General features: G+C 45.6%; 3 protein-coding genes across 3 annotated transcripts; 1 reads left to right on the top strand and 2 right to left on the bottom strand.

Annotated features, from left to right (window-relative positions):
• Window positions 1-45,380: 45,380 nt before the first annotated feature.
• Window positions 45,381-46,485, top strand: LOC124681392 (chlorophyll a-b binding protein of LHCII type III, chloroplastic). Its single transcript, XM_047216318.1, has 2 exons — window positions 45,381-45,587; window positions 45,665-46,485. The coding sequence occupies exons 1-2, from the start codon at window positions 45,453-45,455 to the stop codon at window positions 46,334-46,336; spliced, it is 807 nt and encodes a 268-aa protein (XP_047072274.1). The 5' UTR covers window positions 45,381-45,452; the 3' UTR covers window positions 46,337-46,485.
• Window positions 46,486-48,050: 1,565 nt separating this feature from the next.
• LOC124681391 (subtilisin-like protease SBT1.7) lies at window positions 48,051-50,402 on the bottom strand. Its single transcript, XM_047216317.1, has one exon. The coding sequence runs from the start codon at window positions 50,400-50,402 to the stop codon at window positions 48,051-48,053; it is 2,352 nt and encodes a 783-aa protein (XP_047072273.1).
• A 1,563-nt stretch (window positions 50,403-51,965) lies between these two features.
• Window positions 51,966-62,926, bottom strand: LOC124681388 (myosin-3-like). The gene is made up of 24 exons (XM_047216312.1): window positions 61,801-62,926; window positions 61,174-61,275; window positions 60,951-61,094; window positions 60,720-60,870; window positions 60,610-60,637; window positions 60,347-60,512; window positions 60,203-60,266; window positions 60,069-60,082; window positions 59,904-59,988; window positions 59,691-59,794; window positions 59,461-59,599; window positions 59,142-59,260; window positions 58,904-59,056; window positions 58,733-58,822; window positions 56,336-56,413; window positions 55,613-55,771; window positions 55,281-55,481; window positions 54,895-55,100; window positions 54,626-54,761; window positions 54,338-54,467; window positions 54,069-54,215; window positions 53,862-53,986; window positions 53,381-53,587; window positions 51,966-52,852 (listed from the first exon to the last, which is right to left on the bottom strand). Exons 1-24 carry the CDS (start codon window positions 62,380-62,382, stop codon window positions 52,379-52,381), a joined length of 3,804 nt encoding a protein of 1,267 aa, XP_047072268.1. The 5' UTR covers window positions 62,383-62,926; the 3' UTR covers window positions 51,966-52,378.
• Between the last annotated feature and the right edge of the window lie 9,163 nt (window positions 62,927-72,089).

Genomic DNA, 72,089 nt, shown 5'->3' with positions numbered 1-72,089 from the left:
CACCTCGCCTTCTCCTACGCAAGAAGCCCAACCACCACTCCACCTCGCGCCACCATGGCTAGCAGAGCGCACTGCGACACCAAATGCCTAGGGCAGCCGCCCCGACATCCGGCCTCCGCCGTGTCACGTGGGCAGAGGATCCCTGCCCACCATTTGGGACGGGCCCTGCCACCACCATGACCTACACTAGCGGCAACGGCGGCACGACTTTCTCTTGGCGAAGTCCAGCGGCGCTCGAGGTTGCTCCCCCATGCCGCTCCTAAGGACGACGCGGGGCTCGGGGCCATTGGTTAGGGGAGGTGGCAAGGGAGAGGGAGGGCCGGGGGAGGTGATGATCCAAGCGGCTGCTATGGGCTTCTGCAATATAAGATATATATACACTCTCCATCCCGGTTCATAGGGCCTGTGTTTATCTCAAGGTGGTAAATTTGACAATAATAATACAAGAATATTTTAAAATATAGATTATTAAAATCTTAGATGTTCTACTTTCTAATGATATAAAAATTGAGAACCTAAAGATATGCGAAAGCTCTATGAAGTGGGGCGGAGGTAGTACTTGACAATATAATTATAAGAAAGCAGAATTGACCATTTTTGTTGGGATCCATGTACACCCATTTTCTAAAATCTGGCCCTGTCACTGGTTGCAGGACTTGCTGCTGTTCTGAAGCTGTTGGTTTTGGCTAGAAAAGCTAGCTAGGATGCCTGTAACGGAATTTGGGCGTCTCTTCCATGTTTATTTCTTGGCCAGTAAAGTCATGGAGGGCAGTTTTTCCAATTGCAGCTGCTTGAGGAGGGGGTTGACTATTGCTTGGTGACGATTGTGGCGTGCAACTTCCCTGACGAGGTGTGTTAGTCAGGTCTGCTGATCTGGCACATGAATTTTGCAGTACTTCATCAGCTGCAGTAGCAAAATTATTTTGGATGCTTGTAAAGTTCTCATGTTGAGGAAATTGGCCTGCTCTGTTCGTAAAAAGTCAAAGAACTCATTTTTATTAACCTCTCTTTGCAAGGATTGGAGTTCCAGAGCCGCTGGATCTGTTGAATCTGCCGGTTTAGCCATATTGTTAGGCATTACAGGGAATTGTTACCTTATTACTGAAACGAGACCTGAAAGTGGTAAGATGCAATAGGGTCCATTGGATCGAAGAAGGACGGTTGCAATAGCTCGGGGGCAGATAAGCAAGCAGAAATCTTGAGTTAAAACTTCGTCAGGTTCAGAGAACAGTCTGACGAATGTATGCACCAGATAAAAGCTGATATTACATGGTGTCTTTACACTACAAGAAACCAGTGACAGATGCAAATATCAAGAAATTAAACAGTCCTCAAGTATTACAGAGACAATTCTCAGTTAAAATAGAATAATAGCTAGCAAGTTTGATCCGTAAAAAGATGATCAAATACCCTTATGCTGTGTTTGGTTGCAATGAATTGGCCTCTGAATTGAATTGGCAATGGAAAACCAAATCAACCAATTCAATGGAATACCCCAAAGAGTGTTTGGATACGCGTGGTATTCAGCTACAGAATTCAGGTTTCAATGGAATACCAAATCCTGTTTGGATGTCACATGTGTGGAAATGAGAGTATTTTTTGAGTCCGATGCCGAGCCCTCCCAACCAGGTAGAACATAGAGAAACTTCATGTTCCAATCAACCACACCCAACATATTAGTGGTGATGTCTTGTTTTCTATTCCTATACCTCCCTTTGTCAGCCACCCTAACAAACACATCAATATGACACCCGTCTAGAGCTCCAAGTGCATTGGGAAACCACTTCCATTTGTAATCATCGGGAGGGGTGGCAGTAGGCTCAGGAAGCTTGATGAACTCTCCAGTTAGAGATAACGAAGTGTCTACCGGTTGTCTCTAAAGAGCGCTCATAGCCAATCATCCGCATTTTAGTTCCATGGCCAACTACTTGTAAGAACATAGCAACATTTTCTTCTACCGTGACATAGGTTGTATCTTTGAGACCACCCTTCTCACGGAGCATAGCACAAAGATTATGGAAATTTCTTTTAGTTAAACGCAACTCATCATAGCATCTTGTCTCCGTCCCATTGTATGTTCTTCCCAAGACATACTTTCTATATGCAACCTTCTTCTCAAAGTCATCGAAGGCACCTAGGTCCCTCGGTGACCTTTGAGTACTAGCATATGCTAATGCAACCATAGACACCTCAAAATACAACTTTGTGAGCATTATCCTTTTTCTTTTTCTTCGTTTGTTCTCTTCACAAATGTAATGAACCAATTCTTGGTGAGACATGATGATTCTACAATGCACAAACATAGTTTGAAATTTAAATATGCATAGCCCAAATTCATATAACTAATTAACATGTAAGCATTCATATGACAAACAACAAAATTCCATATTGCCCAAATTCATATCTCATATCCAAAGTACAGAGAATGAATTTCAAACCTTCAATCCTCAACACTTCTTCTTCTCCTAATTATCTGCAAAATCAAAGTGCAAAAAATCAGTACTAGCCGTCACACACAGCCGTCTGACCCCCTCTGGCCGCCGCTACAGAGATAGGAGAGGAGACGCCCAGGCTGCACACCAGCGGCCGCGCAATCATCTCCGGCCGCCGTGGAGCCACCTGCCGCCGCGCAACCATCTCCGGCCGCTAGGGTTAGGTTTCCGCTGCGGGGAGGGGCAGCCAGGGGAAAGGGGAGGCAGGGAAGATAGGGGGCCAGGGGCAGCGGATGCTGGCCGGAGAGAGAGAGGGTACGGGAAGGAGAGACGGCGGCGGAGCATTACCTGCGCGGCGGGGCGGCGTCGGCTCCGCGTCGTCGAGCAAGGCGGGCGTCGGGAGCGGAGACGAGACGAGTGCTCGCATGACGCTTCGTCAATACTGAGCAACTTGACCTCTGAATTGGGAGGGGGATAAGTTATGTGTGGGCCGGGTCTCCTCTGAATTGGTTTCCAATTCCACAAAGCAATACCAAACACATCCAAATGGTGGAATTCGGGTTTCCAATTCTGAAAACCCAATTCAGAGCCCAATACCTTGCAACCAAACACAGCATTATACACTCCTTTTTCATTTCTAGATCCATCAAAGTCCCAAGATCAACAGGTTTCAAGAAAGCGTCATAGATCTTCACTCCATCACAGGTACCAATGTAAGCATAGGGGTCACACTAGACTAAGTAGACTTGGGAGTCAAAACTGCAATTGGAATAAAACAGAGATCAATAATTGACAACTAAAGGATCATATGGGATTTGGATATGTTCTCTGAATCCGATCCATAATAAGTGTCAGTGGTTTAGTACAACTGTAGTACGAAGTTGTACTAAACCACTGACACTTATTATGGATCGGATTCAGAGAACATATCCAAATCCCATATGACACTTTAATTCTGTAGTTGTACAAGTAAACAAGCTCTGCAACTCAAGTGTTGTTGGAAATATAAATCCTAGTATTGCATAATTACAATTTGCTGTGTGCGTCTTCCCTTTGTTAAATAAAACGATTTGCCTATTTTAACATTAGCCTATGCCTGAGGGTTGTACCGTTCTAAGTTTCTAATCAGCCAGGGAACCAACCATGCCATCCTGCACCATCAACATCCATTGTATAGACCAACCAGGCTGAATAAGCTAGTAATTAATTAATTAAATACTACAGACCACTATGATGCAGGAAAAAATAGAGCAAGGAGGAGGATAGGTGGTAAAGCACATACCAGAAAGAGAGCCACGTATAAGAAAGATAGCATCGTTGGAGTTAAGAAAGAAAAGGAAGAGCGCGTGATTCAGGGGGAGAGGGAAGGCAGAGCAAAACCAAATCATGTGCATGCTATCAGTAAATTAGGAATAATACTTGCCAGCATAGAAACTGAACAAGTTGGGTGATACACAATTGGTGATATTTATTTCATGTAAGCAACAAATGCACTCCTGAGCAAGAAACGCTCACAGGGGTGAAATTCTACTAGCAGATTCACATACTGTGACAAGTAGTGATTGCATGGTTCAAAGCAAAATGGAACAGTAGTCCATTCAGGTTAAGGAACAATCATAACAATCTGATTACCTTACATGATAAATCTAAATATTTATCTTGAGAATAAACAAGATTACTTATTACTACATCAGCTGCTGCCAGCACTAGCATCTGCTGCTTGGCTTCAGTGGTGACTGGTGAGTGGTGACAGTCAAGTTGACCAAGGTAGGGAAGTCTGGCGAGGCGCCTTTGAGTACACAATCATTAAGCATACCACTAAAAAAATAATCATTAAGCATTTAAGTGTTGCTAGGGAACACATTTCACTCTTACATGTTGGCCATGATGTCGCTGGCAAACTCTTACATGTTGGCCTGCACTGAGACACGATGAATTACAGGCTTACGAAAATACTTCTATTGATATAGTAATTCAAGATATGTAGATGGAACAGTTTCAATCTCATTGCTTGTGTGGATCAGTACCTCGTTTTTAGCTTACAGGGAAAGAAACAAACGACAATAACGTAAAAAATATATGTTTAGTGAAACTTCAAAAAAATTGAACATTAATAAATTATTAATCCCTCTTTATTCTAAAACTGAGCCCCGATGCTCACCCTCATTAAGCCACATCATCGATACTATAGCCAACTCCTTCACTTGAGTCGCCATGTCCATGTGCAATCAGCAACATCCCCCTATAATTATCCCTCAAGCCACTGGGCTCCTCACGGTTCATGGAAAACTTGTATATGACATTAGTTCACCCCAGTAGTACTACTCAAAATCACTGTTGTCATCGTGTGTGCTGTCTATGTGATCAATTTCATCGATTCACGGTCACCGCCTAGGCGATCCAATCCTAATCAGCAACATCCTCCCTACACTGATCCCTCAAACCACCGCGCTCTTCACAGTTCATGCTACACTTACATTGGTTCACGTGAGCAGTACTACTCAAAACCACTGTTGTCATAGTGTGTGCTGTCTATGTGATCAATTTCATCGATTCACGGCCACCACCTAGGCGATCTAATCCTAATCAGCAAACAACCATGCTCTTGACGGTTAAAGAACCTTGAGTACTAGAAGAAAAGCATCTAGACCTAACAAAATTAAGTGAATACCCAAAGTTGTAGTCATTTTATTTCTATGTTTCCATACATAACAAAAAATGGAAAAGATTCATCAAGAGTCGCAGGGCGCAGCGCGTGATAATGCCACCGAAGCATAAGACTGCGGACGAAATTAGGTGAAGTACTCCAGATACAAAGTACGGAAAAGTATCTCGAACTTCTCCCCCTAGTCCTACTCCCCAACCTAGAGTAGCTAAGTATGGAAGTAAAACTAAGCCTTCTTCATACATGGGCTTTTCTGGTACGAAATGAGCCACTTCAAATAGGTTCATTGCTGGCCTAGAATACGATTAATCCGGCATTACATACATGAGCTTCCAAGTAGCTTACCGGAAAAATTGATAGGTCTGTCATTCCCAGCCCACCAAGCAAAGTCGATGGTTTCTTGGTCTACTCAAAATCACTGTTGTCATTGCGTGTGTTGTCTATGTGACAATCTCATTGTCATTGGTTCATGGCCACAGCCTAGGCGATCCAATCCTAATCAGCATTGCTTCTGCTAATGTCTAAGGAAGAGATCAAGGGTAATGGCAGCCAAGAAACGATAGCCACGACACATAGAGAAGGCACAACCTCATGGCGCGCTCTCACCTGCATGCACGCAAAGAAGGAAAGCCTGGCACTGCCAATTCTGTCAGCCAAACAGTAGAGCAAGGAAGGGAGGGAGGGAGATAGCCTATGGTGTTTAACAAAGTAGGGTAGTGTCGCTGGAGACAGGTTCTTCCACCATGATATATAAGGTGGCACTAACATCATTTGTTAGACTTCAAGCGGAAAGAAATAAATTTAGAGAAGACAAAGATGTGATAGAAGAATATGCTAAAGCTTTGCACCCTTGTATGCCATAAAATTAGCAGATGAAATGCCAGATGGATCATGAAAGATGCATCTCTGCACGTTTCTAAACTTCTAAAATACTACAGAATTTTGAATAAGAATGTTCCGGCTGATAGAAAAAGAAAGAAGCAATTTCAGAACATCAGGGTGCACTTCTGATGGTCATATTGAGCGTTTGGTTTTGGTCGTGTGGTGTCCTTCTTGATCAATGGTTATGTTCCAGTCATATTTTTGATTTAGAGATTGTTGAACATAGATTGCCTCCAAATGTGTCCCGATAGATTTCTTAAGTTACCTATAGTTTCTATAGTCAGTGGCTACGTCAGAGAACTTAAGCATGCAAATCAGATATGCACACTTAAGATAGTAAATTGTTTTCTAACTTAGGTCCAAATAGAGTTTCAAATCCTGATACACCCAAAATGAAAATTATATTCAGTCACACTGACACTAATTTTCCTAATATGACCTCTCATCAATACATTTGAGAATTTCAGTAGGAATTATCACACACGAAAGAGTAAATGTAATGATCATGATGATGTCTTTGACTTCATTGTGTCATACAAAGTAGAGATGTAGAATATTATCACACCAAACTAACTGATTTTTCAATTTGCAAGACAAAAAAGTCTGCAGCAATGTGTCCTGGCTATTACACTAGTAACCAGAAGGTCCTAAAACAAACTCTTGGCATTGTAAAATCGTGCAAAAGTAGGCACAAGAAAATGTCAACTTCTGGCAGAAGTATCCTTGAAAAGAAACAAGGCAGGGAATTTTTCTAACCCATAAGCTTCAGATTAGACCTGGGAAACGACTTAATATAAGCTCATAGTACTTCTGTGCCTTTTTTTTAAGAAAAAACAGTTAAGCAAAGAGATAAGAAGAGCAAGTACCGTCAACCTGAAACAAAAACTTTACTGGATGTGGATGGCATTCCTAGGCTGCCATCTTACATGACCTAGGCAGATAAGATGATAATTTGGAAGACATTTCTAGTAAGAGATCAAAGATATTTCTGCCAGTTAAAAAACACAAGGAACATGACTGCTGAGTTCAGGTTGATGAGATACAATATGTGATAAGACTAACAGCTGCATGGCTTCCTATTCTAGTCAAAAATGCAAGGGCATCATAGCATGTGGTTGACTCCAGCTTGCAAGCATCTAATCCCAAACAAAGTTAAAGTACTGCTGAGAAGCTACCGACCAACTGATGTTCGTAAGAAGCCAAAAATGTGAGGGAGATGTGAGATGTCACAAACCTGCCAACGATTTTGCTACCCAAAGGCAATTCTAGGAAACCAAATAACTACAGAGGAGCCAACACGGCTAGATCAATCGACCACCATATAAAGAGAATGTAAAGGAAGATACGTAAACAGCTCACCTTTTGCTTATAGAACACGCTAATAGCGATGAAATATTTCTTTGAATCTCGTACACGAAATTTCCATATGTTAATGATCTGAAAACAACCAAACATCTTCACTCTCGAAATTCTGCTGCATATGAGGAAGTGATTTGTCAAACAAAATTAAATAAGCGAATTCCCAGAGTTCTGAAAACACAAGAGCCACCTATCAGCATGTTTTCAGGCCAACATGGGAGTAAACATCGTTTAAAAACTGAACACTACATAATTCTACAGGCGCATGAAAAATTTCAGGCAAAATATATGGCACCCCAGCAAAACGCGAGCACCAGATTACGGTACATATTTACTTGCAACTGATTACCAATGTGTAAACTAAATTTCGCGAGAACCCCAATATTCAGCAGTTCTGTGAACAAATAAAAGACGTAGGAATTGCTAGGATTTATTTGCCTACATGTGCAGTCCGCTATAAAGCCATCCCCAATTCATCCACACGAAGGATTCAGATGAGAAAGCATATTGACCAATCAATGTACGGCAGAAAAGATGTAAGAAATGCATCTAGGGAAACACACAGACTCAGTTTAGAAAGAGGCATTTCAGGAACGCACACGTCCAGCAATTTGGTTTGGAAGTAAAACGATGCATCTAGGGAAATACACAGACTCAGTTTAGAAAGAGGCATGTCAGGAACGCACACATCCAGTAATTTGGTTTGGAAGTAAAACGGTCTCAAGCACAGACTTGCAAACCTGACGGGAACCAAAATCTCGATTAGCATATGAAATTAGGAAATAACAAACTGGTCATTGCTGACAGGAAGTGAAGCTGGAAAGAAACAAATCTGCCTACCGAGGGCCGTCGGAGCAAAAGAGGAGCCGCCTGCAGTAGGGGAGGCGCCTCGGCGGCGGCGGGAGGATTCCATTCCAGAATGAGACTGGTAGGTCTGGACAGGCTCTAAACTCATCTGGCCGTCCGTTTCGATCCGACGGCCGGGGTAAGTATCCAATAGCAGTGGGATCGGATTTCGATCAGTTGCGTTTGTTTGATTACACACCGAATCGGATCATGTCGATGTATGATTTACACACCGAATCGACCGTAGTGAGATCCCGTGCTCCTGTTCCTCCATGCGCTGCCTCGTCTTGCCCACGGGCGCGTGTCGCAGGAGTTGTCCAGTCAGTGGTGCGTGATGTCGGGCCTCAGAGGTGGAGCAATCGGCTGACGGTGAGGAGGGTGGCGCGCGAGCGAGTAGTGGAGGCGGAGCGAGACAGAGGATGCAGAGTGATGGCTGCAGCTTGTAAAAATTATTTGTTCTGTTGCAGTTGCATTACCACTTCTACTAAGTTCTAACCAAAGACATCCCAGATTGTATACAGATTTAAAGTTGTTAGCTTAACCTTAAGCTTGTATGCAGGAGACAGCTCGTCGCTTGATAATCGCAGAGATAGCCCAAAGGGAATCGTCTAAGCAAAACCTCGAGGCAAGGCTGCACGGCAGTAGCAGGAAAGCCGCAGAGTTACAGGCCGAGAGCGAGAAGCTTCAGAGGATCAACGACGCATGTCTGCTGACCAGGAACGTGCAACAGATAGACATTGCCACCAAATCACACAATGCGCTATCCCTCAAGATTTCTGTGTGTAGAAGGATAGAGAGGGAGAGAGATATGCGGAATATGTTGAATGTTGTATTGCGCCTCATGGGCGAGTATATATAGGGTACAAGACTTGGAGGCTAAGAAGCTCTCCTAGAGATAAGGCAGGAGATGAATGACAAATCCTATACAAATCCCGTGACATCTAATACTACCTAATATATCTCTAACACCCCCCCGCAGTCGTAGCGGTAGCGGCGTGAACAAGAGTAGCGTCGCGGACGGTCAGAGTGGAGAAGAAGGCCGGTGAGGCGCGAGGCGAGGTGGTAGCCCTTTGTGCCGATGTCGAGGTAGCCGAGAGCGTGGGTGCTGCAACCTTGGTCGAGGGAGCGCGCGAGGGATTGCCGTGGCCGATGTCGTGGGCGGGTGCCGGTGTCGATGTAGCCGCAAGCGCGTAGTGCGCGAGGAGAGTGACGGAGACGCGTCGAGGCGGTCGTGGAGGTTGTCGATGCCGAAGTCGATGCGGTCGGAACCGTCGAGGACGAAGTGCAACCATAGTTTGCCGGAACCGAGGCACACGTCGGGGACGAAGGCATACTTCGGTTTTGCCAGAACCGAGTACACATAGAAGAAGTCGGTGACGCGGTCGAGGCAGTCGTAGAGGCGATGCCGAAGAAGACGTTGTCGAAGCCGATGAAGACGAGACGTCCGGCGCGAGTTTTCCAGACTCGGGAACGTGTCGGGGACGAAGGCACTTCCGGTGTTGCCAGTACCGGGCATGCGAGGGTAGGGAACATTACAAAGTGCGCGCCATGTCGGAGTAGACTAGTAGAGGAGGTCTCGACGACGGGTGTCGGAGAAGAGGAGCAGGTGGTGTAGTCGGGGAAGAGGCGAGTCTCGACGACGGGTGTCGGAGTAGAGTAGCAAGTGACGTAGTCGGGGAAGAGGCGAGGACGCTGGCGGCGAAGCTGTAGCGTACGAAGACGTAGAAGGCGGCTAACCCAGCGGTGACCAGGGATGGTCATGCTGGACGCCTAGACGGGCGTTGCGGTGGTCGGCAAGCTCAACGCGACCTGGAGCGGTTGGCGAGCCCAGCGGCGACCTGGGGTGGGGGCGCGGCGGCGGTACACGAAGTAGGCGAGGAAGACCCGGCGGCGTGGCGAAGACCATGCGCAGACGGAGGCGACCCGCGCCGAAGGGGCAGCGCTGTGGTGGCCTCGGACGTCGATGCGCGGGGGACGGCGAAGTAGGCTGCGTGCGGCAACGTCTCGGCCCGAGGGGCCGAGCGTAGCTGCGGGCGCGAGTCGATGCAGCGGCGGGAGGCCACCAGCAACGTACACGCCTTCGAAGGCGCGTCGGAGGCCGGTAGCATGGACCAAGGCGGCGGCGCTGCGGCCCGGAAGGGCGACGCAGCGGCAGCCCGTAGCTCGATCGGTGGTAGGCGCGTGCTCGGGGACGTGCTTGGCGGAGACGTGCGCGCGGTCGGTTGATCAGACCGACGGCGGCGTTGTATGCGCCATGGCGTGGACGACGTGCCGCAGATTGGAGTCGTTGGCGACGTTGTCGGTGATGTCCCGGGCGATGACGGCGAAGACGGACCAGCGATGGAGACCGCGCGGGCGAGACAGCCTGCTGCGTCGCACGTAGGCGTCCCGTGTGTGCGGATGTGCCGCGCGGTTGATGAAGATGGCCGGTGCAGTCGACACAGAGGTTGGAGTAGAGGCGCGTGATGACGACGGCGGTGTGCGACTCAATCCGATCGATGATCGGCAAAACCAAAAAAGAAAACGCCGGTCGAGCGACCGGCGGAGCAAAAAGAAAACCAATCTACGGATTGGAAAAAAAAGACTCGAGGGCAGCGGATCAACAGATCGGCGGACAAACCCTCGTACGGGTTGCGGGGCCCCCGGAGTAGATCATGGAGATCGACCTCCCCGGGGGCGGCGCGGCGCGGAAACTTTGCGGCGGCTAGGTCAAGGAGCGTGCCGCTCTGATACCATGTAGAAGGATAGAGAGGGAGAGAGATATGCGGAATATGTTGAATGTTGAATTGCGTCTCATGGGCGAGTATATATAGGGTACAAGACTTGGAGGCTAAGAAGCTCTCCTAGAGATAAGGCAGGAGATGAATGACAAATCCTATACAAATCCCGTGACATCTAATACTACCTAATATATCTCTAACACTGTGCTCCAAGCCGACATCGATAAGCTACAGGAGCGCAAACGGCAACTTCAGGAGGATATCCGCAGGACCAGGCCACCGCGCAGGTGGTCGTGGTAGGGCCGTAGGTGATGGCCGAATGAGGTGCTCAAGCATTGGAGGTGTGCTGGAGATAATGAGATATGCATCTCTAGCTGGTTTACTCTTGTAAGAAGAACACGTCACACCGTCTCTTCACTCTATTTTTCTGCAGATACCAAGAAGTAACAGCGTCAGAAGCTGCGGCCAGTGATAAAGAACTGTGAACAATTCGGCAGAGCCTCTTTTTTTTCTCCTTGAACTGAAAGTTCCAGGAGAAACTAACACATCCATTGTGATGATCAACCATTTCCTACTGATGATGCTCCATTAAACATGTTCAATAGTTGTATGTTTAGAAACCTTTTGCAGTTTGGGTGTAGAAATATATGTGCAAATGACAAGACCCACATTTCTAAATTTAAATATCTCACACGATGCTTGTGAAAACTTTGAGTTTGATGATCTGAAGGCTTAAATACAACAAACTTGAAAAGAGGCATGGAATATCAAATGAAATTTCCCAATTAAGCAGTCACGTATTTTGACGAATTCAACTTGTTTGTCAGATTCCACGTGGCAGATCCGCCTTCATGCATCGAGGCCATTGATCTTGGTTGGTGCATAAATTTTTGTATGTATGTTTCATATGACTTTAAAGGCCCGCTTCACTTACTTCTACAGCTGGAACGAACAACCACATGTCCAAACAAGAACATCAAGTCTTTTTATATAAAGTCTTAGTTACGCGTAATAAACAAGAACATCAAGTCTTTTTACTTGAATGAAAAAAGAAGTCTTAGATTGGTTTTGGTCGACTATGCTAACAAACTTATGCACCTAGAGCTAAAAGTTCAAGCTACCTTAACCAAGTATTTGTTGTGAGTTTGTGATATCCTTCTCATGTGGGCTATGAGGAGATGATCAATTTGAAACCTTTTAGGCAGCTACAACAAATTGAAGAGGTCAGCACCCATTAGGGTTATGAGTTTTATGACTCAAGAGTGTTTTAGACTTTGCACACGAGGCAATAAGGATGTTAAACCTCTGGTCTGGCCACCACTAAGTGAGAGACGACAAATAATCTCTAGCTAGTTTCCATCGGAGAAGAACACTAAGAGAGAGGGAAGAAGAAGGAACAAGGTTGAGATCAAGAAAAGGGCCGTGTTCCCCACAATATTGTGAACTCTATAGGTCCACTACCTTGTCTCCTTCAAGCCAAGTATTTTTTTATGTAAGCAACAAATGCACTACTGAGCAAGAAACGCTTACGTAGGTAAACTTCTACTAGAAGATTCACATACTGTGGCAAGTAGTGATTGCATGGTTCATCGCAAAAAGAGTTATTAGCATAGAACCACCACATTTCTGGTTAAATGTCGATTTTGGTACCACTTTACGTTTTGGAAGCAAAAAAACTACCATATTTTTTCGTAGATTTTGCAAAAACCACTAAACACATATTTTGATCCCGAATTGACACCATTTCTGACACGTGGGGTCTAGTCTCCTGACCTGGCGGCGCTGGATGGTGTGTTGTCCGTTGTTTTGCAGATAGTTCCTCAAATTTTGAATGTAAATTACGCACAGTCCCTCGCACCTCGCAGTTTTAAAAAAAATCCCCTATTTATTTTTCAAACCTTTATAACTTTTAAATACTAATTTAAATGGAAAAAAACTTTTAATATGAAAAGTGCTCAGAAATGTTTGAATATTTCAAATATAAACTTTTTAAAAGTGTCAGACCACGTCTCTGACACGTGGGGTCCAGTCTCCAGGCTGACATGGCGACGCTGGAGGGTGCGTGGTCCGTTGTTTTCCGGATAGGTCCTCAAATTTTGAATGTAAATTACGCACGAGTCCCTTTGACATCGCAGTTTTCAAAAAATCTCTTATTTATTTTTCAAACCTTCATAACTTTTAAATACTAATTCAAATGAAAAAACTTTTAAAATGAAAAGTGCTCAGACATGTTTGAATATTTCAAATATAAACTTTTTAAAACCTTCATAACTTTTAAATACTAATTCAAATGGAAAAAAAATTATTATGAAAAATGCTCAGACATGACTTGCGTGTAATTTACATTCAAAATTTAAGGACCTATCTGCAAAACAACGGACCACGCACCCTCCAGCGCCGCCATGTCAGCCTGGAGACTGGACCCCACGTGTCAAAAATGGTGTCAATCCGGGATCAATTCGCTTAAGTGGTTTTTGCAAAATTTATTTTTTTGCTTCCAAAGTGTAAAGTGGTACCAAAATCAACATTTAACCATAAATGTGGTGGTTCTATGCTAACAACTCTCGCAAAAATGGAACAGTAGTGCACTCAGGCTAAGGAAGAATCATAATCATCTGATTACCTTAGTTGACAAATCTTAATATTTATCTTGAGAATAAACACGATTTCTTATTACTCCAGTCAAGTTGACCAAGGTAGGGTAGTCTTGCGAGGCGCCTTTGTGTACACAATCATTAAGCATACCACTAAAAAAACAATCACTAAACATTTAATTGTTGCTAGGGAACACATTTCACTCTTACATGATGAATTCAGGCTTAAGAAAATACTTCTACTGATATAGTAATTTTAGATATGTAGGTGGAACAGTTTTGCGCACGACCGTGCTCTTGGCGGTTAAAGAGCCTTGAGTACTAGAAGAAAAGCATCTAGACGTGACAAAATTAATTGAATACCCAAAGTTGTAGTCATTTTATTTCTACAAAAACAACAACATCAAAGCATTTTCCCAAGAAAGTTTGGGTAGGCTAGATATGAAACCCGATATAAATGAAAGGAAGCCAAAACAAAACGAGAAGGTTCCTCAAGAGTCTCAGGGACCAGAAGCGCGTGATAAATGCCACCGAAGCTTAAGACTGCGGACGAAATTAGGTGAAGTACTTCAGATACAAAGTACGGAAAAGTATCTCGAACTTCTCCCTCTCTGGTCCTACTCCCCAACATATATAGAGTAGCTAAGTACGGAAGTAAAACTAAGCCTTGTTCATACATGGGCTTTTCTGGCACGAAATGAGTCACTTCAAATAGGTTCATTGCTCCGGCCCATAATACGATTAATCCGGTATTAGCTACATGAGCTTCCAAGTAGCTTACCGGACAAATTGATAGTTTCGCCATTCCCAGCAACCAAGCAAAGTCGATGGTTTCTTGGTCTACTCAAAATCACTTTTATCATCGCGTGTGTTGTCTATGTGACAATCTCATTGTGATTGGTTCATGGTCACAGCCTAGGCGATCCAATCCTAATCAGCATTGCTTCTGCTAATGTCTAAGGAGGACAGCAAGAGCAATGACAGCCAAGAAACGATAGTCACGACACATAGAGAAGGCACTACCTCATGGCACTCTCTCACCTGCATGCACGCAAAGAAGGAAAGCCTGGCACTGCCAATTCTATTAGCCAAATAGTAGAGCACGGAAGGGAGGGAGGGAGATAGCCTATTGTGTTTAACAAAGTAGGGTAGCATCGCTACAGTTTGTTATCTCGGGTTACAGCGAGAGGCAACTGTTTGTTATCTCGGTTGAGGAGCTGATAGACCCAATATCGGGGCTTTGGGATGAAAATCTCATTAGAGATAATTTTCGGGCGGTCGACGTGGAGCGCATCTTGCGCATTCCACTACCGAATTTTGGGCAGCCAGACTTTATCGCATGGCATGCGTCAAAAAATGGATGTTTTTCAGTTAAATCAGCATATCATATTGAGTGGCGTGGTGAATATCGGAGGAGGGCGGAACGGTCTGATTCATCGGATAGATCATCTCCTCATGAGGTATGGAGGAAAATCTGGAAGGCCAATACATCACGCAAAGTTCAGATTTTTATATGGAGAGCTCTACATGGGATCGTTCCATGTTTTGTGCTTTGGCGAATCGGCATATTGGATCATTGGTAAATTGCCCAGTATGTACTGTTGATGCAGAAGATTTGCGCCATATGTTGTTTCGTTGTCCTAGATCGTTGGAAATCTGGGAAGGATTGGGTCTCTTGGAGGTCATCAGATCGGCTTCAAGAATGGACACATCGGGCTCGATGGTTTTGGAGGAGCTCCTGTGCTCACCAACACCAGGTGGAGTAATATGCGATATGGATCACCTACCTGAATTGGTGATGATTACCTGCTGGTATTTGTGGTGGTCAAGAAGACAAATTAAGAATAAGGAACCAGTACCTACACCAGCGAGATCGATCATTAATATTTTTGGTATCCTGGCTAACAGTGTGAAGGTTAGAGGTGCTGGTAATGTTATCCGCAGAACGGGGTGGACTAAACCTGCTACTGGGGTTTATAAGCTGAATGTGGATGCTGCATATGATGTTGACTCAGGACGTGGTGCCTCGGGTGCAATTATCAGAGATGCAGGAGGGAATTTTTTGGCAGCTGCGTGTGACTATACTGATCATGCGATCGATGCGGTATCAATGGAGGCGTCAGCACTATTAGCAGGGCTAAAACTTGTGGAGCAGTTTGGTGCCCAATTGCTAACGGTTGAATCTGACTGTTTGGAGGTAGTAAAGGCTGTGACTGATCCAGCAGATTTCAGAGGAGCAAGTGCGGTGGTGATCGACGATTGCAGGCATCTCCTTATGACACTTGGCATGGCAACTCTACAGCACTGTCCGCGGGAAGCAAATGGTGCCGCCCATGAGCTTGCTCGCCACGGTTCTACACATGGAGTTAGGGTCTTTTGGTTTGATGATCCTCCCTCCTTTCTCGTTCATGTAATTGTAGAAGATCGTGTTCTTATTGGTTAATAGAGTTGTCTTAAGTTCAAAAAAAAAAAGTAGGGTAGCATCGCTGGAGACAGGTTCCTGCACCATGATATATAAGAGCATCTCCAGCCGCGTCCCCCAAAGCGTCCCCCAAACCGCGCCGGATTGAGCGTTTGGGGGACGTGTTTTGTTCGTGCCACCTTTGGGGGACGTCGCTCCCCAGCCGCGTCCCCCAAACGCCGCCCCAAATGAATTTTGGTGCACGAAAATAAAGGTTTTCATTCAATTTTGATTATATATTACAAAGTTTGAATGAAAACGGCTAGATTTCATCTAAACCTACACTACTGACCGCCCGGCGGTGCGTTCGACGGCCCCGCCCCGTCGTCGCCTCCCCTACGCCGCAGCTCCTCCTGCGCGCGCCTCCTCTCCTTGCGTTCGGCGTTGGCCCGATGGCTCCGTTCCCGCCGCGCGTCCTCCTCCGCCCTCCCCTGCTGCGCCGCCTGGAGGGAGAGCTCGATGGCGCGTAGAATCTGCGCCACTTCGCGGGCACGGGCGTCGTCCTGGAGCTTCTTCTCCGACTCGAAGGACTCGACGAGCGCGCGTTGTTGATCGGCCGTCTCGTCCGGGTGCGGCCCGTCGTCGTCGGACCACTCGAACTCGTCGTCGTCGTCGTCCTCCACCTCGGTCTCCTCCGCCTCGGCCTCCTCCTCCTCCATTGGCGCATCGTCCTCCACATCTGTTGGCGCCTCCATCATCGCCGTCGCCAACACATTGGCCTCCGCCGCCAACTGGTCCGCCCGCCTCCCCCAGATCGCCGCCAGCGCCGCCTCCCGCTGCCGACGCTCCTCCGCCGCCAGCTGCCGCTGGTGCTCGATCGACTCCCGCCGCCGGCGCTCGATCGACTCCCGCCGATCTCGGTACAGCGCATCCCGCTCAGCGAGCTGGCGCTGGCGCTCGTCAGCCCACCGCTGCTCCATCTCCGCCCGGTACCGGCACCGTCGCGCCTCCTGTCTCGTCGAGGCGTCAGACGCCGCAACGGTGGCGTCCTGCTGCTCCTGCCACGCTGCTGCCGCCACGGCCTCGCCGGCGGCGGGGCCATGGGCGCAGAACGCCGCCGAGATCCGCCGCCTGCGCCGCCTCCCGCTGCTGGCGGGCCTACTACTGCATTGCCTCCCGCCGCTGCTGACGGTGTGCACGCCATCGCTCTTCCCGGGCCGCTGCTGAGGGGTCGGTGTCGACCTTCGTTTCCGGGACTGCAAGTGGAGGAGACGGCGGTGGAGGGAAGTGGCCAGCGCCTGGGCGGTTAGCCATTGCTACTGGTGGTGGAGGAGACGGCGGTGGAGCGACGAGGGCTGTGTTTGTTGCCGGCGGGGTGTGGTGGCTACCATTGAGCCGGGAGACCTTTTATAGACGCCGGCGTCGGGAAGAAAGCGCGGAACAGGGCGAGAAGAGGCGGGAAGATCGCGCGGGAACGGGCGGTGGCGTGCGAACGCCGGCGACGCGTGGAGGATGCGCAGCACCGACGAGACGTCTCGCCTGCCCCTCCATCGCCATTAAGGCAAAGATGCCGCCGTGTGTCACTGTGCGCGAATAACTTTCGTCGCGAGGTAGGCGACGGTTAGGTTAAAATTAACTGTGCCGCTGACGGGTCGGCCCCGCCACTCCCCGCCTCGCTTTTCGTTGTGTCCGGTGTGCCCGGTGCATCCCCTGTGGGACGGGGACGGGCTCGGGGCGCCGGACACCATATGGGGGCGCGCCGGACAAAAATGGGCTTTGGGGGACGCGGCTGGAACGGTTTTTTTGTCCGGTGCGCCCCAAATCCCTTTGGGGGACGCTTTGGGGAACGCGGCTGGAGATGCTCTAAGGTGGCACTAACAACATTTGTAAGACTTCAAGCGGAAAGAAATAAATTTAGACAAGACAAAGATGTGATAAAAGAATATGCTAAAGCCTTCACCCTTGCACGCCAGAAAATTAGCAGATGAAATGCCAGATGTATCATGAAAGATGCATCTCTGCACGTTTCTAAACTTCTACACAAAACAACAAAATTTTGATTAAGAATTTTCCAGATGATAGAAGAAGAAAGAAGCAATTTCAGAAGATAAGGGTTCACTTCTGATGGTCATATTGGGTGTTTGGTTTTGGTCGTGTGACGTCCTCCTTGATCAATGGTTATGCTCCAGCCATATTTTGATTTAGAGATTGTCGAACACAGGTTGCCTCCAAGTGTGTCCCGATAGATTTCTTAAATTACCTATAATTTCTGTAGTCAATGGCTACATCAGATAACTTAAGCATGCAAATCAGATATTCAACTTAAGATAGAAAATTGTTCTTCTAACTTTACAACCAAATAGATTTTCGAATCATGATACACCCAGCAATAAAAATTATATTCACAATCACACTGACACTAATTTTCCTAATATGACCTCTCATCAATACATTTGAGAATTTCAATAGGAATTATCACACAGAAAAGAGTAAACGTAATGATCATAATGATGTCTTTGTCTTCATTGTGTCAAACAAAGTAGAAATGTAGAATATTATCAAACTAAAATGACAGTTTTTTTTCAAATTGTAAGAGTTTCAGTGGTCAGAAGGACCCAAAACAAACTCTTGGCATCGTAAAATCGTGGAAAAGTAGGCACAAGAAAATGTTAACTTCTGGTAGAAGTATCCTTACAAATAAACAAGGCAGGAAATTTTTCTAACCCATAAGCTTCAGATTAGACATGGAAAACGAGTTAATTTCATACTTCACTGCCTTGTTTAGAAAAAAACAGTTAAACAAAGAGATAAGAAGAGCAAGTACCATCAACTTGAAACAAAAAACTTTACTGGATGTGGATGGCATTCCTAGGCTGCCACCTTACATGACCTAGGAAGTTAAGATGAGAATTTAAAAGACATTCTAGTAAGAGATCGAAGATATTTCTGCAAGTCAAAAAAACACAAGGAACATGACTCCTGAGTTCAGGTTGAGGAGATATAATCATATAATATGTGATAAGACTAACATGATTAGTATACTTAAACGGCTTCATGGCTTCCTGTTCTAGTAAAAAAATGCAAGGTCCAAACAAAGTTAAAGTACTGCTGAGAAGCTACCAACCAACTGTTGTTCGTAAGAAGCCAAAATGTGAGGGAGATGTGAGATGTCACAAACCTGTGTACGATTTTGTTACCCAAAGGAGATGTAAGATGTGAGATGTCACATTTTGTAAGATTCACGATTTTTTGGTGCAAAGTATGAACTCAAACGACCACACGAGGAGTTGGAACTTCGGCAGCAAACAACCACAAATAGATACTCCTTGCATTCCTAGATATAGGGCGTATAGTTTTTGGCACGGAAATTAAGAAACAACTAGATCTAAACTAGGGATACAAGATCCTACGTCTCAATTGTTGCTCTGATACCACATATGATATGGGGCTGCTTGATCTTCACGGCAACATCCCCTGAAGGGTACAAAGGAAACCCTCTGTCCCAGCCAACAACATTGTCGGGTGATGCGTGTAGTTGACACGTTCGTTGGGAACCCCAAGAGGAAGGTGTGATGCGCACAGTAGGAAGTTTTTCCTCAGAAAGAAACCAAGATTTATCGAACCAGGAGGAGCCAAGAAGCACGTTGAAGGTTGATGGCGGAGGAGTGTAGTGCGGCGCAACACCAGGGATTCCAGCGCCAACGTGGAACCTGCACAACACAATCACAGAACTTTGCCCCAACGTAACAGCGAGGTTGTCAATCTCACCGGCTTGCTGTAAACAAAGGATTAGATGTATAGTGTGGATGATGATGGTTGTTTGCGAAGAACAGTAAAGAACAATTGCAGCAGATTGTATTTCAGATGTAAAGAATAGGACCGGGGTCCACAGATCACTAGTGGTGTCTCTCCCATAAGATAGCGAGATGTTGGGTGAACAAATTACGGTTGGGCAATTGACAAATAAAGAAGGCATAACAATGCACATACATATATCATGATGAGTACTATGAGATTTAATCAGGGCATTACGACAAAGTACATAGACCGCTATCCAGACATGCATCTATGCCTAAAAAGTTCCCTTTCGAGGTTATCATCCGAACCCCTTCCGGTATTAAGTTGTAAACAACAGACAATTGCATTAAGTATGGTGCGTAATGTAATCAACACAAATATCCTTAGACAAAGCATCGATGTTTTATCCCTAGTGGCAACAGCACATCCACAACCTTAGAACTTTCTGTCACTCCCAGATTTAATGGAGGCATGAACCCACTATCGAGCATAAATACCCCCTCTTGGAGTCACAAGTATCAACTTGGCCAGAGCCTCTACTAGCAACGGAGAGCATGCAAGAACATAAATAACATATATGATAGATTGATAATCAACTTGACATAGTATTCAATATTCATCGGATCCCAACAAACACAACATGAAGGATTACAGATAGATGATCTTGATCATGATAGGCAGCTCACAAGATCTAACATGATAGCACAATGAGGAGAAGACGACCATCTAGCTACTGCTATGGACCCATAGTCCAAGGGTGAACTACTCACACATCGATCCGGAGGCGATCATGGCGATGAAGAGACCTCCGGGAGATGATTCCCCTCTCCGGCGAGGGTGCCGGAGGCGATCTCCTGAATCCCCGAGATGGGATTGGTGGCGGCGGCGTCTCTGGAAGGTTTTCCGTATCGTGGCTCTCGGTACTGGGGGTTTCGCGACGAAGGCTTTAAGTAGGCGGAAGGGCGGAGTCGGGAGAGTCACGGGGGGCCCACACGCTAGGGCCGTGCGGGCCCCCCTTAGGCCGCGCCGCCCTAGTGTGGCGGCGCCCCGTGGCCCCACTTCGTCTCCCCTCCGGTCTTCTGGAAGCTTCGTGCAAAAATAGGACCCTGGGCGTTGATTTCGTCCAATTCCGAGAATATTTCCTTACTAGGATTTCTGAAACCAAAAACAGCACAAAACAGCAACTGGCTCTTCGGTATCTCGTCAATAGGTTAGTGCCGGAAAATGCATAAATATGACATATAATGTGTATAAAACATGTGAGTATCATCATAAAAGTAGCATGGAACATAAGAAATTATAGATACGTTTGGGACGTATCAAGCATCCCCAAGCTTAGTTCCTACTCGCCCTCGAGTAGGTAAACGATAACAAAGATAATTTCTGAAGTGACATGCTATCATAATCTTGATCATACTATTGTAAAGCATATGAGATGAATGCAGCGATTCGAAGCAATGATGAAGATAATGAGTAAACTAATGAATCATATAGCAAAGACTTTTCGTGAATAATACTTTCAAGACAAGCATCAATAAGACTTGCATAAGAGTTACTCATAAAGCAATAAATTTAAAGTAAAGACATTGAAGCAACACAAAGGAAGATAAAGTTTCAGCGGTTGCTTTCAACTTCAACATGTATATCTCATGGATAATTGTCAACACAAAGCAATATAACAAGTGCAATAAGTAAACATTAAGAATCAATGCACAAAGTTGATACAAGTGTTTGCTTCTAAGATAGAAATAAATAGGCAAACTGACTCAACAATAAAGTAAAAGATAGGCCCTTCGCAGAGGGAAGCATTGATTACTATACTTGTGCTAGAGCTTTTCATTTTGAAAACAAGAAACAATTTTGTCAACGGTAGTAATAAAGCATATGAGTTATGTATAAGACATCTTATAAGTTGCAAGCCTCATGCATAGTATACTAATAGTGCTCGCACCTTGTCCTAATTAGCTTGGGTTAACACGGATTATCATTGCATAGCATATGTTTCAACCAAGTGTCACAAAGGGGTACCTCTATGCCGCATGTACAAAGGTCTAAGGAGAAAGCTCGCATTGGATTTCTCACTTTTGATTATTCTCAACTTAGACATCCATACCGGGACAACATAGACAACAGATAATGGACTCCTCCTTAATGCATAAGCATTCAACAACAGTTAATATTCTCATAAGAGATTGAGGATTAGCTGTCCACACTGAAACTTCCACCATGAATCATGGCTTTAGTTAGCGGCTCAATGTTCTTCTCTAACAGTACGCATACTCAAACCATTTGATTGTAAAAACCGCCCTTACTTCAGACAAGACGAACATGCATAGCAACTCACATGATATTCAACAAAGGTAAAAGTTGATGGCGTCCCCAGAAAACATGGTTACCGCTCAACAAGCAACTTACTAAGAAATAAGACACATAAGTACATATTCTTTACCACGATAGTTTTTAAGCTATTTTGTCCCATGAGCTATATATTGCAAAGGCAAAGAATGGAAATTTTAAAGGTAGCACTCAAGTAATTTACTTTGGAATGGCGGAGAAATACCATGTGGTGGGTAGGTATGGTGGACACAAATGGCATGGTTATTGGCTCAAGGATTTGGATGCACGAGAAGAATTCCTCCCAATACAAGGCTAGGCTAGCAAGGTTGTTTGAAGCAAACTCAAGTATAAAAGGTGCAGCAAAGCTCACATATGAACATATTGTAACTATTATAAGACTTTACATTGTCTCCTTGTTGTTCAAACACCTCAACCGAGAAAATATCTAGACTCTAGAGATCAATCATGCAAACCAAATTTTAACAAGCTCTATGTAGTTATTCATTAATGAGTACAAGGTACATGATGCAAGAGCTTAAACAAGATCTATATGAGCACAACAATTGCCAAGTATCACATTATTCAAGACATTTTACCATTTACCACATGCGGCATTTTCCGTTTCCAACCATATAACAATGAATGAAGTAGTTCAAATTTCGCAATGAACATTAAAGATAAAGCTAAGAACATATGTGTTCATACGAAACAGCGGAGCGTGTCTCTCTCCCAAACAAAGAATGCTAGGATCCAATTTATTCAAACAAAAACAAGAATAAAAAACAAACAGACGCTCCAAGTAAAGCACATAAGATGTGACGGAATAAAAATATAGTTTCACTAGAGGAACCTGATAAGTTGTCGATGAAGAAGGGATGCCTTGGGCATCCACAAGCTTAGACGCTTGAGTCTTCTTAAAATATGCAGGGATGAACCACGGGGGCATCCCCAAGTTTTGACTTTTCACTCTTCTTGATCATATTGCATCATCCTCCTCTCTTGACCCTTGAAAACTTCCTCCACACCAAACTCAAAACAAACTCATTAGAGTGTCCGTGCATAATTCATATATTCAGAGGTGACATAATCATTCTTAACACTTCTGGACATTGCACAAAGCTACTGAAAGTTAATGGAACAAAGAAATCAATCAAACATAGCAAAACAGGCAATGCGAAATAAAAGGCAGAATCTGTCAAAACAGAACAGTTCGTAAAGACGAATTTTAAAGTGGCACCAGACTTGCTCAGATGAAAATGTCCAAATTAAATGAAAGTTGCGTACATATCTGTGGATCACGCACGTAAATTGGCATATTTTTTTGATTTTTCTACAGGGACTACTGCTCAAATTCGTGACAGCAAGAAATTTGTTCCTGCGCAGTAATCCAAATCTAGTATTGGCTTTACTATCAAAGACTTCACTTGGCACAACAATGCAATAAAATAAAGATAAGGAGAGGTTGCTACAGTAGTAAACAACTTCCAAGACTCAAATATAAAATAAAGTGCAGAACTAAAATAATGGGTTGTCTCCCATAAGCGCTTTTCTTTAACGCCTTTCAGCTAGGCGCAGAAAGTGCGTATCAAGTGTTATCAAGAGATGAAGCATCAACATTGGTATTGGTAGTTTTCTCAACTATGCATTTTATCTTATCTATGTGAGTTTCAGAGGCTCCCTTTTCATTATTCTTAGGTTTGCTATCCTCGTCAAACAAATTTTCAAGGACAAGCCAACCATAGTTATTTTCTAGAGCATCGCTCATTCCTAGGAGCTTACAAGGTATTATTGTCTTAATCTCCCCACCATCATTAATATTATTAGTGTACCTTACTCTCTCCATGTCCATCTTTTCAAGGATACTAACAAAATTGGTATAAGAGCCAAGCATATTGTATTTAATAAAGACCTTTCTAGCCTCTCTTGCTACACCACCAAATTCTTTAAGAAGGGTTTCTAAAACAAAATATTTCTTTTCCCCTTCTTCCATATCACCGAGTGTGAGAAACATGTGTTGGATTATAGGATTAATATTAACAAATTTAGTTTCCAACATGCAAACTAAAGAAGCAGCAGCAATTTCATAAGTAGGAGCAAGTTCTACCAAGTGTCTATCTTCAAAATCTTCAACGGTACTAACATGAGTGAAAAAATCTTCTATATTATCTCCCCCAATTATAGACCCTCGTCCTACCGGTATGTCTTTCAGAGTGAATTTAGGAGGAAACATGATGAAATAAACTAAAGGTAAATAAAGTAAATGCAAGTAACTAATTTTTTTGTGTTTTTGATATAGAGAACAAGACAGTAATAAAGTAAAACTAGCAACTAATTTTTTGTGTTTTGTTTAAGGGCAGCAAACAAATTAGTAAATAAAATAAAGTAAAGCAAGACAAAAACAAAGTAAAGAGATTGGAAGTGGAGACTCCCCTTGCAGCGTGTCTTGATCTCCCCGGCAACGGCGCCAGAAAAAATGCTTGATGCGTGTAGTTGACACGTCCGTTGGGAACCCCAAGAGGAAGGTGTGATGCGCACGGTAGCAAGTTTTCCCTCGAAAGAAACCAGGGTTTATCGAACCAGGAGGAGCCAAGAAGCACGTTGAAGGTTGATGGCGGAGGAGTGTAGTGCGGCGCAACACCGGGGATTCCGGCGCCAACGTGGAACCCGCACAACACAATCACGTAACTTTGCCCCAACGTAACAGCGAGGTTGTCAATCTCACCGGCTTGTCTGTAAACAAAGGATTAGATGTATAGTGTGGATGATGATGGTTGTTTGCGAAGAACAGTAAAGAACAATTGCAGCAGATTGTATTTCAGATGTAAAGAATAGGACCAGGGTCCACAGATCATTAGTGGTGTCTCTCCCATAAGATAGCAGATGTTGGGTGAACAAATTACAGTTGGGCAATTGACAAATAAAGAAGGCATAACAATGCACATACATATATCATGATGAGTACTATGAGATTTAATCAGGGCATTACGATAAAGTACATAGACCGCTATCCAAGCATGCATCTATGCCTAAAATGTCCACTTTCGAGTTATCATCCGAACCCCTTCCGGTATTAAGTTGTAAACAACAGTACAATTGCATTAAGTATGGTGCGTAATGTAATCAACACAAATATCCTTAGACAAAGCATCGATGTTTTATCCCTAGTGGCAACAAGACATCCACAACCTTAGAACTTTCCGTCACTCGTCCCGCATTTAATGGACGCATGAACCCACTATCGAGCATAAATACCCCCTCTTGGAGTCACAAGTATCAACTTGGCCGAGCCTCTACTAGCAACGGAGAGCATGCAAGAACATAAATAACATATATGATAGATTGATAATCAACTTGACATAGTATTCAATATTCATCGGATCCCAACAAACACAACATGAAGGATTACGGATAGATGATCTTGATCATGATAGGCAGCTCACAAGATCTAACATGATAGCACAATGAGGAGAAGACGACCATCTAGCTACCGCTATGGACCCATAGTCCAGGGGTGAACTACTCACACATCGATCCGGAGGCGATCATGGCGATGAAGAGACCTCCAGGAGATGATTTCCCTCTCCGGCAGGGTGCCGGAGGCGATCTCCTGAGTCCCCCGAGATGGGATTGGTGGCGGTGGCGTCTCTGGAAGATTTTCCGTATCGTGGCTCTCGGTACTGGGGGTTTCGCGACGAAGGCTTTAAGTAGGCGGAAGGGCGGAGTCGGGAGAGTCACGGGGGCCCCACACGCTAGGGCCGCGCGGGCCCCTCTTAGGCCGCGCCGCCCTAGTGTGGCGGCGCCCCGTGGCCCCACTTCGTCTCCCCTCCGGTCTTCTGGAAGCTTCGTGCAAAAATAGGACCCTGGGCGTTGATTTCGTCCAATTCCGAGAATATTTCCTTACTAGGATTTCGAAACCAAAAACAGCAGAAAACAAGAATCGGCTCTTCGGCATCTCGTCAATAGGTTAGTGCCGGAAAATGCATAAATATGACATATAATGTGTATAAAACATGTGAGTATCATCATAAAATTAGCATGGAACATAAGAAATTATAGATACGTTTGGGACGTATCATCGGGTAAAGGATAACTAGTGCAGCCTGACAAGACTGAAGCTAACTATTGCATATGCAACAACCAACAACAAATATTTGCCCAACCACACCCCATGTTTCCAATCCACAGAACTACGCACGAAGTTGGAAGCACGAACTGGTCGCCGCCTCAACGGTTTTTGTTCTAAATAACAAAGTGAGTTTACCTTCTGACAAGGCAAGTTTATAAGATCTAAGGAGGAATAAGTGAACTCTCAAACAAGTTTCCGGTGCACTTATCTAACCTATGCTGAAAAAATTGTCAAAGAGTTGTGGCTGAACCGGGGGAAGGGGTACTTATACTAGGAACAACCCTCCTATCTTAGGTGTGAAACTAGTCCAAAATGGAGCTCCAAATTCGTGGTAACTTGGGTGGTTGGGGAGTAGAATTGTGGATTCTCGCACAACAATAAATGTCTTAGACGGCTTGCATTGGCACTCTCATATCCCTTGACTTAGGGCTTCAAATGGTGCACCGTTTGTTTTGCTAAACATAGACTCTATTGGATGTAGATGGGATGCAGTCCAGTAAGGCAGCCCATATAGCCTACCATTCCTGAAATCTCAAGGCCCATCACGTTGGCAGCTTGGGGACAGTCTTGAGGGACAAAGTTTAGACCCACATTGCTAGTTGGGAGGGAGTTGGAGTGGTATATAAGGGCTACTCTTGTAGTCCTTCGAAGTGAGTGAGAATAGAAGGAGACCTCGCGCACTCCTCCTCCTCCGCCCGTCCCGCCTCGCCTCGTCATGTCACGTCACGTCACGTCGTGTTTCGTGACTCGAGTTCGAGTTCGAGACACACTCAAAGAAGCCTAAATTTTTGCTTGGTGCACCAACTGAGTTGGGTATGTGTCGACCTAGCCGCGTGTCCCTGGCTTCCTACGCATCCCAGCCTATACCAGTAGAACAGATCTGGACTCTCACACCCAGAACTCTCTAGTCCGCCTCTCTCGCGAAGAAGTTCCTTTTGATGTGCTACTCTCTAGTCGCGACTGCGTGCATAGCCATCCAGGAGAGCAGGCCTCCGAAAACCTGTCCATCGAGATCTACACCGAGAGGCGGGCAATAAGGTTTTTGGGGAGCGTCTCAGCGCGACTGCTCGCTGCTGTTCGCGTTCTTCTTCACCTGTTCAACTGCTTTCTCGATGAATCCGACTACACCATGGCGAAATCAACGATTCCCATGGTGGTGGTGCTGCTGCTGGTGTGACTTTCTCGGTCGCGATGTACGCGCTTTTCCTCTCCTATTTTGCACTGCTACTTGTTCCATGTTCAGATCTGATGCATGTGCTTAGTCTGATGTGTGCGGTTAAGTATGCTAGTGGATCTGTAATATTTTTTTCGATAATTAAACTCACTCGGAAATTGCCAAATAATCTAATGATCCAAAAACCTTATTTTCTTAGGCAATTTTCACCGTCTGATTTTGCTGATGCGCTCAAACCGAGCCCGTGTATGGGTTCTCATTTTAAGAGATGGCAGACTAAAACCCTCCTGTGGATCACTACTATGGGTGTGCACCGAGTTGCGGATAGTACTCCTAGAGGTCCACTTACTCCTGATGAGGATAAAGCGTTCGGGGAGGCCACCGTACTCTTTGTGGGTGCCGTCCTAAGTGTTCTTGGAGACAAGTTGGTTGATGCTTATCTGCACATCCGAAATGGGAAGAACGTGCTGCATATCCCTTCTATCAAGCAGAATCTTGTTAGTGGCTCCCATCTTATGAAAGATGGGTTTAAGTTGGTGTTTGAGTCTAATAAAGTTGTACTGTCTAAGTATGAAACTTTTGTTGGAAAGGGCTATGAATGTGAGGGAATGTTTCGCTTCTCTCTAGAAAACTTCTGTGATAATGCTGTGAACCATGTAAGCACTAGTGTTAATGAGACTAATGTTTGGCATTCATGATTTTGTCATGTTGATTTCGGTTGTATGAGGCGGCTTGCTGATATGAGTTTAATTCCGAAATTCACCTTTGTCAAAGGCTCTAAGTGCCATGCTTGTGTGCAAGCAAAGCAGCCTCGCAAGCCTGCGAAGGAAAGGAAATTGGCACCACTAGAGCTTATACATTCAGATCTATGTGAGATGAATGGTGAGTTAACAAGAGGTGGAAAGAAATATTGTATGACTTTAATTAATGATTCCACTAGGTATTGTTATGTGTATCTTCTGAAAACTAAAGATGCGGCTCTTGATTTCTTTAAAATCTATAAGGCTGAAGTTGAGAATCAACTTGAAAGAAAGATAAAATGGGTTCGGTCCGATCGTGCTAGAGAGTACTTTTCTAATGAGTTCAATTTATTGTATGCGGAACATGGTATAATCCATGAGAGGACGCCTCCCAATTCCCCACAATCCAATGGGATTGTGGAAAGGAAAAATCGTACTCTAACAGATTTGGTTAACACCATGTTAGATGTTTCAGGTTTATCCAAGGAATGTTGGGGGAAGCTATATTGACTTCGTGTCATGTCCTAAACCGTGTTCCAACCAAGAATAAAGATATTACCCCATATGAGGAATGGGAAAAGAAAAGACCAAAAATATCCTACCTACGAACTTGGGGTTGTTTGGCTAAAGTGAATTGGCCAATCAACAAGAAGTGAAAGCTTGAACCAAAAACCGTAGACTGTGTCTTTCTTGGCTATGCTGCCCATAGCATTGCTTATAGATTTCTTGTGGTGAAACCTGGAGTGGACAACATGAATGTTGGCACCATCTTTGAGTCAGGAGATGCTACATTCTTTGAGGATATTGAGTAACAGTAAAACGTACCTACCTAGGAGCATTGACAGCGATTTTAGATTGTCAGCCATTGGATCAAACTAATGGACGTTCCAGATCTATTGGTCATCCCGTCGCTAATTCTGAGCGTTTTTCACGGGGCTCCCCTGAGCGATCCGTTCGGCCATGTTACCGGGCTGCTACTCCGGACAATGACCTGCACGTTTTCTCGTGTATCGGGCGCTGCGACCTTGATTGGGCTGCTTCGTTGGACTTTCAGCAGCGAATTCTGCTCTAACCTTGATTGGGCACGGCGCCACTGCCACAACTGCTTCGTGAAATTAATGGCAATAGAAGCTGTACCGCTACCGCCCTCCCATTTCCTTGATCTCCGGTGATAGTGGAAACTGTTTCTAGCCTGCCCACCTCGTCTCCCCTATTTTCATGAGGCTATTAATTGCTTCGTGCGGTAATCATGCTTCATGTCCAGGTTATGTATCCTTGGTTGCAGACTTGCAGACTTTTCATTTCTCTCTCCCTATGTTTCTTGCAGACATTTCATTTCTCTCTCCCTATGTTTTCTTGCAGTGTATATTTGCAGATCATGGTGGCCACTGGCCACGACGACGGACGAGATGGCGATGATGACAGCGATGTAGAGAAGGATGCCGCATGAAGCGGCTTGAGTAAGTGGAGGCGGAAACAGCCACGGTGGCGTGTCGCTGGTGCAGGAGGAGGAAACCGGATGACATCTTCGACGGCGCGTGAGAGCCAGTCTTCGTCGATCGGGTAATCCTAACCGTAGCTCCTCATGTTCCATCTCCGACGCCTCTCTAATTCTCCTATTCCGCTGATGCTTGGTATACCAAATCGTGAGCAAATTAACAAGTCTGATGCGGCAAGTCATTTTAATTACTTCTGCTTTAACTGACCTAACACCTTTATTTAACCCAAATCTAACCAGCACGGCACAAACATTCCATAAATCAGCCAATTACAAGTTGCAGCTACAACTTATGGTTAATTGGTTTTGACAAAATCATAGTGGCATCGGATTGCCTGTCTTTAATTCTTCGAATCAATGATTCTACGGTTGATCGAAGTTAAGTTGGGGTGCTGGCTCAAGATATCAAGGCTCTCTCTTTAGAGTTTGTATCTGTGAATTTTATTCATATCTTTCGTCTGTGTAATGTTGCAGCACATACTCCAGCTCGCTCTGCGGAGCAGTTTATGTCTTTCGTTGTTAGGTTACATTTGCTATGTAATGGTTTATCATAATCAATAAAGTGACGTGTTTCTCTAAAAAAAAGGTTACATTTGCTTCCATAAGAAGTTTTATATTAGAAAAACTTTGTCTACGTGTCTTTTGGGCTAAGCTTAGTGAATTTTCTTTTGCGAGTAACGCGACTATAAGTCTACGTGTCTGTTGGCATTTCAAACTAAATGTCAACAATATTGTTAGTGTTCATATATAATTCATCAAAGGCCCCATTCTTGTTTATTTCTGAGATACAGCGCTATTTGGTTCTATTTCAGGGTTGCACTTGTTTCACGGCTGCATGGACAAGGGATATCTTTAATTTCAGAGTTGCACTTGTTGTTTACTTAATTGATTGTTAGTCTTAACTGATCTCCTATTGTTTTCTAGATTGCGTTCCTGGATGGGGCATTCAGTATTTCAAATAGAAAGTGTGCTTTGAATTGCTTGGAAATTTGCATCGATGTTCAAATATGTCCTCGGAATGTTAACTTCCTATTGCTTTTCTTTACCTTGATATTTCCATGTGATCTCGATGTTAATATGGATAAGTCTTGATATTTCTGTCGTCTATCAAGAGAAGATTGGACTGAATTGAAGGTTATATCATCCCATTGTAATTCAGATTGTTGAAGTTTTACCAAATATCTATATTTACATTTTTTAGAAATATTTGTTCAGTTCTTTCTTGAAGACGGACGGGCGCAGCAACGCGCGCTTTCATGGTCTAGTATTTCCTATGAGAGATATGCATGGCATGTCTAGTTGGGAATCTGATCCAATTCATGAGACTCTTATGGAGTTTAGCGAATCTGATGATGAGAGTTCAGGTTCTGATGAAGATGATAATGAAGCTCCCATAAGGAGTAAGCGACAAAGGATTGCAAAGTCTTTTGGTAATGACTTCATTGTGGATCTTGTGAATGATACTCCCACTACCATTTCAGAAGCTCTCGCATCTCCTAATGCAGACTACTGGAAGGAAGCGGTTCAAAGCGAGATGGATTCCATCTTGGCTAATGAAACGTGGGAGTTAACTGAGCATATTTATGGGTGCAAACCAGTAGGATGTAAATGGATATTTAAGAAGAAGCTTCGAGCTGATGGTACTATTGAGAAGTACAAAGCTCGGCTTGTAGCCAAAAGATATACCCAAAAGAAAGGCGAAGATTTCTTCGATACCTACTCACCTGTAGCGATATTGACCACAATTCGAGTACTACTTTCATTGGCTGCCTCAACGATCTTCTCGTTCATCAAATGGACGTTAAGATGGCTTTCCTAAATGGAGAGTTGGACGAGGAAATTTACATGGAACAGCCTGATGGTTTCGTACTAGAAGGTCAAGAAAGAAAAGTGTAAATTAAAAAAAATTGTATGGTCTCAAACAAGTTCCCAAACAATGGCATGAGAAGTTTGAGAGAACTTCGACATCTGTGGGCTTTGTTGTTAATGGAGCCGACAACTGTGTGTACTATCGCCATGGTGAGGGTGAGGGAGTTGTCCTATGTTTGTATGTGGATGACATACTAAATTTTGGGACAAATCTCAAAGTGATTGAGGAGGTCAAAACCTTCTTATCTCAGTGTTTCGAGATGAAAGATCTAGGAGAAGCTGATGTTATATTAAATATCTTAGTGGTCGGATAACTATGTAATTTAACGGCAGAATAAATTTAATTGGATCCTGCAGTACATAGGTGCCAAAAAACCGCTTGCCACCAACAATAACTATAGCACATATATTCTTGCTGACCGAAGTACACCCAACGTCACGATGTTGCATGGTTTCAGCGGCGAGGAGCGCATGCGGACGGCAGCACGGAATCATGCTGTCCCATCCATTACCGAATAATATTTTGTAAGAAATGATTTGTAGTGTATATAGATTAGGATGAAACAGGCTGGATTGGAGTGGATTGCGTGATGAAAGTGTTTTCACCAAAAACACTAGGGATAATACCCTCGATTACAGCCATGCTGATTAAGAGGTATATACACTTTTAGTCCCACATCTTGTAACCCGAAAGTAATTTAGCCCCACTTGTTGCAAAGAAAAAGGATGAAATTAGTCCCAGAACTTGTATTTCGGGTGCAGATTAGTCTAAATTGACTGAATTCGAGCGAATTTGACTGTTTTTTATATAGATTCGTCCACATGGGGTCAATTGCCCGAAGCGATTTTGCAAAAAGGTCCAGAAATACCCACTAGTTCTGTCCTTGCTCCTCCAACCCGCCCGTTTGGGTCAAATTCACCGAACCACATCCCTCCCTTCTCTGATGGCTGAAACAAATGAAAATGGCAAGTCCCGATTCTTGAGGAGCCGTTGGCCGGCTGCGACGGTGAGGTGGTGAGGTCCTCCACGTCATCGATTACGGCTAGATCCCACCGGAAATGCACTACCGCGACTTTCGCGAGGAACCCCATTACGATACTGGTGCTTCTCCCCCGTTCCTTGTTTCTTGTCTCGTGGCGATGAAGGTGGCAGTGGCAACACCTCTTCGTGCAACTGACCCCACGTGGACGAATCTATCTAAAATCAATCAAATTCAGTCATTTTGGACTAATCTGCACCCGAGGTACAAGTTCTGGGACTAATTTTATCACATTTGCAACAAGTGGGACTAAATTACTCCTGGGTTGCAAGATATGGGACCAAAACCTCGCCGACCAAAGCCCGAGGAATCTCTTTTTTTCTAGACAAATCTTTGAGGAATCTATGACAACATTACCACACTAATGGGCCAACCCAAGATGCTCTCAAGGTACACTTCCTTGACGAGCTAAGAGCGGCACGCGCGACGTTTGCGGGTGATGTCTATGGGAGCTTCCATTCTTGTAGACAGTGTTGGGCCTCCAAGAGCAGAGGTTTGTATAACAGCAGCAAGTTTCCCTTAAGTGGATACCCAAGGTTTATCGAACTCAGGGAGGAAGAGGTCAAAGATATCCCTCTCATGCAACCCTGCAACCACAAAGCAAGAAGTCTCTTGTGTCCCCAACACACCTAATAGGTGCACTAGTTCGGCGAAGAGATAGTGAAATACAGGTGGTATAAATAGTATGAGCAGTAGCAACGGTGCCAGAAAAGTGCTTGGCGTGTAGTTGATGGTGGTGGTATTGCAGCAGTAGTAACGCAGTAAAACAGTAAACAAGCAGTAGTAACTCAGCAGTATTTAGGAACAAGGCCTAGGGATTACACTTTCACTAGTGGACACTCTCAACATTGATCACATAATAGAATAGATAAATGCATACTCTACACTTTTGTTGGATGATGAACACATTGCGTAGGATTACACGAACCCTCAATGCCGGAGTTAACAAGCTCCACAATAATGCTCATGTTTAAGTAACCTTTAGTGTAAGATAGATCAACGCTACTAAACCAAGTACTAGCATAGCATGCACACTCGTCACCTTCATGCATATGTAGGAGGAATAGATCACATCAATATTATCATAGCAATAGTTAACTTCTCAATCTACAAGAGATCATGATCATAGCATAAACCAAGTACTAACACGGTGCACACACCGTCACCTTTACACACGTGTAGGAGGAATAAAACTACTATAATAACACATCACTAGAGTAGCACATAGATAAATTGTGATACAAACACATTGCAATCATAAAGAGATATAAATAAGCACCTCACTATGCCATTCAACAGCTGAATAAGTATTCTGTGAAATCTAGCCTAAGAGACCCACACGGTGCACACACTCGTCACCTTTACACACGTGGGACGAGGAGTCTCCGGAGATCACATAAGTAAAACTCACTTGACTAGCATAATGACATCTAGATTACAAGCATCATCATATGAATCTCAATCATGTAAGGCAGCTCATGAGATTATTGTATTGACACACATAGGAGAGAGATGAACCACATAGCTACCGGTACAGCCCCGAGCCTCGATGGAGAACTACTCCCTCCTCATGGGAGCAGCAGCGGTGATGAAGATGGCGGTGGAGATGGCAGCGGTGTCGATGGAGAAGCCTTCCGGGGCACTTCCCCGCTCCGGCAGGGTGCCGGAACAGAGATCCTGTCCCCGGATCTTGGCTTCGCGATGGCGGCGGCTCTGGAAGGTTTTCGTGGGTTTCGTCAATCGTGATAGGGTTTTCTGATCCAGGGGCTTCTTATAGGCGAAGAGGCGGCGCAGGAAGGTCGAAGGGGGGCCCACACCCTAGGGGGGCGCCCCCCCCCCCTTGGCCGCGCCGGGGTAGGGTTTGGTGGCCCTGGGCCCCCCCTCTGGTCCTTCTCGTGTGTTCTGGATGCTTCCGGGTAAAATAGGAACTTGGGCGTTGATTTCGTCCGATTCCGAGAATATTTCGTTACTAGGATTTCTGAAACCAAAAACAGCAGAAAACAGGAACTGGCACTTCGGCATCTTGTTAATAGGTTAGTTCCGTAAAATGCACGAATATGACATAAAGTGTGCATAAAACATGTAGATAACATCAATAATGTGGCATGGAACACAAGAAATTATCGATACGTTGGAGACGTATCAGCATCCCCTAGCTTAGTTCTGCTCGTCCCGAGCAGGTAAAACGATAACAAAGATAATTTCCGGAGTGACATGCCATCATAAACTTGATCATACTATTTGTAAAGCATATGTAGTGAATGCAGCGATCAAAACAATGGATATGACATGAGTAAACAAGTGAATCATATAGCAAAGACTTTTCATGAATAGCACTTCAAGACAAGCATCAATAAGTCTTGCATAAGAGTTAACTCATAAAGCAATAATTCAAAGTAAAAGCATTGAAGCAACACAAAAGAAGATTAAGTTTCAGCGGTTGCTTTCAACTTGTAACATGTATATCTCATGGATAGTTGTCAATGCAAAGCAATATAACAAATGCAATATGCAAGTATGTAAGAATCAATGCACAGTTCACACAAGTGTTTGTTTCTTGAGATGGAGAGAAATAGGTGAACTGACTCAACAATGAAAGTAAAAGAATGGTCCTCCATAGAGGAAAAGCATCGATTGCTATATTTGTGCTAGAGCTTTGATTTTGAAAACATAAAGAGAGCATAAAAATAAAGTTTTGAGAGGTGTATGTTGTTGTCAACGAATGGTAGCGGGTACTCTAACCCCTTGCCGGACAAACCTTCAAAGAGCGGCTCCCATTTTATTTTATTTTTGGATGGCACTCCTTCCAACCTTTCTTTCACAAACCATGGCTAACCGAATCCTCGGTGCCTGCCAACAATCTCATACCATGAAGGAGTGCCTTTTTATTTTAGTTTTATTATGATGACACTCCTCCCAACCTTTGCTTACACAAGCCATGGCTAACCGAATCCTTCGGGTGCCGTCCAACAATCTCATACCATGGAGGAGTGTCTATTTTTGTTAATTAATTTGGGACTGGGAATCCCATTGCCAGCTCTTTTTGCAAAATTATTGGATAAGCGGATGAAGCCACTAGTCCATTGGTGAAAGTTGCCCAACAAGATTGAAAGATAAACACCACATACTTCCTCATGAGCTATAAAACATTGACACAAATCAGAGGTGATAAATTTTGAATTGTTTAAAGGTAGCACTCAAGCAATTTACTTTGGAATGGCAGGAAATACCATGTAGTAGGTAGGTGTGGTGGACACAAATGGCATAGTGTTGTTTGGCTCAAGGATTTGGATGCATGAGAAGTATTCCCTCTCGATACAAAGTTTAGGCTAGCAAGGTTGTTTGAAACAAACACAAGTATGAACTAGTACAGCAAAACTCACATAAAAGACATATTGAAAACATTATAAGACTCTACACCGTCTTCCTTGTTGTTCAAACTCAATACTAGAAATTATCTAGACCTTAGAGAAACCAATTATGCAAACCAAATTTTAGCATGCTCTATGTATTCTTCACTAATAGGTGCAAAGTATATGATGCAAGAGCTTAAACATGAGCACAACAATTGCCAAGTATCACATTACCCAAGACATTATAGCAATTACTACATGTAGCATTTTCCAATTCCAACCATATAACAATTTAACGAAGAGGAAACTTCGCCATGAATATTATGAGCTAAGAACACATGTGTTCATTTGAACCAGCGGAGCGTGTCTCTCTCCAACACAAGCATGATGTAATCCAATTTATTCAAACACAAACGAAAACAAAAGCACACAGACGCTCCAAGTAAAGCACATAAGATGTGGCCGAATAAAAATATAGTTTCAAGAGAAGGAACCTGATAATTTATCGATGAAGAAGGGGATGCCTTGGGCATCCCCAAGCTTAGACGCTTGAGTCTTCTTGATATATGCAGGGATGAACCACCGGGGCATCCCCAAGCTTAGAGCTTTCACTCTCCTTGATCATAGTATATCATCCTCCTCCCTTGACCCTTGAAAACTTCCTCCACACCAAACTCGAAACAACTCATTAGAGGGTTAGTGGACAATAAAAATTAACATGTTCAGAGGTGACACAATCATTCTTAACACTTCTGGACATTGCATAAAGCTACTGGACATTAATGGATCAAAGAAATTCATCCAACATAGCAAAAGAGGCAATGCGAAATAAAAGGCAGAATCTGTCAAAACAGAACAGTCCGTAAAGATGGATTTTATTAGGCCACCAGACTTGCTCAAACGAAAATGCTCAAATTTAATGAAAGTTGCGTACATATCTGAGGATCATGCACGTAAATTGGCATAATTTTCTGAGCTTCCTGCAGGACAGTGGGCTCAGATTCGTGACAGCAAAGAAATCTGGAACTGCGCAGTAATCCAAATCTAGTACTTACTTTTCTATCAACGGCTTAACTTGGCACAACAAAACTCAAAACTAAGATAAGGAGAGGTTGCTACAGTAGTAAACAACTTCCAAGACACAAAATAAAAACAAAGTACTGTAGCAAAATAACACATGGGTTATCTCCCAAGAAGTTCTTTCTTTTTAGCCATTAAGATGGGCTCAACAGTTTTAATGATGCACTCGCAAGAAATAGTATTTGAAGCAAAAGAGAGCATCAAGAGGCAAATTCAAAACACATTTAAGTCTAACATGCTTCCTATGCAAAGGAATCTTGTAAATAAACAAGTTCATGAAGAGCAAAGTAACAAGCATAGGAAGATAAAACAAGTATAGCTTCAAAAATTTCAGCACATAGAGAGGTGTTTTAGTAACATGAAAATTTCTACAACCATATTTTCCTCTCTCATAATAACTTTCAGTAGCATCATGAGCAAACTCAACAATATAACTATCACATAAAGCATTATTATGAGTCTCATGCATAAAATTATTACTCTCCACATAGGCATAATCAATTTTATTAGTTGTAGTGGGAGCAAATTCAACAAAGTAGCTATCATTATTATTCTCATCAAGTGTAGGAGGCATAGTATAATCACAACAAAATTTACTCTCCATAGTAGGTTGTACCAAAAGACCACTATTATTATCATCACAAATAGGAGGCAAAGTATCATCAAAGAAAATTTTCTCCTCAATGCTTGGGGGACTAAAAATATCATGAAAACCAGCTTCCCCAAGCTTAGAACTTTCTATATCATTGTCAACAATGGTGTTCGAAACGTTCATACTAATATTACTACCAGCATGCAAATAAGATTTCATAGGTTTTTTAATTTTCGCATCAAACAATCCATGTTTTAAATCAGGAAATAGAATAAGAAGCTCATTGTTGTCCATTAGGCCAAACTAGTGTAAACAAGAAACAACAAGATGCAATTGCAGGATCTAAAGGAAATAGCTTTGAGCACACACACAACGGCGCCAGAAAAATACTTTACCTGAGACCGTAGTATGAGAGCCTTTTACCTTTCCTCCCCGGCAACGGCGCCGTAAAAGTGCTTGATGTCTACGGGAGCTTCTATTCTTGTAGACAGTGTTGGGCCTCCAAGAGCAGAGGTTTGTAGAACAGCAAGCAAGTTTCCCTTAAGTGGATACCCAAGGTTTATCGAACTCAGGGAGGAAGAGGTCAAAGATATCCCTCTCATGCAACCCTGCAACCACAAAGCAAGAAGTCTCTTGTGTCCCCAACACACCTAATAGGTGCACTAGTTCGGCGAAGAGATAGTGAAATACAGGTGGTATAAATAGTATGAGCAGTAGCAACGGTGCCAGAAAAGTGCTTGGCGTGTAGTTTATGGTGGTGGTATTGCAGCAGTAGTAACGCAGTAAAACAGTAAACAAGCAGTAGTAACTCGGCAGTATTTAGGAACAAGGCCTAGGGATTACACTTTCACTAGTGGACACTCTCAACATTGATCACATAACAGAATAGATAAATGCATACTCTACACTTTTGTTGGATGATGAACACATTGCGTAGGATTACACGAACCCTCAATACCGGAGTTAACAAGCTCCACAATAATGCTCATGTTTAAGTAACCTTTAGTGTAAGATAGATCAACGCTACTAAACCAAGTACTAGCATAGCATGCACACTGTCACCTTCATGCATATGTAGGAGGAATAGATCACATCAATATTATCATAGCAATAGTTAACTTCTCAATCTACAAGAGATCATGATCATAGCATAAACCAAGTACTAACACGGTGCACACACTGTCACCTTTACACACGTGTAGGAGGAATAAAACTACTTTAATAACACATCACTAGAGTAGCACATAGATAAATTGTGATACAAACACATTGCAATCATAAAGAGATATAAATAAGCACCTCACTATGCCATTCAACAGTGAATAAGTATTCTGTGAAATCTAGCCTAAGAGACCCACACGGTGCACACCCTGTCACCTTTACACACGTGGGACGAGGAGTCTCCGGAGATCACATAAGTAAAACTCACTTGACTAGCATAATGACATCTAGATTACAAGCATCATCATATGAATCTCAATCATGTAAGGCAGCTCATGAGATTATTGTATTGACACACATAGGAGAGAGATGAACCACATAGCTACCGGTACAGCCCCGAGCCTCGATGGAGAACTACTCCCTCCTCATGGGAGCAGCAGCGGTGATGAAGATGGTGGTGGAGATGGCAGCGGTGTCGATGGAGAAGCCTTCCGGGGCACTTCCCCGCTCCGGCAGGGTGCCGGAACAGAGATCCTGTCCCCGGATCTTGGCTTCGCGATGGCGGCGGCTCGGAAGGTTTTCGTGGGTTTCGTCAATCGTGATAGGGTTTTCTGATCCAGGGGCTTCTTATAGGCGAAGAGGCGGCGCAGGAAGGTCGAAGGGGGCCCACACCCTAGGGGCGCGCCCCCCTTGGCCGCGCCGGGTAGGGTTTGGTGGCCTCCGGCCCCCCTCCGGTCCTTCTCGTGTGTTCCGGATGCTTCCGGGTAAAATAGGAACTCGGGCGTTGATTTCGTCCGATTCCGAGAATATTTCGTTACTAGGATTTCTGAAACCAAAAACAGCAGAAAACAGGAACCGGCACTTCGGCATCTTGTTAATAGGTTAGTTCCAGAAAATGCACGAATATGACATAAAGTGTGCATAAAACATGTAGATAACATCAATAATGTGGCATGGAACACAAGAAATTATCGATACGTTGGAGACGTATCAGCGGGCTGTTGGGCCGTGGAAGGCGACTTCAACCTTATCCTCGACGCAGCCAATAAGAACAATGCAATGATGAAAATGGGAATGATGGGCAGATTTATGAGGCTCGTTAATGACCTCGAACTAAAAGAGCAACAGCTGGTGGGAAGACGGTATACCTGGAGTAATGAACGGAGGACGCCGACGATGGAGAAGCTCAGTCGATGGTTCTCATGACGTGGATTGGGATGAGCGTCATCCGGAGTGCCAGACTGCTTGTTGCAGGCACTGTCGTCATCCATGTCGGATCACTGTCCAATAATGATGTCGACGAATGTTTCAATGCATAGGAAGGCAAGGCTTCACTTCCAATCCTTTTGGCCTAAAATCTCAGGATTTCGGGAAGCACTGGCGGCATCGTGGTTCGAGGTGGAGCAGCAGCATGACCGTCAGCTATCCGAGCTCTACCGCTAGACAAGGCACCGGGGCCAGACAGATTTACTGCAAGGCTTTATCAGTCATGCTAGTCGACGGTGAAGGATGCAGTTATGCGTGCGGTGGAGTGGTTCAATTCAGCGGACGCCAGGGGTTTTGCACGGCTCAATAGTGCATTCATCACACTACTGCCGATGAAGGAGGGCGCAATTCGTGCGAGGGACTTTAGGACCGTCAGTTTGGTGCACAACATTGGCAAGATTGTGAAGGCTATGGCGTTGCGGCTAGCATCCACCCTTCCGCAGCTCGTCAACCCCAATCAGAGTGCTTTCATCAAAGGAAGGTCGATTCAACACAACTTCTTCATGGTGCAACACTCCATCGCACCCTGCAATAGAGGAAAGTGTCGGCGATTATGTTGAAGCTAGACATGGCAAAGGCGTTCGATTTCGTTTCTTGGCCATTTCTCATTCAGATCTTAAGACATAGAGGGGTACGGGTCGAGGTGGATTTCTCGACTCATCACGCTATTCACACCAGCTAACACAAAGGTTCTGCTCAATGGCAGCGCGGGGGAGAGATTCTGGCACGCCAAGGGGATACGGCAGGGCGACCCTATATCCTCGACGCTATTCATCTTGATGATGGATGTGCTCAATGCTGTCATCAAGCTAGCGGATGATTATGGTCTCTTCTCACTGTTTGAGCGGAGTGGCATGATACATCGCTTGTCACTATTTGCCGACGACGTTGTCATGTTGGTCAAGCTAATACCAGCGGAGGAAGAAGCAGTGGTAGCCCTGCTGGAGCACTTTGGAATGGCATCAGGTCTGCACTGCAACCTAACGAAGAGCTCGGCGTCGCTGATACGATGTGAAGGTCTGGACATGCAACCTACTATGTGCATTGTAGAGTGTCTGATGCGTCAACTCACGGTGCAATATCTTGGACTGCCATTGTCGTTGACAAGGCTATCGAAAAGTGACCTGCAACCCCTTGTTGACAAAGTGGTAGCCCTGCTGGAGCACTTTGGAATGGCATCAGGTCTGCACTGCAACCTGATGAAGAGCTCGACATCGCTGATACGATGTGAAGGTCTGGACATGCAACCTACTATGTGCATTCTAGAGTGTCTGATGCGTCAATTCCCGGTGCAATATCTGGGACTGCCATTGTCGTCGACAAGGCTATCGAAAAGAGACCCGCAACCCCTTGTTTACAAAGTGGAAACGCAGGTCTCAACCTGGAAGGCTACCCTCTTGGAAAGAAGAGGGAGGTTGGTGCTTCTGGACTCTACTCTAGCGTGGCCACCCATATATACCATCTGCTATCGCTGGACCTGTCGCCATGGTTCTTCAACTGTATCAACAAGCTGTTGCGTGGGTTCTTCTGGTCGGTCGCATTGGAAGCTCGGAAGGGGCAATGTGTGGTAGCATGGGACATGATCTGTTCGCCCAAAAGCTGTGGAGGTCTAGGAGTAAAGAACCTGAGGCTATTGAATCTTGCCTTACAAATGCGATGGCGGTGGATGGTGATGGGTGAGGATGAAAAACCCTGGAAGGGACTACACTTCTCCATCCCAGCGGAGGTGGATGGCCTATTTAGAGCTGCTGTGCAATGTGACCTGGGGGCGGCAAGAGACTGAAATTCCGGGAGGACCATTGGATCCGAAATTGTGGTGCGGACCAAATTGCACCCAACCTCATGAAGCATATCAAGCCGGCAAACAAGCGTGCTACGGTGGTGGAGGCGCTCGAAAACAACAAGTGGGTGACGATGATCATGGGCACACCAACTGTCCAGGGCTTAGTGGAATACATGAATCTTTGGGACGAGGTCTAGGGTGTGGTCATGGACACGCACAAGCCCTACAGAGTGAGCTGGAGGCTCAATAGAAACGCCAAATACACAGCAAAGTCTGCCTACGTTATGTTCTTCGGTGGCAGGGAGGTAATGCCTGGAGCTGCGGAGCTTTGGACGGCAGGGGCACCACTCAAGCACAAGATTCACATGTGGCTGGCACTCAAGAATAGGCTCTAGACTGCAGACAGGCTTGCGCGAAGGGGACTGCAGCATCCACCCCATTGCTCTTTGTGTTGCTAGGAGGATGAGACAATCGAACACTTGTCTCTACAGTGCTCATATGCAAGGGAGGTCTGGTATCACTTGTTGTTATCGAGGCGCGCACATCGGCACATGCCAAGCTCTGACGCACGCCTAGGTACCTAGTGGGCAACATTGTCGCAAGCGACACCAAGGAGGCAAAGGAAGGAGTTGAACGGTCTGGTCATTTTAACGACGCGAATGCTATGGCTCAAACTGAAAGCTAGAGTATTCGACAAAGAAGCTATACTGCCTATGGAACTAGTGTGGAGGATCAACGCCGAATTCATCATGTAGATGAATCCTGGTGATCACATGTATAGGTGAGCACGCATCCAAAAACCAACACGTGTCTAACAGCGTTGTGTCGTCCGTGAGGTGATAACACAGCGGGTGGTCCTCTAAAAAGAGTGAAGTACGACCTTGATTTGACCTCCTCCACCGCCGCTCCTGCGCTGCTACACGAACAAGTTCCGGGCCGACCTTCCGCTCCTCCGTGGATAGTACTATTCAACAATTAGCGAAATAGCCCAAATATCCTGCCATTAGCCAAGACCACCGCCATCGAGCATCCTGGCACCACCACCGTTCATGATTCTGGCGCCACCTCCCTTCCCCGACCCGCCTCACACCGCCATGGCGCCATGCATCTAGAATTCCGGCGCCACCACCCTAGCTCCCTTAGAGCATCTCCAGCCGCGTCCCCCAAAGCGTCCCCCAAAGGGATTTGGGGCGCGCCGGACAAAAAATGCGTTCCAGCCGCGTCCCCCAAAGCCCATTTTTGTCCGGCGCGCCCCGATACGGTGTCCGGTGCCCCGAGCCCGTCCCCGTCCCACAGGGGACGCACCGGGCACGCCGGACACAACAAAAAGCGAGGCGGGGAGTGGCGGGGCCGACCCGTCAGTGGCACAGTTAATTTTAACCTAACCGTCGCCTACCTCGCGATGGAAGTTATTCGCGCGCAGTGACACACGGCGGCATCTTTGCCTTAATGGCGACGGAGGGGAAGGCGAGACGTCTCGTCGGTGCTGCGCAACCTCCACGCGTCGCCGGCGTTCGCACGCCACCGCCCGTTCCCGCGCGATCTTCTCGCCTCTTCTCGTCTGTTCCCGCGCTTTCTTCCCGACGCCGGCGTCTATAAAAGGTCTCCCGGCTCAATGGTAGCCACCACACCCCGCCGACAACAAACACAACCCTCGTCGCTCCACCGCCGTCTCCTCCACCAGCAGTGGCAATGGCGAACCGCCCCGACGTTGGCCACTTCCCTCCACCGCCGTCTCCTCCACATCCAGTCCCGGAATCGCAGGTCGACACCGACCCCGCGGCCCGGGATGAGCGGCGGCGGCGAGGGACGCCGCTTTGGCCTGGCTCTCCTCAGAAGCGACGGGAGGCACTCGAGGAGGAGGCCCGCCAGCGGCGTGAGGCGGCGCACACGGCGGATCTAGCGGCGTTCTACGCCCCTGCCTCCGCAGCTGACGAGGCCGCGGTGGCAGCAGCGTGGCAGGAGCAGCAGTGCGACACCGTTGCGGCGTTCGACGCCTCGACGGGAGAAGAGGCGCGACGGCGCCGGTACCGGGAGGAAATGGAGCAGCGGTGGGCTGATGAGCGCCGGCGCCAGCGCGATGAGCGGGAGGCGCTGTACCGTGAACGGCAGGAGGCGATAGAGCGCCGGCGGCGGGAGTCGATCGAGCGCCAGCAGCAGCTGACGACGGAGGAGCGTCATCAGCGGGAGGCGGCGCTGACGGCGCTATGGGGGAGGCGGGTGGACCAGTTGGCGGCGGAGGCTGACGCGTTGGCGACGGCGATGATGGAGGCGCCAACAGATGTGGAGGAGGAGGCGCCAGTGGAGGAGGAGGAGGCCGAGGCGGAGGAGACCGAGGTGGAGGACGACGACGACGACGAGTTCGAGTGGTCCGACGACGACGGGCCGCACTCGGACGAGACGGCCGATCAGCAACGCGCGCTCGTCGAGTCCTTCGAGTCGGAGAAGAAGCTCCAGGACGACGCCCGTGCCCGCGAAGAGGCGCAGATTCGTCGCGCCATCGAGCTCTCCCTCCAGGCGGCGCATCAGGGGAGGGCGGAGGACGCGCGGCGGGAGCGACACCGTCTGGCCACCGCCGAACGCAAGGAGAGGAGGCGCGCGCAGGAGGAGCTGCGGCGTAGGGGAGGCGACGACGGGGCGGGGCCGTCGAACGCACCGTCGGGCGGTCAGTAGTCTAGGTTTAGATGAAATCTAGTTGTTTTCATTCAAACTTTGTAATATATAATCAAAATTGAATGAAAACCTTTATTTTCGTGCACCAATATTCATTTGGGGGAGGCGTTTGGGGGACGCGGTCGGGAAGCGACGTCCCCAAACGCGGCACGAACGAAACACGTCCCCCAAACGCTCGATCCGGCGCGGTTTGGGGGACGCTTTGGGGGACGCGACTGGAGATGCTCTTAGCTCCGATTGCGGCCGGCCCCGATTGCAAAAACCAAAGTTAGCTTCCCCACGACTGAAGGGTGATGCAGCCGGTGGCGCAAGGTCATCGATTGGGCCGTCGAGGTAGGGGGCGTGGCGTTGCAGGGCCTCTGCCCCGGTTCAACATGGCGCCTGTACAAGATGTAGAGTAGCTCCATTTTCTTATTCTCTCCAAACGAAGCGGGTCTCACACACATACGAGTAGAAAGTTCACATAACCCTTAGTCACCGTCTATTGATGGCCTGAATCCAACAGTGCTACGCAAGATCCAACAGACAAGTGCATGCACACCTATCCACCTGATCACTAAATCCACTCTTATTTACCATGTGGGGCAAGGCGAAATTGTGGTGGCTGCTAGTCCGGCCGCCCTGGTTGTGACTTGATCAATATCTTGTATTTGCAATTTACTTTCTACCTTAATGAATAAAGACACGCGATGCAGCCCGGCCCAACGCGAATATGGGACTACTTAACTGGAATATTGTGCAACAAGATGCAGCCCGGCCCAACGCCGCGCGCATGTAGAGAAACGCCGTTGGCCACGCAGATAACACATGGATAGGAAGCCATCCAACGATCCTAGGTGGCACGACCACGCCTCCTCCGATCCAATGCCGTCACCTGATTGGCCCAAACCAAATCCAGAAATCTTCCACGTCACAGCCCCCCTGCACCACCATCCCGCTCCACCAAGGAAACTTGTGCTACAAATACTTACACGTCGCCTCTCTCTAATTCCTACCACTCACTGAGAAGCACCCAGCAGCAGCAGCAAAGCTTGGCCGCCGTCCGGACCCCGGAGCAGCAGACATGGCATCGACGATCATGGCCGCCGCCTCCCGCACCGTCGCCGCCAAGACGCCGTTCCTCAGCGGCCAGAGCCGCGCCGCCACCGCCAGCCCACTCCGCGTTGTCGCCGCCGCGGCCAATGGCAGGATCACCATGGTACGTGCCATGAACTGGAACACGCCTGGAATGCGCGATAGCTACTAACGATTGTGCGATGTCGCCGCCGCTCGCAGGGCAACGACTTGTGGTACGGCCCGGACCGCGTCAAGTACCTGGGCCCCTTCTCCGCGCAGACGCCGTCGTACCTCAACGGCGAGTTCCCCGGCGACTACGGCTGGGACACCGCCGGGCTATCCGCCGACCCAGAGGCCTTCGCCAGGAACAGGGCGCTCGAGGTCATCCACGGCCGGTGGGCCATGCTCGGCGCGCTCGGCTGCGTCTTCCCCGAGGTGCTCCAGAAGTGGGTGGGCGTCGAGTTCAAGGAGCCCGTCTGGTTCAAGGCCGGCTCGCAGATCTTCTCCGACGGCGGCCTCGACTACCTCGGCAACCCCAACCTCGTCCACGCGCAGAGCATCCTCGCCGTGCTCGGCTTCCAGGTCCTGCTCATGGGCCTCGTCGAGGGCTTCCGCATCAACGGCCTCGACGGCGTCGGCGAGGGCAACGACCTCTACCCCGGCGGCCAGTACTTCGACCCCCTCGGCCTCGCCGACGACCCCGTCACCTTCGCCGAGCTCAAGGTCAAGGAGATCAAGAATGGCCGTCTCGCCATGTTCTCCATGTTTGGGTTCTTCGTGCAAGCCATCGTCACCGGCAAGGGCCCGTTGGAGAACCTCTTCGACCACCTCGACGACCCTGTCGCCAACAATGCCTGGGTTTTCGCCACCAAGTTCGCTCCTGGCTCTTAAGTCTTAGGCCGGTCGACGCAGCACGGCGCCCCGCCGCTTGTAAAGTGTAAACTACTCTTGTTTGTCTAGTGTCATGCACGCAAATCGCAAACAATGGTCTCTTGTACTGTTCTTGTCAGAATTCAGAAATCTCAAGGATTTTTTGGTTCCATCTCTCATTCTCTCATGTCTGTCAACTTACTATATGCTGTGCTTAGCTGATTCTTGTTGGCTATGCGTGCATTGTATCAAGTACGGAGACGTGGAATAACGGATGAGAAGAACTGGATGTGAAATTCAGCAAAAATGCATACTACCATGCATGAGCATTTGAACTGGCGAGCATAGCAGGTGCAAAATCCATCTTCACCTCACATGAGGTTCATCCCTCAATAAAAATAATGTGTGGGTACTCCAAATCTCTAATTATTATATTTACAGTTGTTCCCTCTGAAAGTCTGTGTTCTGATTATTAAGATACTGCAGCACCTATTACACTAGATGTTCTTGTAGTGCTTTCTCGATGATCCTGTTCTGCACATCATTGGCCAAGTTCAGATGTTGGAGAGGTGAGAGCATGGTTTGCAGAAACAATTGGGAATCTTGGTGCACTACGTACATGTAGGCTTGGCAAAACGATGCTAGGTTAGATAAGTCAAACTGAAAGGTTTGTGTCAAGTTATAACCTGTGTTTCGTTGCTTTGCTTAGTACTGTATCAGGTCCTTGAGAGTGGTGTAATGTTCTTGCCACAAAAGTGCATTGCTTAAGTCTACAACCTGTGCTCTGTCCTCTGCCAGGAATCGAGCCAATCGTTGCAAACAATGCTCTCTTGAATTGTTCTCAGATTACAGAAATCTCAAGGATTTTTTGGTTCGACCTCTGATGCCTGTCAACTTAATTATATGCCGTGCTTCAGTTAAAAAAAATTATATGCTGTGTTTAGCTGTTTATTAGTACATTGTATCAACTATCAAGTATGGAGACTTGTAATAACTGACGAGAACTACTGGATGTGAAGCTCAGCAAAATGCATACTGCCATGAGCATTTGAACTCGAGAATAGCAGGTGAAAAAATCCATCTTCGCCTAACACGAGGTTCATCCCCCAACAAAATAATGTGTGATTACTCCGAATCTCTAATTATTATATCTACAGTTGCTCCCTCCGAATTTTAATTAGTAAGATATACTTCAGTGATTATTACATTTGATGCTCTTGCCATGTTTACTGGATGATTCTACTGTTGAGTTCATCCAGTACCATTGCCGAGTTCATTGGCCAAGTTCAGATGCAGGAGAGGTGAGAGCATGTTTTGTTGTTGAAACAATTGGGAATCTTTGGCTAAGTTCAGATATAATGCAAGAGAGGTGAGAGCTAAGGTGGATAAGTCAAAGTAAAAGGTTTGTGTTAAGTTATGACCTGTGCTAATCCCAAGGTTTTGGTGCATGGAGTACTGCTGTATCAGGTGCTTGCCACCACTGCTGTATCAGGTGCTTGCCACCACTGCTGTAATGTTCTTGGCACAAAAGTGCCATGCTAAAGTCTCCAACCTGTGCTCTGTTCTGTGAAGACTACAGAGTGCTTAAAACAAAGTTATCATACTGAATCATCACTTTCATTGCCAGCAACAGATTAATAAACAGAGCCAAATCACATTGTGTCAGTTCACTCCTTGCTAATGCAGACTCTCTCTCTTATTCATTCTGCTCAAGTTCATGCATGGCAATATGGCATCAATTCTCCCACAGGACGGCCACGGGGCTCCTGACTTGGTGTTTCCTGTTCTCCCAAGTGATGTGCCCGAACTCCCATGCTCCGGCCGGCATCACGGCGTTGCTCCGGAACTCCACCGAGTAACTCTTCTTCTCGTTCTGACGCCTGAACACCAGCGTCGTCGGCGTCACCGTCACGTTCGCCCCAGACGGCGCGGCGACGGTCACGTTGTACGTCTCGGCCTGCGCCGACACCTTGGTCACCGTCCTCGTCAGCGTCCGGGCGCTGGTGCGGCTGTCGAACACCGCCACCAGCGACGGGTAGTTCAGGCTGCCCACGCCGCCGGGGAGCGTCCTCGCGCACCCGCTCATGCTGGGCACGAACCGGCGCATCTGCTCCGTGGTGTAGTTCAGGGTGCACATCAGGTCGACGTAGTCCTGCGTGCCGAGGTCGTACACCAGCCCCGGGTCCATGGCGAGCCGCGGGAGGACCAGCCCGGCGCCGGCCGCCAGCGTAGTCGCGTCGTCGCAGGTCATGTCGTCCACGCCGTAGTTGCTGCGGTAGCCGACGCCGTTGTCGAGGATGAGCCTGCCGTTCTTGTCGAGCGGCGTCGCGGTCGTCATCAGCGCCGACCGCACCATGGCAGGGGTCCAGTCGCCGTGCCTCTTCTTGATCAGCGCCGCGGCGCCGGCCACGTGCGGGCACGCCATGGACGTGCCGGACATGATGTTGTACTCCACCCTCCTGGAGTCCTCCCGCGCGCCCGAAGGCGGCGCGTCGCCGGACCAGGCGGCGAGGATGTTCACGCCCGGCGCGACGACGTCAGGCTTCAGGATCTCGGCCACCACCGAGTTCGGGCCGCGAGACGAGAACCCCGCCACCATCGGCGCCCGGTTCTCGCCGGTCACCGTGTCGCAGGAGAAGCCGAACGAGGCGACCGGGTACGGCACGGACGACATGTAGGCGTCCAGCTTCGTGCGCCCTATGTAGCTGAGGGTGAGGCCGGGGAGAGTGAACGCCCGGGCGGTCACCGCGTCCCGGAACCGTGCCTCACTTTGCACGCCGACTATGCCGGCTCCACCCGCTCTCTGCGCGTAGATGCCGCTCTCGACGTAGTTGCGTTCGACCTTGCACACAAGAACCTTTCCCGTGACGTTGTCGGGTATCATGCCATACTTGTCGCAGGAGCTGTACACGAGCGGCACCATGTTCGTGCCTCCTTGGGCCTCCACGGGGTACAGGGACTGGCCTGTGACGACCGCCCCGTTGCCGAGCTTGAGCGTCGCCGGGAACACCCGGTCCGTGGTGGCCGCTCCTACGGTGGTCATCCACGGAGCCACGTTGACGACGCTGGACGCCTCCGGGCCGCTGTTGCCTCCCGAGAGGACGACGAAGACGCCCCTTCGCTCGGCGCCGAACGTGGCGACGGCGAGGACGTCGTCGTGGAAGGCTGGGTTCGACGCTGGACGGCGAGGACGTCGTCGACGAAGACTTACGAGGGACATGGAGATCACGTCCACGCCGTCGCTGACGGCGGCGTCAATCGCAGCCACAATGCTGGACTCGGTACATCCATTCGCCTCGCACGCCTTGTACATGGCGATCCGTGCTCTAGGCGCCACGCCGCGAGCGGTGCCGCGTGAGAACCCGAATAGGCTGGCGCCACGTACCTCCGATCCGGCGGCTGTGCCGGAAACGTGGGTGCCGTGGCCGACCTTGTCCCTTGGGGTGAGGGCGCCACCAGGCTCGGCGGCGAAGACCTTGGCACCGACCAGCTTGTTGTTGCACAAGCTGGCGTTGAAGCCCTCGGCGGCGACGCAGGTGCCCTTCCAGGTGGACCGCACGGGGCCGAGACCGGTGTCGTTGAAGCTGGCGCTCTCCGGCCAGATGCCGGAGTCGATGAAGCCGATGATGACGCCGTCGCCGAGCTCCGAGTCCGGCCACGCGCCGAACTCCTCGTGGAGGCCCATGAACCCAGGCGATCTCGTCGTCTGGGTGTAGCGCATCCTGCTCCTGTACACGCCGGACACGCCAGGGGTGCTCGACATGCGCCGGGACTCCTCCTCCGTGAGGCGCACAGCGAAGCCGTGCATCACCGTGCCGTAGGTGTGCAGGAGGCGACTGGAGGAGTTCATGGCGGCACGGGGCGAGTGAGTGGCCACCATGGAACTGTACCACCGCTCGAGGGTGGCGAACTGGGACGGCTTGGCCAGGTGGTTGGTCTGGATGATGTAGGTGTGGGAGCTCGAAGGAAGAGGCTTCTGCTCGGCAGTGGCATCCTTGGGCTTCTGGATGGTGGATGAGTGCGTGGGCTGAGCAAGGAGGAGAACTAGCAAAGTGCAGTGCCAGACGACTGAGAGTGTGGAAGCCATTGTTGTTGCTTGTGTGTGAGCTCGTGGTGGAGGAATGCATGTGTGTGGTTATCGATTTTATAGAGAGCTTGAGCTCGGTTGGGCAACTTGTGAACGCCACGATCAAGAATTTACAATTTCTATGCAATCTCAAGATGGCATTGTGTAAGACTTTGCTAAGAGAACAAATTTACACACCTTCTGTGCTTGGGTTGATCCTATTTTGTCAAAGTGTGTAACTGAAGAGAAGTTCCAGGGATGTGCGGAATTGATGGACTATTCTTGGGCTGATCCTTCTTACAAGATAGAATCCCCTAGTTTCATACTGTGTATTTTTGTGATTCATATGAAGCACCACTTGCAAGGAGAATTTTCCACGGTTAATAATGGTGTGTTTTTTGGTAACCAGTGTGAAGTATTCTCACTTTCCCCATGGTAAAAGTACTTTGCTAGGAGAACAAATTTATACACCTTCTCGGCTTGGGATGATCCGTTGTTTGTCGAAGTATGTAACTGAAGAGGGATGTGTGGAGTAATGGATAACATACAGTATAAATTTAACTATTCTTGCTTACAAGATAGACTCGCCCAGTTTCATACTATAATTTTTTGTGATTCATATGAAACAAGACTTGCAGGGAAAAATTGTCACGGTTCAAGACTTTGCTAGGAGAACAAATTTACACACCTTCTGGGTTTGGCATCCTTTGTTTGTCAAAGAATGTAACTGAAGAGAAGTTACAGGGATGTGCCTAAATTGATGGACAACAAATGCAGTACAAGTAACCAGTACAAGTAACCAGTGCTATGTATTTTTGTGATTCATCCAAGGAGATATTATCACGATTAATAATGGTATTTCTATTGTAACCAATGTAAAGTATTCTCACTTTCCCCATGGTAAAAGTACTATCTGCTTACTGGTCATTACTTCGGTGTAGGCATGCTAATTGCTGAAGCTTCCACTCCACGATTTGCTTGCATGACATATTTAGCTATCATCTATTCACCTTGAGTACAGAAGCAAGATGTGGCGTCTCTCCAGCATTGGCACAGCTAGTGGAGGCTAAATGTGGCTCTGAAACAAAATTATTGACAACTGATTTTGTGTGTGGCAAGCAGGACAGAGAAGGCACATGGATGCTGAATGCAAACAAAACGAAACAGAATTTCCAAAGATGAGGAAGGGATGAAACGGCCTCCACTATCCTTCTTTTCTTAAACCTCAACTGGTACTGTCCCCTGCCTGCTTGTTTCTGCTGAGAGACGCACCATTTAAAGACGACAATGAACATGCAAGCGCACATTTTCAGTTAACATTCTAGCTTTGTATGAGGCATGAAACCAACTGCCTAAATATGTGATTGAGTAGCACAGAAGCTGTCTATTATAGAGACAACAGCTCATATTTTTTTACTAGAGCTCCTTGCCACATTGACAAAGGGAAATACTCCTTGCCAAATTTACAACAGTATGATATTTGAGCGTCAGTGGCTGTGCACTGAACCCTGACGACCATATGTGACTCTGAATTTTTGCACACTCAGGTACAATGGAGAAACAAAACTTGCGGCACCGAAGAGATAAGAAAAAAGAATCAAATGCTTTGCACATTCCAACGAGTTCTTTGCTGTACAGGAATTACAGTCCTGCTGTTGCATCTCTATTCGCTCTTGGCGGATAATCTGTATATAATTACCCTTCCACATTTCAGGTTCATCGCTCTACATACAACGATTACATACATACACTGACAACACTGAACTAATATACATTTACATATCTCTTGCTGCGCCCTATGTAATCCTTTTGACACTCCCAAAAAATTGGATGCACAGGTTGACGATCGAGTTTGTCATCACCGCCATCTCACCGGCCTTGTGGTTACGAGAGAAAGAACCACGAAATCATCTTCTCTCCAGCCATTTCTTGATTTCTTCCACTTGTGCAATGGCATGCAAATGTGAGCAAATGATCTCACCTCATAGGTTCTGCATTCACTTGGAGCTCTTCTTCCCCCACCATCTTTTCCGAGATTTCTCATCCTGACTGCTGACCTTCTGAAGGTTTACCTTCGTCTCCTTCAATCGAGATTTGTAATCTTTCTTCCATGTAGCAAAGCGGTCCCTCAGCTTCCTGAGTTCATCATCCGGATTCATATTTGAGCCAATCTGTCCAGACTTAACAGCAACAAGGAAGCCTGCATCATCATCAAACACCTGCCGCCTATCCTCAAACTCTTTTGCTAGGTGATTCACAGCATTTATCCTCCTATCTGAGTTTCCTGACACCACTCTAGCTTCAGGGTTGTGGTTTTGATATTTCAACTCTGTCCCCTCCGGGGTATGGGTCCCTGTGGACATTGTTTCTTCAGAGTCATATTGAGCAAGCGTTGGAGTGGTATCAGCCCGAGCCGCTCGGGTGACCATGTCATCAGCAACTAGGCTCTTCTTAGCAGCCACAAGACTCAACTGAAAGGAATACAAGAGGATCATATCAACATGAATGCATCAGTGCAGGAAAACATTATTGGGTGGAACGGAATTATAAGCTACTCTTCTCTAATATCCAAATATTCAAACATCTACAATACCTTGCTGGGGGTGACACATGATTTGGCTCGATGCAACTATCTTTAGTTGAAGGCTTGTTTGACACAACATTCGTGAATATTTCAAATTTCATCACAAAGAGGCATGTTGTAGTACAACAGTATATGTTGTCATTTTCTCTTACAGATAAACTTCATGTTTTAGATGATGTTGAGCAAGGGTATAAATGAAGGTGTTGACACATTATTTCACTCAATTCAACTATTCTTTCGTCGAAGGCTTGTTTTACACAACATTCGTGAATATTTAAACCTTCATCACACGAGGCATGTTGAAGTACTGTATGTTGTCATTCTTTTGACACATAAATTTCATGTTTTAGAAGATGTTGAGCAAGGGTATAAATGAAAATACATGCTACAAGGAGATTTCACCACAGAAGATTACCTGCAGAGAAGAGAGCTGTTTCTTCCATGCCTCTTCCATTGATTTCATTTTGACCTCATATTCTGACCACTTATTCTCGTACTGTTCCAACTGTTGCTTCAGCATTGCATTTTCTTCCTCTTTGTCTCGCAATAAAGCCTCAGCTTTTGAAACACGTCCCTGGAGATCTGTGACAACTGGTTGGCGATGATACTCTCCATTCATTTCCTACCATGGGATGCAAATCATTAAAAAATATCAAACCTTTGACAACTCAGCCAGTAGAAAGTTAAATGCATTCAGTAGATTGAAAACTTTAGACCATAAAAACTGTAGTTGGATAATTCACCCAGTGGATATTTTCAGTAGATCTTTGTTAGTTATTAGGTAAAATAAAGTACTACTCATCCAGTACTCGATAAAAATGGTATGCAATAGCAGCCAGGGTCTTGCGAGATTTAGAATATACAAATGTATAGAAGTCTAATTACATAGGACTCACATTGCATAACCCTGCTTGTGAAATGGTCTTCTTTACATCCCTTTTAGCTTTGCTGTGAATGACCTTTGATTCCCGTTCTTCCTGCAAGCACTTAAATTTCCTCCTGGCCAGGCACCCACGCATCACTGCAGAAACATAGGGAAGTAGATGATTACATGAATACAATTATATAGCCCAATATTCTACTGCTAGGCCACTGTAGATTACCAGACTGTAGAAGAACAATGTTTTTTAGTTGACCAGTAAGCATGGTAGCTGCAAGTCGACGCCTAGTGTACTTCTGTATGAGAACGGCTGCCCTCCATCTCTTGAAAAGATTATCAAACCGAACTCTTGCCTTCTCACCTCTTACGACTGTACGTTGGCAAAGGTAAAAAAGGTAAATGAAATATCGAAGAATGAGCTGATAAACAGAGCAAGGGAAAAAAATGTCTTAGTTTGCACATGCTATAAAGTGTTTTCGTTAGGAATATTACATGACTGCAAAGTCGTTGCTCCTTTCTTCAGTTTGTGGTATTCTTGTCGAGTATGCAACCCACGGAAGTTCTTCTGAATCCGAAGGGCTCCATGGAGCATCCTGTTTTTAGCATTTTCCAGAGCAGCAACCTACAAAGTTATCAACCAGAATGACAAACATCCATATACCCGAATAGATGATCATTAGAAAGTAAATTTGACTACGGTGTACCAAAAATATTACTGATCTTGTATATTAAATTGAATACTTGAGCGCATGATGGAAAATGTTAGTATGCTTGTTATACCTGTCCTGTACGAACAAACAACTTTGTGTAGCCAACTTGATACATTTCTGGGGGTATATTGAATTGTTGTAATACTGCAACTGAAATGCTAAGCGGATTCTGAGACGCGATAGAATGAGAGAGGAGAAACCCATATCTGCAGATTTTATAAAAAGATGAAACTTGGAAGTCAGCTGGTAAGCTAGTGTTGAACAAAATAAAGATGCATAATCATGAAGACTAGCTCTGTGTTTCCGGCAAAAGAGAGACTAGCTCGGCAAACTAGCAACCTTTCAGCAAACTGTTGGTGAGTCATCCGCGTTGGATAGCCTGCCCTTGATATCCGCACAACTTCGAGCACCCCACAGCACTTAAGCTGGTGCAAGACAAGATCATGTTCAAATTGCCTTGGACGTTGTTTGTTATTTGGCTGGATGCATCGAATGAAATGAGGAGTTGTATTCTCCAACTGCTGCATGAGCTTGAATAGTTGAGCCTGTATATAAAAGAGAGTATCGAGATTGTTACATGTAAAACCATCTTTTCAGCAAGCAACATCAAAAAAGATGTTACCACAAAGAAGAGTGCAAATTATACAACTGGGAGGAAATAAATAGAGAACTAGAGAAGCATTCTCAAACAAAATCATCTGATCAAATGAATAGATGGTGAATACCTTAAATTTCATCACGACGCTTTGTTTTTGTGAATCAACTACAAAGTGGCGCGTAAAACTTGATTTATTCTGAGAGTCAGCAATCATGACAGATGCAAAATCTTTTGGAAGATCACTTTTGCACGAAGAGAGTAGTTGAATTGACTCTGAGTGCAATGGATCTCTATTCTTCTCCAAGAACCCAGTCGTATCATATGTAACCTAGAACCACAGTGTGTACAGTTATCAAGTAGCATATAGAGAGCTTCCACACTAAACGAATTAACCGATGGGTTCAACAGGCAAGCGCACAAATGGAGAAAATATCGAATATGTATTTGAAGACCACCAACCTCTCCAGCATAATGACAAATCTTAAAGGCGCCTTCTTGTTCACTCTTAAAGCCCGAGTTTCCACTCAGCTGCTGCCTAAGCTTGTTAGCTAAGGAAAGATCTGTTGCCTTTGGGAACGTAGACTCTTCATCCAGCAAAGACAATAGCCCCAGAGGTTTCTGTAACATAATAATAAAAATCATGTAAAATAGTGCACATACACATATAGAAGATGTAAACCTGTGGAACTAATATCAAAAAGTACTAATATGCCATCACCATCAAGGTATCACAACTTCTTTAACAATTGCAGCCAAACAATAATGTTTGCATCTGTGGTATGATTTATGGAGTTTTCTTTTAGGAAAGCATGGATGCAATCTTCTTAAAGATAATTCCATCTATTCAAAATTTCTGTCACTTTTTCATTGATGATATCATTTACTTAAGTAACTCAGACATCTTGCGTCACAAGACATTTAGATATAGAAGTGATAAATTTCTGCACTGTGTATGATTATTGATTCATAGTGGAACTAAAAACAAGAAAAGAAAATATTGCCACAGAAAGAAAAGTTGAGTAAAGCAAATTCAGTTATAGTTTTGTCTGGACCTGTCAGGTCAGGAATTATTAACAAGTGCATATAAATGTAGTTTGAAACATTAATCGAAGTGGCTATATAGATACAGCGAGGTTATGGTCCATAAGTAAAGCAAGCCCGTGAAAAATATATACAGTATACCTTCTCAAAGAGAGATAAACAGTCAGTGTTGTCCACAAATTCCACACTGGCCCAGTCAATTCCATCATCCAGGTATTCCTGAAAGAAAAGAATTAGCATGCCTACATAGCTATGGAGTAAAAAGTATGAAACTGGGAACAGGTGAATGCATGAGGAGGTAAATGAGAACGGCACAAAACAACCTTACAATTTCACAATACAAAAACTAACACAAGGTACATGGATCTTATAATAACTGAGAATTCAGACAGTTGGGCTCCATCATTAGTAAAATGCAAATCACATCCAGCGTTCTACTAATACTGAGAATGGTATTAGGTGCAATAGTTAGGTTGCAGGCGCCCCTACTTATACCCCAAAAACAAATGATAGCGTATCAGTTAGGCAAGAAGGGTTAGATAAGACTATCATTTGAACCAGGGATAGGATATGCATTAACTTGGTCCATCCACATTCTTCTTCTCACCTATGTTTCACCCCCCAATTCCTTACGCCATGGCATCCTGCCATCCTCATGGCCATGGGCGGAGCGTAGTGGATACAGGGTCATGGCCTGTGCTTACTTCTGACTAATTCATTTAGATTATGTATTAGTTTGCGTGCATATAGTGATTTTGTTTGTGTCATTTGCATCTGTAAGAAGATCCCGATACTGAAATGCCTGGCTTGAGGTTAGGCCCCTACCACATTCTTCTCACCTATGTTACATTCCAGAATTCCCTACACCGTGGCATCCTGCCATCCTCATGGCCATGGGTGGAGCGTAGTGCAGACCATACAGGGTCATGGCCTGTCCTTACTTCTGACTATTTCATTTAGATTATGTATTAGTTTGCATGCATATAGTGATTTTTTTTGGGTCATTTGCATCTATACGAAGATCCCGATACTGGAATGCCTGCCTTGAGGTTAGGCCCCTACCAACCGTCCTCACCAGACACCAGGGGAAGGAGGGACGCTGGAGTCCAATGTAGTAATTTCGGTAAGTGTAAACAAGCCGGGCTCAAGCGAAACCAGCAGCTTTGGCTCGAGCTCGATTTATAGTCCAAACAAAAAAATTAGCTCGAGCTCGGCTCGCGCACCAATAACTAGGATCGAGCTCAGCTCACCAAAGGCCTGCAAGCTTTGCCGAGCCTTGCCTGATATAAAAATTGTATTTTATTTTCTGCGCAGTGCCAGGAACGCAAGCGCCTTCCTGGTCATTCCTCGAGCCTTTCTTATAGATCGCGCACTTTGTATAGCAAGCTAGGTGGTACAAAAGAGTGCACTTGTGCTACAGCCCGCAGTTGAATAAAACCATTGGCCATACAAGGCTGCTAAGAGGTTTCACAAGCCAGCGCATCTAATATGCAGCAATGGTGGACCAGAAGCTAGGCTTGTTAATCATAGTTAGGCTTAGTTTTTTTTGGAAGATGGGCATGTGGATCGTATTTGTAGCACTAGACTATTTAAGGAGGAATGGTGTGGAGGTGTCAGCGATGGTTGCATCATTGCATGCTTTGCCGAGCATCACCGAACAGTTCGAGCTCAGCTCTTCCAAGCTCGCGAGCTTTTCCTTGGGTTTGAGTCCGGCTAGTCAAGAATCTGAGCTGATCTTTTACCGAGTCGAACTCAAACTGTTTGTCAAGCCCAAAACTTTTTTGACAGGCATAATTTCAGCCCACTAACTGGTGATGACCCGGAGCTTTAGTTTGGTTCAATGTGGGTGTCTAATTTGGTGTTGACAGCTTTCCCTAAGAAAACACTAGGTTCTCACGAAATAAGGTGTTAATAGCAGATTTACTAAGCAAACTGGCCCCTGCTTGACTTTACGTCACGCTCCACCACTGCTCATGGTGCTAGTTACCGAGTTTACCACTATATCCAGAAGGCCAGAACTTGCAGGCCCAGCAGATATCAACTGTGTCCTGTGGTTTTTTAGCCTTTTGTCTTTCCTGAACCAGATCGAGCATATCTGTTCCCTACATCTTAGATAATAACCAAGTTTACCATTTCCTCACCATACCATACAATAAAATTCAGGGTTTGCTATTTTTCCTAATCATAGGGTACAATCATGGCCTGCTACTGCTGGGGTTTGTTAGACTAGCTAAGTACTTTGACATCGTTTCTATTCAGGAAAGCATAGAGGCATTCAGATTCTCAGAAGACAAGACATAAAACAAATAGTATCGGATACTGTAATCGCACAAGAGCATGCACATCTAACATGACTTTGTAAATCAACTTCAGCATGACCAAATGCCCCAGTTATGATTATGTCGGGAAGTTTATAGGGTCACTTACATCTTTAGCAGCACTGAGGGCTCAATGTATCCTAACACTAGTTTACAAGAAATTGTTTGCACCAATTAAATGAAAACAGAAAAATAACTGAGGCAAGTGTTAAAATGTTACCTCCTGTTCCAGTTTGAATAGATGTCGGTTAAAATGCTGTTGCAGCCTTTCGTTGGCATAATTTATACAGAACTTCTCAAAGCCATTTTTCTGCAAGGGTATAACTGAATGTCATCTGAGGAACTCCCAAGCAAAAAAACATTTTTCAATAAAATTCAATGAACTCCATACACTGAAAGATTCGAAGCCATATATATCTAAAATACTTATGGATCTCCGTGTATGTTGCCTCCCCGTTCCAAGCGAATGGTTAATTTGTTCAACAATCCAGTCAAATAGATGGGCATAGATCGACTTTGCTAGAGCATCCCTTGCATCAATGGCCTAGAGGAAAACCAAGAAGAAGAAAACAGTAAGAAACAGCTGACCCGTAGTCCCAGGTAGATAATTTTCCAAACCAATGCTCAACCTGGGTCAACGTCAGCCTTTGAACAATATTTTCCTTTCCAGCTTGAATTTTACGAGTTGACAGAGCAATCACCAATTGAGGAACACTGCAACCTAACAGCTTTGCTGCATTAGATAACCCTGTGAAAACATCAAACAGTGAGAAACAATAGTTATTCAGTGAACTCCATGAAAATCAAATGACAACAATAGCAACTTTTTCTACAAATACAGAACTAAATTTTGGGATATTTCTACAGGATATACCAGAACAAAAAAATATGGAAGGTAATGGGTTCTTTATACAAAGAGGAGTAGATCCGCAAATGGGAGACTGGTACCTTCATTTGAATCAACTTCCACATGGTTTTCGTTGTCTATCACAGAGAATGAAATGTTTCCCAGCCACAAGACAACTGCAAGCATAGAAAATAATTCCATTTGGTTTTCCCCAGATATTTGAACAATATCCAACGCACTCTGCAAAATGGAAAAAAAATAGACATGAATAACAAATCATGATAATAGCCGAAGTTTTGGCAGAAACATGTTTGATTTGTGGCAACATTACCAGTAACGATGAAAACCTTTTAGCATCATCAACACCATCAATTCTCAAGCAAGCGCTCTGCTTCAAGTAATTGTAGTAATCGGCGTCTCTCAGAAACAATTTTTCTGCAACAGCACATACATATAACAGATTAAAAAATGACAGGGGATGTTGTAGCATATATGTATTCTCAGGAACACCCTTATAGAACTTCAGTTATGGATGTGTGGTTACTTCTATGAAGAGGAGAAGCTCCAGAACACAGCTGATAGAAAATATGATATGATCTCTCTCCTGGTGCCCTTCGAACCACCCTCGACTGCACAAGCAAGATATAAGAGATTACACCTTTCAGAAATACTCAAATGGAGTTTTGGATAATGTCTGAAACTATTGTACCTTCTCAAGCAGGACTGTTCCATGAGATTCAGTTAGATGAACATACATCATACATGCCCAAAGAAACAAGTTATCACGAAGTTGGCGATATTGTCACTAGTCATATCAACAACAAATGGTACAAAAAGGCTTACATGTTTGGATTTTAGCACCAGACATCTTCCCGGTTTCAGAAAAGTGTATTTCAGTAAGCTTACCCTGTATAAAAATCATGAAGTTGTCAGAAGAATTACTTAAGAATGATGAATTGACAACAATGTTACTTAAGATGAACTCACGAATCGGCTCGAATTATCATTTCTTGATGTTTTTGCATTCCCTAATGCTTCCAGAATAACATTGGTCTGTAGAACCTCAGACTCCATACCATTAGCGCCCCCTAGAGCAGCCAAATACTGCATAGCAATTTTAGCTGTTTCAGTTTTTCCTGCTCCACTTTCACCACTGAGATAAGACAAACATCAGAGAGACCATATTAAAAATTTGCGCAACCCAGAGCTTTGTGATTACTACTAGAGAATGTACAGTAGAGCATTCTAACCTGATTATTATAGATTGGTTTATGCCATCTGCAGGATATCATCAGTTGCATTAGAAGATATATCTTGCAAATAAATTCTATTGAACTGACTACGTTTTTATAACACATACCTCTTAGCATTTCGTTAAATGCTAAATCAGCAATTGCATACACATGTGGATCATTCTTGAGCTTCTGCCTGTATTGTCTGATGACATCTTTCCCATAGAGTGGAACTTCTTTAAGTGGGTTAACGGCAATAAGAACAGGTCCTGCTTTCGTCTGCAATGACAAGAGAACACAAATGAAGAGATGCTGACTGGACCATGAACAATCTAATGAGCTTGCTGGACAATGCGTACATAGATAAGATCACGAGAGTATCGGAACTGCAGATTGTAAAGGACGGAAGGTCCATTAAGGTAGCTCATCTGGATTAGATCATCCACTCCATCTAGAATATCAGGGTTGGCAGGCAAAAGTCTGTCTGATGGCAGTGTCAAAACCTGCGCAAAGAAAAGTTATAAGTAACAATATTACAAAAAATTACTCATCATTGTAGCGTTAAAGCAACATGACACTCACTTCACCATTAACCAGGAGTATTTCAACCTCATCTCCGGAAATTGATTGAACCTGTCCGAGTTCCCACTTTTTATCTGAAGCAGAACACCAAACACGTAGCTTCTGAAAGAAAAGAAAAAACAAATATTATTACGCTGTCTCGTTTTTTCTACCATAACATCAGGTTAAAATCATCAAGCGAAAAGATATATATGAGAGACTAATTCCAAGCAAGTGTAAAATTGTTCTGTTTGTCCAATATATGACTTTTGAGGATCGATGTAACATGCCAAAGTACTTGACACAGAGGCTATGAACAAGCATTAAAAAGGCACTAGCTGCGTCTACTGCTAATCCTGCAGAATAACAAGCTATAGGAAAATAGTAAATTCACACCAATTTCATATTTTACATACAGAAGCAGGCTGTAAGCCAATAAATTCAGCACACAAAATAAACAGATGTAAGCATCGATGTGATTAACATTTCTTGGTGTAGAATCCTGAGTGGGTTCTTGCCAACATAGCACAGAAGTATTCCGCCTAAAATCTCAGACAAATTGAACTTGTTGCCATATGTTGTCTCTTACTTTGTAAACACAGAAAATAAGATAAATCTCATAGAATTCACGATGAACGAGATTCTCACCTTCTGGAGGACATAGTCCATGGAATCAGTAAACACAGGCTTCCCATTTCTCTTTGCCCTTGCTGAGGAACAATAAGGAGAGGGGGGCTCCTTATTGCAGGCCACTGTATCCTTGCTCGCCTCACTGAAATTCTCAACATATGGAGACTCATCCAGTGGTTCCACACTACGTAGCTTCCTCTTAGCCCCGAAGATGCGACCATTCACAGCCTTCCCCTCCTTGGCCTCCTGCACAGCAATCTCCTTCTTAACCTCTGGCGTCTTCTCCTTTTCAATCTCCGGCTTCTTCTCACTAAGAACTTCCGGCTTCTTCTCACTGACAACCTCCGGCTTCTTGTCAGCCATCACGGCCTCCACCACCACAGCACCTTGTTCTGCCACTCCATTCTCAAGATGAACCCTAGGAGGCGTGGGCGAGCGCCTTGCCCTGGGCAACCGGCCCCGGCAGGTGGGCCGGGCTGGCAATGCCGGCGGCTCGTCCTTGGGCTGCTCGTCACGCTTCTTTATCGTCTCGAGCAAGACCTCGAGGGAGCTCTTGGGAGCGGCTGGGACTGGCGCCATCAGGGCGGCTGCAGAGAGCATCACCGCCTGAGAAAATCAACAAGCCACCGGACCAAACCAGCGAGCCGCGCTGAGGGTCAGAGAGCAATACGCCAAATCCTACAGCAGAACGCCGTAGAGGCCAGGAATTCCTCCATTTCTCATCAAATCAGAGCCAAACTGCAGCCCCTGACTCGACCAGGGGCTCGAAAGCGACACAGACCCAAACCCCGAATTTCTGCAGCCAAGCACTAGAAAACCTCGAAATTCCCCAAAACAAATCTCCCAAAATCTCACGCTCCCGGCCCCGGAAATAGCAGCAGCAATCCCACGCGCCAAGAACAAATTTTTTGGCGGTGCCGCGCCGAGGGACGGGGTGAAAGAAACCCGGAACTCCGGGCGATTCTTGAAGGGGGCGCCGGGGAACACTGCAGCAAAAAGGCGGGCTGCGATCTCTGGCGAAAGAAGCCGAAGCAAAGGCAAAGCCTGCTCCGAATCAAAGGGTCGGGGCGGGGCACTACCACGAGCGGCAGAAATCGTCCAAGAAACGCATCAAAGACAGCAGCACAGTGGAAGGAAAAACAGGATGATTTCTCCCCCCGCACGCGCTCCCGAATCAGGACGAAACCCCAAAAAAAAACCGAAATTGTTTCTCTCCGCTCCGCTCCGCTCCGCTCCCTCGCTGGTGTTGGCTTCTCCCTCACAATTTCAAACCTCCATCCCCTCCACCATGCTTCTTCGTCTTTTTCCTCCCCCCCTTTCCCCTTGATCCGTTACTTAGGCCACTGGCAAAAACTATTTAGGACAGAGGAAAATCGAATTACGGTTGTGCCCTTGCTTGCGGCCTCAGGCTGCGGTGGTGGCTGGTGGTGCTCTTGTAAATATAGAGTGATTGGAAGGGTGGTTGTGAGTGAGCTGTGGATTGGGGGTGGTGCCAGTTTGGACCGTTGGATGCGAGCGGCTGTGCTCTCCGCTCCACGACTTCAGTTGGGCCGAGAGAAGTTACGCAACTGCCCCCACGCAGATTAGTGGTCTCGCACCACCCAGGTTGGGTTGTTATTAATTTTAAAAGATAGAGGTGTTTTAATTAGTTTCCATTTTATTATGCCATGTCTAGAGGAAAAGGTAAATGGATAATTAAGTAGCTCATGTTTGGCAGGTCTTATTTGTTTGTGGTGTTTGTGTACCGTGGTCAATGCGCAGAAGATCAGAGATCATGTACTGTATTTGTCATATGTTTTGCTTAGAAAGTTTGTGGTATGGTCAATGGGTAGTCGTGCATTATGATAAGTATAGAATTTTTATTGAAGTTTTGCACTTCGATGAACATGGATTGGTGTGCTGACTTGTAGTGGTGCTGCAGATAATAATAAGCAATTACCCTTAAAGTTGTTGTCGATTGTCACCTCAACTCATTAGCTTTGAGATCCAAGTAGGTTTTTTCATTATATATTCCAGAAAATGTAAGTCATCATTTGGCGGAGAAAATTACTAATCGGCGATCAAGTCTCACTTGAGTAATAGGGCCGAATATGCTTCGACTCGTTCCATGTTGCATTCTACAAGCATGCATGAACATTTTAAAGCCAGAACAAACGGTAAATCTAAGGCTGGTCATAGATCATGTATATGATACTTGTCTATGATACTATCACTACAGTGGGTGGTATTATATAGTAGTATCATGATCTTCTAAATTTATTGTTTTGTAGAATCTCAATACAAAATGTGTGTACAAGATCTATTTACCATTAACTTTTCTCGTAATGTGCGCTATGATACAGTATCCACCTATGTTACTCTAATCTTGTCTCTCCTCATTAATTAGATGCCACATCAACATTTTTGTAGGCCTAAGATGCATGATACTACCTAAAATACTAGCACTATGGCCAACCTAATGGCTTAGTGTGTTATCTTTCTGTTAAATACCTATGAAAAAATAGGTTGCGCTATCTGGACGGAAGCCTGGCCAACTGCCTAGGTAACATGGATGTTGTGTCGATGACTGCAAGCATGGATCATCATCTAAACATTTTGCGAGGACACTCTCTTCCAAATTTTGCAAGGACACTCTCTTCCAAATTTTGCAAGGACAAAGCAACATTTTGCGAGGACACTCGGTTCAGGTCCTGATTGTCTTCTTCAGGAGCTTGAATTTGAGTTGAATGTAGCCCCAGCAACTCAATAAAAGATTTAGTTTTACCCGTAAAGAACTATCTAATTTGCTTCGGCATCCATGTACTTCTCCTTTTTGCAGGAAAACGTAGGTTTATTTTCACCAAAAGAATGGTGATCAAATCGCACTTGAGTAAATAGGGCTAAATATGCTTTAGTATGTACAAGGTGATTTTGCGGAGCATGTGAGATCTTCGTTCACGCTAAATAAATTGTTACCCTTTCTCCAAGAATTTGTACTTTGGGGTTAATTGGTCGATGCATGCATTTAATGTGGTATCGAAAACCAAAAGTCTCGAAATCAAGGCCCGAGCAAATGCAATATTTAATTTCAAAAATTGGCATTTGGCCTGGTATAGCTTAGACACGAGGGAAGATGTTGAAATATATTGCACACTCTTATCTAAGAATTCAAAAAAAATGTTGAAGTGGTGGATAGATGCAAATTAATATAGGAGTATATTTGGAAGAGTTGTCTTCTCTTAGTTTAGAAATGCTTAAGTTGTCATCCCACCGATGATTTGAAAAATCTAGAAAAATAATAGTTACGAGGAGCAAGTTACTCAAAAATATTTTTGCAAGCAATTGCATCCATTTTGACTTTTCTCATAGAATTATGTTCTGGAATTGAACTTATGGGATCACGCTTGATTGCAATGTTTATTATTACTTTTCAAATAGGAGCGATGCATGCATGGAGTAGCGTTGAGTTGAAAATTTTGTTTTATAGCATAAGAAAAACAAATCGAATTAATTTATTTAGCCTGAGTTTGTTCGATAGAGGATGCCCTATGATCCGTGCGTACCGCCGGCCGAATTAACAATCGAGAGACCTTGGCACTGTGATATTGTCGTTGCAAAATTCTATGGTCATCAAAGGACGCTCCATCGGGAAGTCCAAGATTTGCAGGACGTAATCGCAAAGTACAGTTTACCTGCAACGAAGAAGAAAGGGAACAAGTTAAGTGAGGGGACTTGATTACGGAGTTGCAAGTTTCTCGTTAATTCGTTACAGTATCTGGGCTTTTATGGCCACCTAACATGGACGACACCGAACATCCCCGCAGTAACATGGGAATTCCTGGCAGTCACAAGTGCTGTACTCTGTACTGCCGGGATGGGAATGCCGGTTCTACCCTCTCGCTGTCGCTGGCTTGCTCGTCTCCGGTGAAGCAGAATTAGAGTAGAGCAGTGGTCACATCTACTAAACAGAACAAGTCATTCAAGGCACGAAAATCCGGTCGTGGAAAAGCACGTCGTACCTTAATTCTCGTAGGCGTCCTCTGGACGACGGGCCCGCGCGAGGGCAACTTGGTCGTGGGTCCCGGAAGCAGCGACGTGTATAAGGCAGGTCGCACGTGGCAGACATGCAACGTGCCAGCTAACAGCTGCGGCCGGCACGCACTCCGCACGCCGTTTCAGTCAGAGCTAGTTAAGCGTGGTTGGAGACCGTGCTCGATTGCTACTAGGGCCGGTGATCTGCTTGCTTTGCTTTACGTACAAAGTAAAAAATACTGTAAGCAGCAGTCATCCTCATGGTAATTATGTGCCCCTGCTTTGGCTTTGCAAGTTTGCATGAGGGCATCTCCAGCTGCGCGACGCATTTCGGACGTCCAAACGTGGTCGCGAGCATTCGCTTGCGTCGCTCCGCAGACATATTTTGTCCGCTCGTCCGTTTGCGTCTGGGTGTGCTCCCACCGGGACGATCCATTTTTTTGAATTGCAACATAGTTCCACCATTTAAAGTAGTACATAAAAATGCAAAAAAACTATAGAAAGTAGATCTATAGGTCTAGACTACTTCCTTCCTGACGGGCCGATACCGTCGTTGCGTCGCTCCGTCGCCTGCTTCTTTGCCGCCTCCCGCGCGGCCGCTATGGCTCGGTGCGCCGCCGCGTCCTCTCGCAGGCACTGCTCCAGCCTCGCGTTGGCGGCCTCGTCCTTGAGCGTCTCGAGGGCCCACTGCTCGGCCGCCTTCTCCTCCGGCGTCGGCGCATCAGGGTCATCGGAGGACCAAGATATCTCCGAGTCGGAGTCCTCGAGCTGCCGGCGGCGGCCGCCGGCCTGCGCTGTTCCGGGCTCGGCGTCCAACGCCGCGTGGCCCGCCGGCCTCCTCCTGTGCTTCCTTCTCGCTTCGGCCCGGGGCCGCGGCGTCCCTGGCCGGGTGGAGGAGATCGGTGCTATCTTCGGAGTCGAACTCCTCGGAGGAGCTCGACGCCGGGAGGAGGTGGAGTGGGAGGTGAAGGTGGAGGTGGAGGCGCGGCGGCCTGGCCGCGTCCGGCGGCCGCTCATGGTGGATCTCGCTTGAGAGGAAGCGGCGCTACGGCGGCGGCGGCTAGGGTTTACGGGGAGGAGAGGAGATGCTCGCACCCTGTATATATAGGTCGGAGGCGGGGCAACGGCCGCGCCACGCGTGGCATCGCCATTACTACGTGCGCGAGAGGTAGGCGACGGCCGCGCGCCACGCGAGGCATCGCCATTAACGCGGCCGCGGACTGCCGAGCGACGCCTCGGTGCGATGCGGCGAGAAGACGCATCGACGCCGCGCACGCTCGCGGAAGCCGAGGCACGCCATTGACGCGGCCATGCAGCGCGCCGCCCGGAAGTAATGCCGCGGAAGACGAAGCAGTTGTGCCGCTGCCAGGCGGGCCCGTGCGAGGACCGAGCGGACATTTTCCGCGACCGCCGAGCGTCCGCCGAGACGCAAACCTGGCGCATATTCACTTTACGTCGCGTCGCTGGAGGAGGTGCACGACGCATTTCCAGTCACGGCGGACACAAACGGTTGCTCAGCGTCCGTTTACGTCGCGTCGCTGGAGATTCGCTGATGATGAAGAGTAGTATGGGTTTGGGTCGGTGTGGCTGGGGCAGAAGGCGTGGGTTCTGGATTGGCTGCACAGCGGCGGGGAAACACACGAGCGCAGATCTCCTGACGGTTGCTGCGACGGCGGCCAACATCCAGTCCAGCTTCCTATGATGATGCCCTGACGTGATCATCCACCTCTACTCCAAGGCGTGGGTGGTGTGGTCTCTTCTGTTTCCAGATCTCCCCAGAGCACCAGGCACGTGAGTGAAGCGAACCATCGCCAGATCGAAAAAGGAAAAGCTGAGCTCAGTCAGATGGGGGCTATGGTGTTTGTTAAGGTGAGCTCTGTCAGTCCCAGTGAAGCTCACTCTTTACCGTCTGCGCCCCACAATCAAGACAACAAACTACATAATTCTTCCTTGCTGCAATATCGTGCATATAAAATTTTAAAAAATCATACGATTTAAGGTTTGACCAAGTTTTTTCAGAAAATTATCTATATCTACCATACTAAATATATAGCATATAAAAATGTACACCGTGACAAATCTAATGGTATTAATTTTGTATTCTATATTTTGATATCTACTCTTATATACATGGTCAAACGTTACATCATTTGACTTTTTAATATTCTTATATGCACTACATTTTGGCAAGGAGGGAGTACTCCCTACCCGCACACGGATTTAGTGGAACATAAGTATCAACATAATATGTACATGTAAAAATTTATTTCAAATTTTTTGAAAATGTTAAATAGCATTTTTTAAAGTTTTGAATAAATGGGTGCGCCTACACCCATGCTCAACTAGTATTTCCGCTCCCTCGGTTCATAAATAAGTGACTAAACTTTGTCTAGATATAGTTGTATCTAGACACAATTTTTAGCAATTTTAGTGTGTAGGTACATACACATCCATAGATTAAAAAAATGAGTCGCTTATTTTTGGACAGTGCGAGTTTTTTTTTTTTAAGAAAATAGGCAAAAGATTGGGAAGCAAATTTGGTGCACATGAGCACCAGTGCTCTCAGTTTTTAAAATATTTAAAAACAGTATTTCCGTGTTTCAAAAAATTATCACATTTATTCCATGAATACATACACATGTTCTGGATATTTATGCAAAGTTTCGGTAGAAATTACATTGTATTTTGAGCTACAGAAAAAAAAAACAAATTTGTGGCTACGTATAGAGGTATATATTTGTCAGAAATTTGTCTTTTTTGTATAGCTTAAAATATAATATATTTTTCTCCAAAAAATTTACCGTACCTTCAGAATGTTTGTATGCATGTGGTTATTTAATTTCATATTTTTTGAAATCTAAAAAATATGATTTTTAGAAATCAGGAGCACTGGTGCTCATGTGCCAAATACACTTTTCGAAAAGATTGTCATTTCATTGATTAAGAAGGAGGTTTTAGCGTGTTACAAGCCCAAATCATGGCAAAAGCCAAGACCAAATAAGCAGTCTACTCTCCCGGCATTGCATTACACAACACTTTGGTCCAGGCCAAAGACCACAAACTTGCCTCCTCTTTGATTCTTGTGACCACCGGCATAATGGTTGACAAGTGGTTTCGGAAGACACACGTGTCTCTTTCCTTCCGAACCTCCGGTAACACATGCATGTCGAGCGATGTCATTGCTTTCTTTGATTGCCCTCTTTTTATTAACAAAGGCGTTCCATCACTCTTAATTTGACGGATAGAACCACGTGTCATTCAGTTGGGTTGACATCATGCATACCGAGTTAATCCCTTATATTTTCCCACACTCACTTCGTGAAACGACCAGTGCAAAGGAGGCGAGTGATGGATTCTTGAACTTGTTTACATAGCTTGCAACGTCCACAATTTCGCCATCCCCTTTTTTTCTAGTTTAACTGTCGTTCAAATTCTATTTTGTAGCACCAACTATGCAAAAAAAAGATTGAGTGGCCCACGGTCTCCAAGCCGTGATAGGCATGGTTGAGGAAGAAGTCACTCGAATTGCATCATTTAAGCCGAGGTTGAGGAATACATACCATTATTTGTTAGCTTCCAAATGATCAAGTCATGAACATCATCTAGAGTAATATTCTCTCACAACTTTGCAATTTGAGCAATGTGCTCCATGGTGAGTCCATTTTGAATGTTGATTTGGGAAATCTAAAAGTTAATTTGGTTACCTCATTAGGGATAACAAGATTGTGTATGTTATCTTTCATCTAATGAAATCTAGGTGGCCTTGTTTGCTCAAGATGGTAGTACTAAACCCATTACATATCAGATTACTTAAGGCAATACTCTACTTAGTCACTTGGTTCAGGAGGATCTCTTTCCAACAGGTATTTGATGTGTTGCATCACTCTATGCTAGGAAGTGATTTTCATATACATGCTCGATATTATCTGTTGTCACGTGTTGCTTGTTATTAAATATTATATTCATTCCACCTTTTTTTAAAGATAGAAATCAAATGAAACCATGAGCTCCGGTCCATTTTAAACCATAATAAACTACTTTATATTTTACTTACTTGCACTCTTATTCTCATCACTTATGATTTCAAAAACCCAAAAATACTTTGCCTACTTTACTTCCTTTATTTACTTATGTGGTGTACTACCTAAGCCTTGGGATGGAGGTAGTATTTGAAAGGATCGTATGCCGCACCTAGAGGGGGGGGTGAATAGGTGCTAACCAATTTTTAGTTCTTTTTCAATTTAGGCTTGACACAAAAGGTAAATTCTCTAGATATGCAACTAAGTGAATTTACCTATATGACAAGGATATCAACTAAGCAAGGTATAGCTACGCAATAGGAGATAAAGTGGGATAGAGGTAACCGAGAGTGGAGCACACGATGACACGGAGATGATTCCCGTAGTTCCCTTCCTTTGCAAGAAGGTACGTCTACGTTTGGAGGAGTGTGGTTGCTACGCAAGCCAAACCAACGACCACGAAGGCTTCACTCGGATCTCCCTGTGAGCAACGCCACGAAGGCCTAGCCCACTTCCACTAAGGGATTTCCTCGAGGCGGAAACCGGGCCTTTACAAAGTTCTTGGGGCACACATCCACAACCAAATTGGAGGCTCCCAAATCAGTAACAATACAACAATCAACAATAACACATCAACAACAAATCAACTAGGGAACCAAATAGGAACACTAGCATGGGATCCCTCAAACAAGAGAGGGGAAATGAAGAACGCTTCGGTGAGGATGTAGATCGGTGTCTTCTCCTTCGAATCTCCAAAGATCAAGAGCTTTGGTTGGGGGAGGAAGGAGATCTTGTAAATCTTGAGTTTCTTGAGGTGGCTCTAATGGAGGTGGCTTGGCAGATTTCTTGTGTAATGATTGAGCAAGCAACCAAGGTAGAAGAAGGGGGGTATTTATACCACCCCTCAAAATGAGCCGTTGCAGCATCCGGGGGGCCGGATAATCCGGCCTAAGTAAGGGCCGGATAATCCGCCCCCCTGGATAATCCGGCCTTCGAGACAAAACTGTGACATTATCCGGCCAAATGTCTGGCCCCATGCCAGACTTGTTTTTATTCCAGTCCTTAGCCAAAATCGAGGGGGCCGGTGTAATGTCCCAGGTTTAGAGACGATCGAGGGGTAGATTTTAGAAAGGGATGTGCATTGCATAGTAAATTCTGGGGAATTTCGCGCTTTTAAACAAAAACTGCATCGAAGGGGGACAAGTTTCTCTCTCGAAACCTTACAGGGTTAGGGTTTCGAGAGTGCGACAAACTTGCAACTCACTACACTAGTTTAGAGTTTTGAGACGAGAAGGGAGAGTTTGCATGATTGAATTCTATATAAAGTGACATGGTTGAATTCAAACCAATGATGAATTTGAATTTCAAATTCAAATATTAAATAATTACCTAAATATTGAATTGTGAGGAAATTCATTAAGTAAAATATAAATTATAAACAATATAAGCAATTGAAGTAAAGCTCATTAGAGAAAACTTTGAGCTTTATTGATCAACACACACATAATACATTGTCTTTACAATATTCAGATTTGAATTATGGAATTACAACACATTACAAGAATTGAATAAATAGAAAAAAAAAAGGAAAATTACAAGATATCTAAATGACCTAAACTACATTGTGATCTTCATGAATTCTTTGATCCTGATGATCTTGAGTTCATCCTGATCAGCACTTGATACCTGCACACATACACAACAACCAGATCATTAAGCCAAGTGGCAAAGCCACTTGGCAGAGTTAGCAAACAATTGAAATGAAGGGGATATGATCAAGCTGCCGAGATGATCTCTCCACAGACACAAGTCCCAAGCTGGACTTGCACACACATACAACCAGGCAGACACACAAGGCTGTGTGCATGTGTAACAACACACAAAGCCGAGTGAGTCACCACAAGCCGTAGGTAGTGCTGTCGACCAACAAGAGCAAGCCGTAAACATATAAAACTTGCCACGAGTAAACCCTAGATCATTTGATCGACAGACAGCTTCACAGAGTAAGTCACAAGGACAGCCAAGAACACAAGAACAGCTTGAACAACCACTGCTGTTCAACACATTTCCACCACCACAGCACATAACCAAGAGGCATCAAGCTCACCAGGAGGAGCAGGGCAAGTAAATCAACCACAAGAACCACACAGAAGCAAACCCTCTACACCAACACACTATTTCTAGGAGCTGGAGTAAGGTATAAATATGATCATGAACAGACCAGATGGTTCTGTTCATAAAATTGCACAGGCATGATCTCCAGCACACCAAAAAGGG

The sequence above is a fragment of the Lolium rigidum genome, unplaced genomic scaffold, assembly GCF_022539505.1.
Source record: "Lolium rigidum isolate FL_2022 unplaced genomic scaffold, APGP_CSIRO_Lrig_0.1 contig_4153_1, whole genome shotgun sequence".
NCBI classification, from domain to species: domain Eukaryota; kingdom Viridiplantae; phylum Streptophyta; class Magnoliopsida; order Poales; family Poaceae; genus Lolium; species Lolium rigidum.
Note: the sequence above shows the minus strand (reverse complement) of the source record. Positions and strands in the feature narration are given on the sequence as shown.

Coding starts and splice junctions, on each gene's coding strand:
- LOC124681392 (XM_047216318.1), top strand. CDS start 45,453: ATGGCATCGACGATCATGGCCGCCGCCTCCCGCACCGTCGCCGCCAAG. Junction 45,588..45,664: donor CCAATGGCAGGATCACCATG/GTACGTGCCATG, acceptor CGCCGCTCGCAG/GGCAACGACTTGTGGTACGG.
- LOC124681391 (XM_047216317.1), bottom strand. CDS start 50,402: ATGGCTTCCACACTCTCAGTCGTCTGGCACTGCACTTTGCTAGTTCTC.
- LOC124681388 (XM_047216312.1), bottom strand. CDS start 62,382: ATGCTCTCTGCAGCCGCCCTGATGGCGCCAGTCCCAGCCGCTCCCAAG. Junction 60,513..60,609: donor AACCAATCTATAATAATCAG/GTTAGAATGCTC, acceptor GTCTTATCTCAG/TGGTGAAAGTGGAGCAGGAA. Junction 58,823..58,903: donor ATGGCTTCGAATCTTTCAGT/GTATGGAGTTCA, acceptor ATACCCTTGCAG/AAAAATGGCTTTGAGAAGTT.